At 36.7% G+C, this 53701-nt stretch overlaps 7 protein-coding genes and 2 non-coding genes across 9 annotated transcripts; 4 read left to right on the top strand and 5 right to left on the bottom strand.

Annotated features, from left to right (window-relative positions):
• Window positions 1-6883: 6883 nt before the first annotated feature.
• Window positions 6884-10752, top strand: LOC125472954 (F-box protein 7-like). Its single transcript, XM_048575123.1, has 11 exons — window positions 6884-7033; window positions 7465-7551; window positions 7651-7763; window positions 8157-8273; window positions 8359-8455; window positions 8684-8757; window positions 9104-9157; window positions 9255-9356; window positions 9525-9583; window positions 9874-10084; window positions 10341-10752. The coding sequence occupies exons 1-11, from the start codon at window positions 7024-7026 to the stop codon at window positions 10398-10400; spliced, it is 984 nt and encodes a 327-aa protein (XP_048431080.1). The 5' UTR covers window positions 6884-7023; the 3' UTR covers window positions 10401-10752.
• A 750-nt stretch (window positions 10753-11502) lies between these two features.
• Window positions 11503-13118, bottom strand: LOC125472955 (acetyltransferase At1g77540-like). Its single transcript, XM_048575124.1, has 2 exons — window positions 12779-13118; window positions 11503-11733 (listed from the first exon to the last, which is right to left on the bottom strand). The coding sequence occupies exons 1-2, from the start codon at window positions 13049-13051 to the stop codon at window positions 11653-11655; spliced, it is 354 nt and encodes a 117-aa protein (XP_048431081.1). The 5' UTR covers window positions 13052-13118; the 3' UTR covers window positions 11503-11652.
• Window positions 13119-14809: 1691 nt separating this feature from the next.
• On the bottom strand, window positions 14810-16935 carry LOC125472956 (V-type proton ATPase 16 kDa proteolipid subunit-like). The gene is made up of 3 exons (XM_048575125.1): window positions 16575-16935; window positions 16197-16482; window positions 14810-15180 (listed from the first exon to the last, which is right to left on the bottom strand). The coding sequence occupies exons 1-3, from the start codon at window positions 16654-16656 to the stop codon at window positions 15048-15050; spliced, it is 501 nt and encodes a 166-aa protein (XP_048431082.1). The 5' UTR covers window positions 16657-16935; the 3' UTR covers window positions 14810-15047.
• Window positions 16936-20517: 3582 nt separating this feature from the next.
• Window positions 20518-21295, top strand: LOC125472966. Its single transcript, XM_048575148.1, has one exon. The coding sequence runs from the start codon at window positions 20705-20707 to the stop codon at window positions 21038-21040; it is 336 nt and encodes a 111-aa protein (XP_048431105.1). The 5' UTR covers window positions 20518-20704; the 3' UTR covers window positions 21041-21295.
• Window positions 21296-27105: 5810 nt separating this feature from the next.
• Window positions 27106-30763, bottom strand: LOC103940306 (chlorophyllide a oxygenase, chloroplastic). Its single transcript, XM_009350394.2, has 9 exons — window positions 30580-30763; window positions 29865-30098; window positions 29556-29660; window positions 29171-29446; window positions 28773-28920; window positions 28470-28654; window positions 28248-28360; window positions 27818-28112; window positions 27106-27722 (listed from the first exon to the last, which is right to left on the bottom strand). The coding sequence occupies exons 1-9, from the start codon at window positions 30679-30681 to the stop codon at window positions 27552-27554; spliced, it is 1629 nt and encodes a 542-aa protein (XP_009348669.2). The 5' UTR covers window positions 30682-30763; the 3' UTR covers window positions 27106-27551.
• A 3145-nt stretch (window positions 30764-33908) lies between these two features.
• LOC125472948 (TLC domain-containing protein 2-like) lies at window positions 33909-36291 on the top strand. The gene is made up of 3 exons (XM_048575102.1): window positions 33909-34340; window positions 35159-35436; window positions 35818-36291. Exons 1-3 carry the CDS (start codon window positions 34088-34090, stop codon window positions 36127-36129), a joined length of 843 nt encoding a protein of 280 aa, XP_048431059.1. The 5' UTR covers window positions 33909-34087; the 3' UTR covers window positions 36130-36291.
• A 283-nt stretch (window positions 36292-36574) lies between these two features.
• TRNAQ-UUG lies at window positions 36575-36646 on the bottom strand. The gene has a single exon. It is a non-coding gene; the product is annotated as a tRNA-Gln (tRNA).
• Window positions 36647-37096: 450 nt separating this feature from the next.
• TRNAM-CAU lies at window positions 37097-37181 on the top strand. Its single transcript is given in 2 exon segments — window positions 37097-37134; window positions 37146-37181. It is a non-coding gene; the product is annotated as a tRNA-Met (tRNA).
• Window positions 37182-37523: 342 nt separating this feature from the next.
• LOC125472957 (filament-like plant protein) lies at window positions 37524-42690 on the bottom strand. Its single transcript, XM_048575127.1, is given in 6 exon segments — window positions 37524-37911; window positions 37913-38161; window positions 38289-39700; window positions 39991-40183; window positions 41327-41484; window positions 41737-42690. Coding segments are annotated over 5 exon segments (2118 nt in total). The 5' UTR covers window positions 41435-41484; window positions 41737-42690; the 3' UTR covers window positions 37524-37755.
• Between the last annotated feature and the right edge of the window lie 11011 nt (window positions 42691-53701).

A 53701-nucleotide genomic window follows, 5' to 3' on the forward strand; every position in this document is an offset into this window, starting at 1 on the left:
GTGGGTAACACGATACATGATAAGCAGAACATTAATTTAATAATTTTATAACCCTACAAAAATACTATAGTAATTATGTATATACCCCTAAAACGTAACATCCCACATCGCCCAGGAGAGTGATCCTTAAATGTATATTCTCATCCTTACCTAGCACGAGGCCTTTTGGGAGCTCATTGGCTTCGGGTTCCATGGGAACTTCGAAGTTAAGCGAGTAACGCACGAGAGCATTCCAAGGATGGGTGACCCATCGGGAAGTTCTTGTGTGAGTTCCCAGAAACAAAACCGTGAGGGCGTGGTCGGGGCCCAAAGCGGACAATATCGTGCTATGGTGGTGGAGCGAGCCCGGAGAGTGATCAGCCCCAGGCCGGGATGTGACAATTGGTATCAGAGCCTTACCCTGGCCGCGTGTGTGCCGACGAGGACGTCGGGCCCCTAAAGGGGTGGATTGTAACATCGCACATCGCCCAGGGGAGTAATCCTTAAATTTATATTCCCATCCCTACCTAGCATGAGGCCTTTTGGGAGCTCACTGGCTTTGGGTTCCATGGGAACTCTGAAGTTAAGCGAGTAGCGCACGAGAGCATTCCCAAGATGGGTGACCCATCGGGAAGTTCTAGTATGAGTTCCCAGAAACAAAACCGTGAGGGCGTGGTCAGGGCCCAAAACGGACAATATCGTGCTACGGTGGTGGAGCGGGCCTAGGAAGTGATCCGCCCCGGGCTGGGATGTGACATAAAAACTATAATATATATATATATATTAAATTTTAAATTAAATTTTATACCCGTAAAAACTATAATAATTAATATGCATCCTACCACCCTTTGAAGAAAAGGGGACGGAAAAATGAAAATTATAAGAAAAGCTAAAAAGGAAACAAAAAAGAGAGGGAAAGATGGGACCTAGTGGTATTTTCAATTTTGGTTGCTACTAGTAGGGTCTGTTTTTCCACTGTGGTCTCACAAGTGTGCACTTGTTATTGTTAGGATAAGATCTGACAGTTGTGTTCCTGACACATGTACGTCATTTACCTCTCTCTCCCCTTTTTTTTCTTGAGAAATTTTTCATTGTAACGGGAACACAAATAGTACACCATTTTTATAATGGAAGTGGTGAGAAATTTTATTTTTTTGAAGTTATTAACTTTTTATCACACATATCCCACTATTTTTATAACGACATGTGATGTACTACTTCGTGTACTGGTCAATTATACGTACAAAATAAATAGATTTAAATCTACTTAATATATACATATATATATATATACACACACACCATTGATTTGAACTTGATGAGATACGCATTCTACGAAACTAGTTTCAATGATCCAACTGTCAAACATGTTTGTATATACTTCGAGAGCGCATACCCAAAAATTGCAAAAAACAAACATTCCAAGATCAAGTAATGGGACAACTTTTGACATTTATAAAAAAAAAAAAATCACGATTTAACGGTTATTTTAACTCTGATTTGGATGATTTTTTACAGCTACACTCCTTGACCCTATATGAATACAATGACTGAATTCGATCTTCAATTTAAAATATTTACACTAGTGGATACCACAAAATCTTATGTTATACTTAATGAAAGTATGAATGAACTCTTAAGTGTTAGTGAATGTATTGTTTTGATGGGATACGCATTCTACAAACCTTGAAAACAAAAACTCTTTCATTTTGCATATCCTTGCACATTTAATATTTGTAATAGATTAGTAGTGTATGCCTTATTTTTTTTATTATACTCTTATTTTCGAGTGTAGATGTAGTACTTAAACGACAAATCTGTTTTAATGTTTTGAAGTAATATTCATGTGGCAATGTGTGGTATGTGCATATTTAAGAAAAAAAAAATTTCTTAACAGGTCATAATGGGTCGGGTCACTTTACCCGTTGGGGAAAGTGACCCGACCCATTAAGATAACAGGTGTGACACAACATGACCCGTTAAGATAACAAGTGTTACACAAAAACGACACGAACACGACAGACACGACCCGTTTGCCAGGCCTAATTACTACCATAGTAAAAACCTAATGGATTTATGGGGAAGCCTTGCTTAATGGTGAAGATAAATATCTATGTTCTTAGTATTTGATTCCTTTCATGAGATCTATTTTCAGAAGTTGCCGTTCTTCTTAATATTACTCATATGTGATTATATTTATTCCCCTTACATAACTTCATTACATATGCATGTTAAGAGTGAAAGCCAAGAGAAAATTGAGACATATCCAAGTGAGAATTAGAGTCAAGGCAAATTTGTACATACACCAAGTGTGGATTCATTAAGCTCAAGTCCTTAAGATGTCGGCTACATATTTTTTTCATGTGGTGCACTAGCTTTTAAAGGCATAAATTTAGTTTTGGAAGTGTGATTCGCAAATTTTGGTTTTCATTAATTTATGGAACTGATGTCTTTAACAACTTTGTTTTGTAGTAAAACGTTTGTGGGTAACGTAACTAGTAAACCCTCAGGGGACACAACTCCTCCAACTAGGGACACCTAGGGGTTTAAAGGCTTGTGGCATGAGTACCATCGTGATTTCCTACAAAAGTGGCTCAGATTAACTTCTTTTTATTTTTTTAAGTTTTTAGTTGTGTTATGCTTTAATTTTGCTCGAGGTCTAGCAAAAGATAGGTTTGGGGGTATTTGATAACACAATATTTATACATTTATATTGCCCTTATTTCCTAAGGTTTATGCTATGTTTTCTTGTGAAATTGGTTGTATGATGTGTCTAGTGCGTATTTTGTAGATAATGGACCGTAGAGAAGACTTTGGAATCTTTTGGTGATTTTAAGGCTAAAATGGATCAAAGATGGGAAGAATTGAAGTCAAGAAGTATTCCAATGATCATCATGCTAATTTGTTCAATCCGCAATTTAATGGCTGTTGTTTGGAAATTATAACTGAAGCAGGAAGGTGCTACGCAGAACTGTCATTTTCATTGGGTGGTCATAAATTCATCAGGACGAACTGGGTGTTTTGCCACATACGTACGGAAAGCTCAGGATGTCTAGTTTCAGCAGAATTTTACAGATCATGATTCTGATGCTTCTAGAGGAAATTATACATGTTTAGTGCGAGAAGCAACATTGTAGAAAAGGGAACTCACTTCATCAGATCGTTTTAAATGATTGACCTAAGGAGGAAGCCAAACGCCAAGGGGTTCTCTATGGGCTTTTCAATATCTTTTTCAGACTTTGTACTTATGATTTTCATAACTATGACTTTCTGTAATTTGATGGCTATGAGTAACTAAATTCTTTACTAGGGATCTGGTGTAGCCTAGTGAAGTCGGATACCTAGTGTTTCAACCATTGTTTTCAGAAATTATTTACACAAATTTTCTTTTTAATTTACTGCACTTTAGAATACTTGATCTTAAATCAACTTCTCTTTGGTTAATCATTTAAATTTCGTAGTTTTGTTGTTTTTGTTAATTTTATTTTTGTGGGTACTGTATAATTGGACTTAATTAGGTGACTTTACAAATCTCTATGGGTACGACACTCGTATTTGCTTGTTATATTATCATATTGATTCGTGCACTTGTGAGAAATATAATTTGTTCATTAGATTTCACAACTAAAATGGCTCCAATGAAGAAGAACCTGCTCAAGAATTTCAACACTCTACTCAAGTGAAACTCGCATGCGAAGACTGGGATGAGGATGTTGCTTTTGACTATAAATCTTTGTATGAAGACTAAGGATCAAAAACCTAATAAGGGAAAGGAATTCACTTTTGAAAAGTAGTAGCTCATCTTTATCATAGCTCAAAATTAGGAATGGGTTCAAGCAGTGTAGTATCAACGATATTGAGTAGAACCATGTTTTGATCTGAAATATGGAAAAGAAGAGTTAGTAGAAGGGGAAGAAAACATATGCTTACTTATAGAAGAATTTATGAGTAATCTCAGCGTTGACTTCGAAGCACCATACCTCGAGATTTGTGTGTTCGAAGGCCATAGCCACTCAGTATTAATAAAGAGTCATCTCTTGTTTATCATGCATACACAACATGACACCCTTCATCATTGTTGTTTTCACACCATAACTTTTGAGGTCACACGTCTGAATCTGGAATGTCTCAATTACCTTGCAAGGTTACAAGTTGAATTGCCACATGTTAGCAGAATTCAAAACGGTCTATATTCTGATTTACTCAGAAGTGCATGGTCTTTAGACAACTATCCATCATCAAGTGTATTTAATTAATCTATTATGGGACCATAATTTTCCAATACTAGAGTAAGATGGATAGTGATGCGAATACCTCAGAAGCCTGGTCATAGACTCAATAGCTCCTATTAGATTGAGTTACACAAATGGACCAACAATGCCACCATCATTATGTGTTCCAAGTAGGTAGGCGAAGTCTGCTTACTTCACTGAGATTGACCATTCTTGTTCTGTAAGATGCGGAAACCTAATCCGATAGAGGATCATATAAGTTTCCTATATTCTTGGAGATTCCTACAATCTAAGGATTAATGTGGGCCACAAGTAATCACACTCCAAAGGGAAGCAATATCTACTCCTAGATATTCTCTGGGATTCTCCTAGTTTAATATAGATTCTATATCCTAAAAGGATCTTTCTCAACCAGTATAAAGACACTCTTCTAAGGTTCATCTCGAGTAACATAATTATCGTGTACTTTATTCTCTTGCCCACTACTTAAGTCTCATAAATTGCTTACTAACTTCACATCAGAGAGCCTTTGGCCTATATGAAGGAAAATATTTGATAAACTAAGTTTATTAAGCAACATAATACATGCATTTAAGAATTAAATGGGGGAAGCATGCTTGTATGCACTCTATAACAAAATTAAACCATCAAATTCAAAGCCTAGTAGTGGTGGTGAACCAAGATTCAACTCTAAACACAAAGAGAGTTCAGAAACTTTATACCTTTGTATCACCTCTTTGCTTAGTAAAGGGTATTCGCCATGAAAGGGCCTTCATTCCTTTGCCTCCTTGCTCACTAGCTCCATGGATATGGATGGAGGAACTTTGCTTCTTGGCTCCATGTCATCTTAAATATGGATGGAAGAAAATGATTCTCCAAAAGCCCCTAAAGAGGGCCTCTAAGTTTTGACATCAAGGATGATTAAGGAAGGAGGTGAGTAACCATAGGAAGAGAAGATTGCTAGCTATTCCTCCCATGGTGGCCGGATGTCTAGAGAGAAAATGAGAGTGAGTTTTCTGCCATTTGCCTGTTGAAAACCCTAATTAGGGATGAAGTTGTAATGCCCTTTATATAGGCAAACGGCGTACTACTTCCCAACCTTCTGTGGACCTTGCTTCTCTTATGATTTTTTCCACTCCACTTATTAGGTGACCTAAGTGAAACAAAATGGACAAAACAACCCTCCCTCTTATGTGTTAAACTAAACTAGTTTAGTAGATGTTGGAACCAAACTTGACTATAACAAAGTAGATGTAGAAGCACTTTTGCTCATAAGTGCTTATGCTAAAAGGGTTTTACTATTTTTTTTAATTAAAAATTCATATGCTTAGTTAAAATAACTTGAAAGTGAAGGGTGCATATTATCAAAAGGTGCTTTTGTGACTCATATACACTTTTAAATTTCAGTGTCATACAGAATTTTGGTTCTTAGAAAACCTTTTAATCATTTCAAAATAAGTCCCAAACAAACCCAAATTGAAAGCTTTGTGCTTTCTTTTTGTTGCTGTTGTCTGGGAATGTTTGGATTGTCTTGGGAATGTTTGGGTGACAATGAATTTCTTGTTCACTATGAAGTAATTGCAGTGGTAACACTTTTAGTTATACATGTATTTGATAAGTTTTGTGTGTATTTTTTTTTATGGGTGAATACAATCTTTTTGGCATGCTTACATTATATGGGACTTTTTTGATACTCAGGTTCCACTGCATAAGCAGTTTAATCGGGTTTTCAACCAGGCTATGTCCAACCACACTATACCTTAATCTTTTTTTCTTTTTCTTTTTTTGAACAAATGATATAACATTAAGGGAAGTGGGAATGAGTTTAGTCTCGCAATGGATTAGCAATAATGTGGTTCGAATTCGCTTTTAGCAAGAATCGATCCTAAGATCTCACACTTACAAGTGAAGAGACTATACCTTAATCTTGAACAAGATATTTGATGTTTACAAAGGGTTTGAAGGGCTCGCTTATACATTTCATCAGCACCAAGCATCCATAAGCTTAAGCTTCGTACGCTATCATCGTTTTCTTTGTTTTTTTTTTTTTTTTTTTTTCGGTAAACTGGATATTCATAGCTAAGGTTAAGCCTAAACAAGGTAAACACCAAGCAGTACAGAAGATACAAGCCTTGCAGGGAGCTACAAGAAAGACAGACGTCGCACCGCTTGCCAAGACGTCGCCGGCGCCCCCAACAAAGCCCAGATTACCTAATGTGGACATGGCAAACCATCATTATATAATACATGAACCAAGGAGGATGGGGGTCTGTCAACCCACAAAACATCGCACATCTCCTTCGACTTCTGGGATGTTAACAGGTATGTTGCATTTTTTGCAAGGGCTTGCAGCTGAAGTGGTTTAAATCTTACACTCTTATCCTTGAGAATCTATTTCAAATTCACCTTCTCATATCATTCGTTAACATAAAAGTATTGGGCTGTGGTAACAACTACCTAAGTTTAAACCAAAATTTAATTAACTTAATGAACAGGGTAAAATGGTTCTTAAATTTGATTTTATTTGGAATATGATGAGCAAATATTATGAGTTTGCTATGGCAAGTCATCTCTTCAAGAATGAACACCCACAATTTGGGCAGAATTCACATCATTGGGCCGGATTCTGGGCCGGGTTAGTTGACGGGTAAATTTTCCAAAGTCGGTTTAAAAAAACGGTCGTCGTATATCGCCGATGTCTCTCGCTCCATCTTCCTCGTCTGTCCTTCATCTTCTTCCCCCAATTTCCCTATAAAATCGACTGCTAAAAGCTTCAATTTTTTCCTCCGACGATTGTCCAACCAGCATTCGCATGGCTTCAGGTATCGTATTAATCTCTCGAACCTTCAATTTTATCACTTTCTATCGGATTCTTCAACCGTCTAATTTTCGCGCCGTTTTCTGCAAATGATATGCTTTTGTGTAGTTGTGCGAGCAATCTGATTTAAATGTTGAACATTTTCGTTAAAGTTTAGAAATTTTGAGGTTTCGCATCGTGGGTAGTGATTAATTTTCGAATATGCATTGTGCTCTGTGTGTTTTCGGAATTTTCGAAGACGAGTTGGGGCTGGCATTCGTTTACAATTCATTAGCTGGTTGTGAAATTGGAAAATGAAAGGACTTTACGAGTTTCCGGAGTTAAATTTTGGTTAAAGTTTGCAGAATATTGAATTCGACATGTAAAGAAAAGTTTGATTTGACCCAGTTATTTGAGCTGGTTTAGCTGATATCAATGAATGGCTATCTGTTGCAGATTTTGCCCTGAAGGTTCCAGCTGAACTCGAATCGGCTTTGCGGTTGAACGCGGTTCAGTACTACATAACCAAGAGGCCGTGGCTTGGTAAATACTTGTGTCCGTTACTTTCATGCCGCTTTCAGCTTATGCTGCCCCGGTTTTAGTATAAATTTAGTTATGTTATTCTCTGGTTTTCTGATTCAGATCTTTATGGAATCAATGTGAGACCTGTTGCACCGATTGGAAGTACGAGTAGAAAAGTACAAGTTGATTCATCGCTTTTACACCGTTGCTTGCCGGATGAGCTGCTGTTTGAGGTATCATCTGTGGATAAATAGCTAGTCAAAATTTTGATCAAGTCCTTAATATAAAAACATTGGTAGAGTTAGCAATGATGAAAATAGAGTATTTGTTTGAAATTTAATGGTATTATAAAAGATGTAAGAATTTTTACATCCCTCGGAGATAACCGAAGAAACTGTGATTTGAACTTCACTATTCTAAGGATGATTGATAAATTTTTCAAATTATCTTTTTCCCCTAGATATAGGTTTTATTTTACTTTGTTTTACTTTAAAGGATGAATTCTTGGGACTGAAGTGTGACCATTCTGCATAGTTGTGGGTATAACTGAAATAGGAGATTGAGCATGGGTGGTAACATGTTGACTTTCCGTATTTTGGTTAAAAAGTGAGAATATTTGTGTGCAGGTTTTTGCACGAATGACCCCATATGACTTGGGAAGGGCAACTTGTGTTTGTCGAAAATGGAGATACACTATCCGTAACCCTGTGTTTTGGCGCAGTGCCTGCTTAAAGGCTTGGCAGGTATAATGGTGTTGGCTTTAAAGTTTGTAGTTTAAATTTTACTCCATGTATATGTTGGATTTTAAACTGGGTCTTCTTTCTTAAGCTTTCTGGGGTGGTTGAAAACTTTAAGATTTTACAAGCAAACTACGACACTTCATGGAGAAAAATGTGGCTTCTAAGACCAAGGGTTCGCACTGATGGTAAGATGCATTTGTTTCCTGCCTTCCTTTCTTCTTTCTTTAAAATTTCATCACAATGTGTGTTTAAATCTAGACCTTGTACGTATGCAATGATGCCTCCCTTTCTTCATTGTTTAAAATTTAATCACAATGTGTATTTAGATATAGACCTTGTACGTACACAATGATGCTATTTCTCCAATGTCAGATCCCCCTCTCCATAGGACTTACCTGTTTTTCACATCTCAGGTCTGTATGTGAGCAGGAATACCTATATCCGTGCTGGAATTGCAGAATGGAAGATCAATAACCCAGTTCACTTGGTATGCATATTATTCTTTTTAGGTTTATCAGATGCCTATTAGTCCTGTGTCTTACAATGCTACAATGTTAGAAAGGGAGTTTTCACTTTCCGATTCTAAATAACCCAGCCCCACTCCCTGTTAAAGGCATGACTTGATCATACATCCTTGAAAATGATTCCCATTGTGGATGCGTATATGTCATCCAAGTACTTAAAACCTAGTTGAGACTATGGAAGTGTAGCTGCCTTAATGCTTATTATCATGCGTTGATTGGGAAATCGTATATTCAAACAAAAGTAGTTGCAAAGTGGTCTTTTTGTGTAATTATTTCCAGCAGTTTGGAATCATTGCTTTTCTTTTGCAGGTGTGCTATTACCGTTACATGCGATTGTTTCCTTCTGGCCGATTTCTCTACAAGGTTGGAATTATCTGAAGATTTCATAATAAATTTTTTTATTAACAATAATTATACAGATCTGATTGGCCCTATTTTCTTTTCTTCTCTGCACTATCAGAATTCATCTCAAAAACTCAAGGATGTAGCGAAGTTCATGAACTTCCGTGGAGCCAGGGCAGACTGTGTTTTCAGTGGCCATTACACTTTGTCAGATGATAAGGTTAGGTTATGTTTCTTCAAATCAGTTAAAGTATTCTTTAAGTTTTGGATGTAATTTAATTTAAACAGTTATTGATTTTAGTGGAGTGTTTACTAAGCACACATACTCAACTACTCTTCTACCTTGTTTAGTTTGCATCTTAAATTTTTCTTCTCTCTTTCATTGCAGGTTGAAGCTGCTGTTCTGTATCCAGGAATGCGTCCTACTGTGTTGAGAATCCGACTAAGGTATTGCAACTGCTTGCATAGCCTGAATATCTTTCATTAAGATTCTAAGCTATTATTATGAACACGGTGGACTGCATTATGTCATCGGGAAATGCAAGCTGGTAATTTAAATGGATTTTTAACGAAGGCATGTTTATCATATTACATAACATCTTCTGTTTTTGCAGCCAAAAGGGATATGTATTTGTGGGCTTTTTTTTCCGTGAAGTATCTAGTTAAGGCTTTGAAATTGTGCGGAATGGGAGTCTTTATTTTTTGCATAGTTTCTAACTTGCCTGCTTCTTATCTAGGTTAAGAGGAACAACAACAGGAGCAAACAATAGGATGGATTTACTGTCACTTGTTACAAGTGGTGTAAACAATAATGAGGTTGGCGGCCCTGATGAGGATATCCTCGGGGTGGTTGAAGGTTGGCAGGACGATGAGACTCACAACCCAGATGTGCCGGCTGTCTCGCACAAGAGGGGTCTAACACCTTTTGTCTTTGTTCCTTTTGAGGAGGTACATGTGTTTCCTCCTTTTCACTTTACTTTCAGTAACCAAGTCCCTTCTCATGTAAAAGGCTTTTGTGATTAGTTGTTGAAGTTCTCGGTTTGGTGTTTTCTTACAATCATTGAGTCTATTTTCTTCTTGTCCGATCTAGAAAAGTTTATATGATTCCCCTACTGATAGCAAAGAAATGTTCACAAGATATATTGTTGTGATTTCTTACTTTTTTTCTGTGAAATTGTTGGTATTTGTTTCGTTTGTGATGTAGGTAGAGACATCATTTCTGAATCTGCCGGTGGAGAAGATGGATTATTTTGTACCAGGCTGATGCCTTAACAAAAGAGTATCTGCTATGTACATACATTGTATAGTCATAAGCTTATAAGGACACTTCCAATTTCTTTTACAATGTTGAATTGAAGCGCGACGGCATCAAACATGTTCCCAGTGTGTGCTCTTGCTTTTTTGCTTCTGGTACTGTCTTGTTGGAATTTTATGTACCGAAACATAAAAGTTATGCCGAATATGAGTTGTATTCTTGTTTTCGCTTCTGGCGTTAACTGCAGTCTGTATTACCGAAATTTGATGTACCAAAACATATAGTTATGTCGAATTGGGTTTGTTGAAATCTGTTGATATAAATGGAAACGATGAATAAGTGAAGTACTCTTCCAGTGTAATTCTGTTCGTATCTTTTCATTTTAGCGCAGGGGCGCTTGGGAATATACTAGGTTGGAAGCGCTTTTGCTCATTTATGTGTTTTTATTATAAGCATAACAAAATCTTATACAGCACTGCAAAGTGCTTTTAGAATCCGATCCAAAAGCACTTTGTTGTTTTAGACAAATAGTTTTGGTTATTTGAGCTTAGACGTTCAGGATTTTTGTCACTCATTGACGGTCAGGTGGTGGCATTGGATGTCATTACAACATGTATCTAACCGCCGTTAATGGGTGATTGTACTAAGTACATGAATTCATGATAAGGCCATCTCTAATGGAGAGGGCTAAGGTTCAAAAGCCAAAAAATGATCTAATTTGTCTAAAAACTCATCTACCTATAATTCTATTGAACCCAGGCTATTATTTGACTAAAGAGACATCAAACTGGCTAAATGTAGCATTCCTGTTAGCCCTTTTTTTGGGGTCCAGCTCCCTAGTTGCAATAATTAATCCAAAATCAACGGCTAGATTTGAAAACATCCAACAGTAGTTTAACTAAATTATCCAATAAATTTAAAGTATAAACTTAAAACCAATAAATCATTGAGACGGTACATGAGTATGGCCTAACATTGCATTTAAAAATAATTCTTCTAGGACTACAATTCTAAACGGGGCTATGCTTAACCCTTTCGGTTGAGATGGCCTAACCAGGAGTCCAGTAATGTTATCATAGTTAACCACAACACCACCACCACCACCACCACAGCAAAAGAAGTGAATGTTTTATTCATAAAATCTGTTATTGAAAGTACTAGAGCGCAGAAACTTGTTGCGGTTGAAGGAGAAGTGCCAGCCCTGTACGCTTACAAAACAAACATCTTCTTCATTAGCTACAGCTACAAGTAAACTAGTTATTTAAATGCTCGACTTCATCTCTCCGGGTGCTGCTGAGTACACATGAGAATTCCAGGATGGGTTCCGTGGGAGAAAAGTGTCCTGCCAAATCCATAAAAAACAGTAAGCATATATCAACCTTGTAAAATAACACAAGGAGAATACCCACAATTCTTTTATGATCTCAAAAGTAAATCCTACACTAACCCTCTTAGTACCTTTCTCATCCCTCGTTGTCACATGATGAGTGAGATACTTTTGATGTAAATAACGTAATTTTTTTATTTTTTTCTAGGGTCATATACACGCAGTTGTACCAAAAAACCCCTTTACTTGGGAGAAAAAAAAGGATGATGAGAAAAAAAAGAAAGCGTTGCCAAGGCACCGATTGCTAGTATACAAATCGCGTGCAGGGCAACCATCCGGGGCACCAAAAATATTAAGGTACTTTATGTAAGTTTATGTTATATTCATGTTATATTCGTATAAATAGTCAACATTTTGATTAATCATCAAAGTGTTTGCGGTGGTATTTGCTACATTTATGTAGCTGATCAATGAAGAGAAGATGGAAATACATTGCTCGTCTTGGATCCATTACTCAGCAAATAGGAATGAACAAGACGACCGTTGCAAACCCACTCACGCCTATAACATGACTCAACTCACGCGCACAGCACGTGTACAACTTAAGACACATAGCTGCTATAACATATTTCATTCATATAGCCTACGAGCTAGTTCTAATCTTAGCAGTTGATTACAAACAATAACATAAGAACAAATAAACGCATAAATTCAACATTTAGACAAAACATAATCGGCACAAATAATTACATGTTTTGTACAATTCTAGAGTTTTGAGTGCCTTCATCTCAATATATAGCTCTTCAATTTATTTTATTTTAAATTTTAATATTGACATCGTTTATGATCGTGCTCCCAATTCCCTAAAAGAAATCACACTTCTTCATTTGGCTTGGGAATATGCCAAATTCCCAGCTTTCCAATTCTTATGAATTAATCATTAACACCCAGAAATCAATCCGAAAAAAAATGAAAAAAACGGATACTTGATGCGATAAAAATTTAAAATTGAGACAACCCCAGTAAGAGGAATTGGGGAGAGAGAGAGGTGGAGACTTACAGAGACGTAGGAGCAGGTGGGGATGACGGAGAGGGAGTGGGACTTGGCGTGGTTGAAGGCGGCGACGCAGAGGAGAGAAGCCAGACCCAAGCCTCTCTTGGAAGAAGGGACGAAGGTGTGGACCAAGTCCATCACTTTCCCCTTCTCCCTCAGCACGTACTCGATGTACGCCTCATGGTCCTCCGTCTCGAACCTCCGCTTCCCTGAATTCCACACTATCTTCGGACCCTCTGCCTCCGATGAACCCGCCGCCGCTGCTGGTGGTGCTGCCATTTTCTCAATTTATCCTTCTGCCGTGTGTCCGTGTGTCCGTGTGTCCGTGTGTCGTCCTCTATGTCTGCTCTCTTTCATATAAATACCAAAATGCCTGAAAACTCTTGAACACGCTGCTGGCACGTGATTAATGCCTTCTTATTAATTTTCGCTTGGGTGAAAGAATTTTTTTTTTTTTCTTTTAACAAATGATATTATCTAGTTATCTACACTAAGAGTGGGAGAATGAACTAAGCCTAACAATGGGCTCGCAATAATGTGTTTCAAATTCTCCTTTGACGAAAATCAAATATAAAACATTTCACTTACAAATGAAAAAGAATATCATTGATCCTACATTTATCATTGGGGATTTGGACTAACCAACACAAAAATTATTATTTTTTTCCTAAGACGGTGGGTTTAATCTTTTTCATTAAAATGTCCATGTTGAAATGTATGACTTTCATGGTTAAATTTTAGTCGGTTGTATTTCTGTTGATTTAGTTGGATTGAATTTTAGCCGATCTCATTTAACGGAATAAAGTATTTTTGTTGTTGTTGTTGGGTTGAATTTGATAAGCTAATAGGTTGTACATCCACATTCCATTGTTTACTTGAATTTTGTTCGCCCTTGTGTTTGGTTAAGCACTCTTCATGAAAAGTAAATTCCTTGTTTACGATTTGTGTAGTTTTAGTAACGTAAGTACTTCGATTGCCAATCACAAGATGCTTTACAACATAACGAATTAGAGAAAGAGATAGTTAGCTGGTACTTGATATGTGTTGTTTAGAGGAATGTGAGTTTTTCGTCGGTCACAAGATGCCGACTACTTCCATGGTAATGAAATAAGCTGTTGTCTTTCTTGGTTTTGGAAGTTAAGCGGAAGAGCTCAAATGAAATAAGTTGGGATTTTTACCCTTTTAAGTTTCGCATCTCCTTCCGATAATTACTGGTTTCATCATTAAATATAACGGAACGTAATAGTAATATGATCTTAAATTCATCATTCACAAAAGTTAAACTTTGAATCTTTCACTTACAAGTAGAATATTTTCTTGCTTAACAATAATGAAGAAAAGACACTTAATACTACGATCTAGTGATACTTATCTACACTTAGGTTCAAATCTCGAATCTTAGTGTAAATATATCATAGTACTAGTGACAATGAACATTTGAATTACTTTACGTTGAACTTTTTTCATTATGGTGGGGTGAGTTGAGAAAAACAAAACACCTGTGATAACTCACGTAATCAGGGATTAAGATTGATCGCAACGAACAAGATCTCGTTAATTAATCCGTCCATTCTATGGGTTTAAGATCCCAGAATATCAGTGTAAGCCTCAGAGAGTGCAAACAGCAGAGCATGCGCAGACTACTAATTTCATTGTCGATACGTGCAAAAATAATCGACCACCTTCATCTCAAGAATGTTTCGTCCCTTCATCTCATCCTGTTTTTTATCCCTTTTTTTTTTTTTTTTTCATTTTATTTTTCATTTTATTTTTTAAACAAATGATATTATTTACACTAAGGGATAGAGGAGTGGACTAAACTTCAAAATGAGTTAGCAATAATATAATCCAAATTCACCTTTGGCGAGAATCGAACGTCAGATCTTTAGATTTTCTAGTATGCGCTGAGGGATCCTTAGGCCATCGGGTCATTGACTGACCACATCCATTGCTCCAGGAATATCATATACTGAAACTTTTGCCAAGGATCCTTGAGCAAACAACTATTCAATTAGCCACTTACAAAAGCAAAATATCGAAAAACACCAAACGTCTTCAGCAGGGTGAAGTTTTCATTAACTAATCTGTCCTTATATGAGGAAGGAGAAAATTAACATTCGGAACAATTGTTTCTTCATAACTACAAGCATGGTGCAGTTTAAATAATGTACTTCTAACTAAAAATTAACCAAGTTTTATAGTGATAGCACCATCTTAAAGGAATCGAAATAATACGATCTTCAAATAATATAGAGGAGCAACAAACTTGACTGCCTTAATCCGCGCGAGATTGCCCTGATCGGGATGAGAGGATGATCCCCACGATCAGACCGTACAAGGCAAGAGCTTCAGCAAAGATGAGGATAAGAATCATACCAACAAAGAGCTTTGGCTGCTGTGCATTAGCCCTGAAAAAAAAATCCAAAACAAAATATGAAGAAAAATATCATCCACTTGACATGTTATGATTCTTCTATACAAGAGCGGATGTTGTAACCTTGTACCTTTGAAAAATATCATGAGAAAAAGGGAGTAAAAATTCAATCGCGTGCAAAAACAACTGAACTAAAAAGGAACAGAGCTTTTGAAAGCAGAGAATCCAAACAATGACCAACTTTATTGACAATGAGACAATTGTCTAGACAACAAAAACTGGGATCTTCTCAACCAAGTGTTTTTCAATTCCCTGCTGGTGCTGCTGCGATTATTGTTTTGAGCCTTTTGACGCGTCAACATATAACTCAAAGTTTGCAATTCGAATAACAATCGCATCACGTAGCCCCTAGCTTTCACAGGAAGAATGGCCCTTTAACCAGACAGCCTCACACTTGAGTGCAAACACAAAATTAAAATGCAGAAATAACACTAAATGCAACCGAACTGCATTCACCTATTTCCTTGGAACTAAATGTGAATACGTTGAGTCTTATCAAAGTACCCAATACTCAATAAAAACATGTTTCTGCATGATTACCACATATCTACATTCCACATTACGCAAACAAATAACCACCGACTTTTTCTAACAATTGGCACACAAAAAATCTACCACCTCTGGGCCTCCCCTTGTAGTATCTCGATTAATGCCACTTTCATACGACACACAGAAGAGCTTTCATTTAAAGCCCGAGTGCTTCTCGGTATCCATCTAGCAGCCCTTATCGAACTATTTTCTGATTTCACCCAAAAGCTCCCAAACTTTTACATTCAAAAGCTTTGTTGGCACTCCAAAACACACCCTTAATCCTCAAGCATTAATGTCTTTCTTTCACCCAAATTTTCTCTTCAATTACATCTAAAAACTAATTACAACATAATCTTACAATTATGACTAACAAGAACAACCAAACAAAATGGGTGTAGTCAAATCCCGCTTAAAACTACGAAACAAACAAGAATTAAGAACCAAGAGTGAAAGGGTTACCGGACACCGGCGTCACCGACGATCCCAATCGCCATTCCGGCGGAGAGGCCGGCCAGACCGCAAGCAAGGCCAGATGACAAGTGAGCATACCCATCAAACAGATAATAAGATTTGGCCTTTGGGTTGATCCCGGTACTAATAATCACAGCTATGATAAGCCCATAGATCCCGAGCACACCAGCCATAACCACCGGAACGATCGATTTCATCACGAGCTCCGGCCGCATCACTCCCATGGAGGCCACGCCCACGCCGCTCTTCGCCGTCCCATAGGCGGCGCCCATGCCTGCGAAATCATGAGAAATTCGAATCGAAAGATCAAAACTTTGAGGAAAATAAACGAAATTGAAAAGCTTTGAAGAAATCAAATGAGATTACAGGAGAAGACGAGGGCTGCGGCGGCGCCGAGGAAGCCGAAGAAGGGAGCGGTTTCGTCGCCGCTGAAGGTAGAAGAAGCCATGTATCCCTGACTTTGTGTGAGTGGGGGTGCTTGGGTTGCGCGTGCGAATCTGAGGTTTGGATGAAGACGATGAAGCTCTGTTTTCAGTTGTTCGATAATGAATCGAATTCTGTCAGGGGATTTTAGAGAGGGAGAGAGAGAAAGTTGAATTGTAGGAGGACGGTTGATTTTTATTAGAGTGGTTCGCGGCTCGCGGTAACTTATCGTTGCAAATTTGCAACCAACTTTTTACTAATCACACCTTCCAAATAAAACAATTAAAAATAAGACAAAACTTGGCTGCTTCAGAGAGTACAATTCAAAAGGAAAATGGTGCAACCTCCACTTCAACTTTCCTTACTGCACAAAATTTGCCAGAAACAAAAAGAAATATCTTCAATTTTTTCTTCATGTTGGAAGACGCCAAAATAATAGGTGGATACTCCACACCTCCAATTTTCCATTTTACAAAAAATCTACAAATGAAAATCCTGCTCAATTTCTATTTTGTTTGGCACCTTCGTCTTGTGAAAAGGCATGAAAATTTGTTGTTGATTCCTACAAACAAAAAGTCAATCGGCTAAATATGTAATAGGATCAACATTTTCTACACATCCATATTTGTTTGTATGTATTATAGTTGTCTTATATGTAATACTTACATTAAGCAGTTGAGCGAAAGATATATTTTGTTGCCAACATGTAATCTCGTCCAAACTTCCAGAATATAAAAATGAAAACTTGGTTTCCTTTGGTATATCCTATGAGAGGCAAAAGAGAAAAAATGAGTGTTGAAATTAATATATTAGAAAATCAAAACGAGATAAAGAAGTTGACAAGCTAAAAATTCTTTCAAATTAAGGCAATACATTGGTGCACTAAATTCCATATGTAACTTGAAAATGTTGTTCTGAACTAGTACCAACATTGACATATCCCTACATTTATCTTTAAAGAGTAAGTTTGAATTCTCAAACTCAACTCTTATGTCTAGAAATTAAATTTTGATATAACTTTATTAGAATTAAAAGAGTTAAAAGTCCTTACTTGAGACAAGCTATCAAATAAATAAGCCTCATGTCCTACACCCTGGAGTGTTTGTCAACTTTCACCTGTGCAAGTAAATTCCTACAAAAAATTTTGACCAAAAAAAATTACATTTGCAAGATAACACATTAATCACTTCGTACATGCACAATACCTCCATAGCTATTTGTCGCCTTGCAGGAGTTTTTTTACTCTTGGATGTCGACTTAGACTTTTTTTGTTCAAGCGGATCCTTAAGTCGACCGCGTGGATGTCCGACTGTAGCTTTTCTCTTAACTACACAAACAATTGTTTCACAATTATTAGTCTCAACCATTATCTCAACATGTTCTGTACCAGTTGAATCAACCTTGTCTTTCAAATTTGAACACCACTTGTGCAACCTTTTTCACCAAGGCTTTTCTTTATTTCTTTCAAATCTTTAAGCATCTCAATTGAACGATGATGTGCATACTTAATTAACTTGTCATCTTCTGTAGCTAAGGAAGCAATTTCACCAAAATTGCGACACAAATGACTATAACGCTTTCCCATAGATCTTTAGGATTGTCATGAGCACCCACTCCATGGTAATCTTTCATACTTCTAGCCTTTACCGTTCTTGTCCATCGATTTAATATGTAATGGGATGGGATTTTTTTCACATTCTTCTTATCAAGCACTTTGATTGCATGACCACATAAAATCCCAACAAAAGAGAAATTCATACAGCTACAATCAACTATCTGTGTTGAAACTTCAAATTTAACCAAGTGTTCTTGATGTTTACTAGCACAAAATACCTCTGGGGTTACCTCCACCGCTTGCTGCAACATTTCTACATTTGCAAATAATGTAGGACTAGTCTCCATCATCTTAAAATCAGCAAGTAATTCTTGATATCTTCAATCTACCAACACTCTCTCATAATACTCAAGGAATCGTAAAAAATCATGTTTAGGCTTCAAATATTTTTTTAAGACATTGTTCATAGATTCACTACGTTGTGTGCTCTTCATGTCTGCAGTGAAAGTATGCCGCCCATACACCAAAGCCCATTTTTCTCGCAAGTTAAATATGTCACCCAACCAATTGTTGTCTTGAAGCTATATTCCATGCTAGTAACCACTCATTTTCATCTTCATAATCATATACACATGTGCTGAAATCATGAGCAAATTATGTTGATCTATGAAAAACATGGCTCCAATTCTTGGCTGCATTTTGATAAATGTGCCAAACACATAATCGATGACAAGTTTCAGGAAAGACTTCAAATATTGCCCTTGACATTGCAGCCGATTGATCTGTAAGAATTTTTCTTGGTTGTTTTCCAAACATTGCTGAAAGAAAAGTATTAAATAGCCACCGAAAAGCTGTAGTTTCATCATACAACAAAGTTGCACCAAATACTACAGTTTGCTTATGATGGTTAACTCCAACAAATGGTGCAAATAGTCGATCATATTGGTTGGTTCGATAAGTGGTATCAAAGCACACATCACCAAAGAGATTACAATTACTTACCGAACGTGCATCAATTACTTACCAAAGAGATTATAATTATTTGATGGACAGTCGTTGTTTGCGAAGGGGAAAAGAAAACTAGCCGCCATCAATTTCCTTTCCATAAAGCCCCTCCTCTTTCTACACCCTAACAAATAATCCTTAAAATTAACCCAATGGAATGACTTGTGGATTGATATTGTTGATTTACATTCGTAATGGATTGATTTGGTGCGTGGTACTCTTTTCCTTGTTCGGTGTTTTTTCTCCGTTAGTTGGGATTTTGTCCAGTCAGGTTCAGGTCAAATTTTAGTACCATTGTATGGACAATTGTTTCTCTGGTCAATAAAATTTCACCTTTTGTTTCACTTCTTTGATAAAAAAAAATCAAAAAAAAAAAGAGGGATAATGTTAGAGAAATCAAAATTTTAAACTAATTTTGTAAACCAAATGATGTGTAATCAATAGAAAATAAACATGTTAATCAACATTTAATTAATAATTCAATTATGAACAGCTATATCATTTGGTTTACAAATTTTAGCTTCAAAATTTAGTCTTCCTAACATTACAAAAAGAATAACACAATAATCAATACCTTAACAAATTGTTATCTCAAGCTCATAAGTGTTTTTATTAAAAGCACGCTAAAAATTTTAATAAAAATCCAAGCTTTTAGGGAAAAGCACCAAGCAAGTGAATGTTCCTCTAAGACTTACTCCAAAACTTGGAGTAAAACTTAAATTTTAAATTCTAAAATTACCTCAACTTGTTACAACCTTTGAGCCAAATATGATTTTTAATTCAAAACTCATTCTAGGACAAATTTAGGTCGGAATTTCTCTTAAGTTAGTGGGGTTGTCCCACCATATATACATATTTTTTTAGTTTTATATTCATAAATTCATTGAATTCAATGACTAAGGTCTAATATGATCAAATCTAACAGTAAGAAAAAAGATCTAATGGCTAAAGTAATTATTTTTTTTTATGTGTTTCATATTCTTTTACTGTTCCACAAGTTTCATGGTGTCGGTTTAGTGACTTTTTTTTAAAAAAAAAATTATCGGAATCTAAATATTTTTATGTTAAAATGTTCATATAATTAAATTATGATAATCTACATAATTTATTTATTTTTTAAAATATTACTTTAAGAAAAAAAATTATCTTAATTTTATTCTTTAATAATTTTAGACTAAAAATTTAACTTAGAAAGTGGGAAAAATTATTTCTGAATTAAAATCTAAACTTTGTGGATTAAAATTTTAAGTTTTAATCTGGAATTGAAGATGGTCTAAAAATACTTTAATATACTTTCCCTAACTTGGAAGCATTATTATTTTTTTTAATATTACCAGAATCACTTTTAATTAAAACAGATGCCCCTCCTGAAAATCTTCCTCCAGAACTCCAACGAACCCTCCAGAAAAAGCTTAATAGCCGCCGCCGACCAGTATAAAATCCACGAACGAAAAACTCCAAAACCGTATAAAGAAAACGAATTCAGAGAGATTTTGGGACATTTTGGAGAAAAATGTTCTTCTTCTTCGCCGGAGGAGTCCAGCAGCAGGTGCGGGAGGTGCTGAAATCCGGCGCGGGCAGGTGCATAGCGTGCAGGTCGCCGGCGGATCTGGTGGAGTACGAGAAGGTTCTGAAGCTCTTCTTCGTCCCCGTGTGGCGTTGGCCGGGGAAAGAGCCTGTCATGCACTGCAACAATTGCAACCTCTTCTTTCCTGAGTCCTACTCTCTCCCACCTCCGAAGGCCACTGTGGACTCTGCGGCGGTCTCGGAGGCTCTGCGGTGCCGATTTTGCGATCGGGTTGTGGAGCCCGAGTTCAGCTTCTGCCCCTTCTGTGGCGCTGCACAGTGAAATGAATCGGAAATTTGCGTTATAGGGTTTTGATGTGGTCACTGAAGACTGTATCTTTGTAAATTGAAATCAATGCAAATTTTATATTTTAGCAAGTTGCTTGGTTGCCAAGAAAATGTAGCAGAAAAAGCAGAAATTGGAATCAATTTTTGTGGGGTGGATTTCAATTTGGGGTTTAGGGTTTTTGAGTGCTCTGTACTCAGGTATTTCTGTAATTTGATGTTGCAGAAAATTGGGTTTGGTTCTGTTTTTGCATATTTGTTTCGAAGCCAATTTTATCATTTTTTGTTTTTTTTTTGAACAAACGATATTATATATATTTATAGGAAGGGTGGGCTTTGTCCAACAATGAACTAGCAATAATGTGTGGTTCAAATTCATCTTTTGAGAGATTCGAATATAAAACATTTCATTTACAAGTGAAAAAGAATACCGTAGTATTAAGTGGCAATTTTATCATTACTAGCCTCTCTGCACGCACTAACGTGCGTGCGAGAGGCATTTTTGCATCACGGGCGCTACGCGCCCCTAAAGGTGTATTGTGTTAGTTTTTAAATACATATTGACAACACTTAATGTCCTTAAATCAAAATGTTTTAGATTCATAAGTTTTCAATCAAAGTTATAGGCTAGCTAGGGATGAACTCCTAATATATGAAGCAAAGCAAAATATGGACAACATGTACATATGTAAACATAGCGTCTACGTGTGAAATCAAAGCCATGATTGCCACCCATTTGCTTGCACTTGATGCTTTAGATTTTCATGGTTAATCTGCAAGCAATAATGATAAAATAAGAAGTCTAACTGTAATGCACAATCCCAACTATAAAGATTGTAAGCAACATAACCTAAATACCTTTAAGTTTGACAATTTTCTCATGGCAATATTTTTACTCCAGTTACTTGTAGAATACTGAAAGATAAATATATTTGTCAAGTTTGAGGTAACAAACTGTAACCATATTTACCAAATTAAATAATAAGAAATATTACCTTAATCTTGTACTTCAACCTTTGCACTTTGAGACGGGTGTGATGCTTGTAAAACTAACAAAAAATGCAATTTTATTTATATTTGAAAATTGAATGCAATTTGAATTTATAGTATACTTTTGTATGAAAATAAGAGAAGACTTACCGTATTTAGAAAAGTTGTTTGGCCTCTGTTAATCTTTTTCCTGCACCCATAAATTGTTTTATTTTATTTTATAATTTGAGATAATTAATTTGTAGAATGATATAGAGAATGCCAATAAAAATAAACAGGTAAGAAATGGTGTTGTACCTAATTTGTTGGACTTTATTCCAAATACGTATGATTTGAGGAGTTGTTGAAGGTTTTAATTCTTCTACAGCCTTTTTTATGCGCCACCTATATATTGAAGGTATATATAAAATAATTAAGTTCCTTGTAACAAATTTAGTATATAATTTAGGATACATACTGCTCATGCTTCTTCTTTTTCCACTCTTTGAGAATCAGTTGGCTTAGATCAGTAGTTTTTACTCCGACAGATATCTCCCAACCAGGTGTAAAAATAGAGACACGTCTGTTTGGGATCTTATGAATAGGTAGTTCCTTCCTCATTTTTTGTGGGTATTCTTGTAAATATCCTGAGAATGAAAACAAATAATTTTTAAAATAATTTTTAAAATTACCATAGCACACATATAGCACATTAATATAATCAAAATTGAAACTCATAATCTAACCGATATTTTAAAAAACGCACAATGAAGATTCCAAAGGAAGAAGTTAAAAGAACCCATATGAAGCTAAACCTGGGAATTCATACAATTACATATTATGCTTGCATGAAAATGTGTAAAATGAGTACAACCATGCAGGAAAAAGAAGTGAAAAAAAGAAACTTACACCTAGATTAATTTCCTTTTTATGCCTGGGGAGAAGAAGTGGGAGAAGAATGGCAAAGCAAAAAAGCGAAAAAATTGAAATAAAGAAGAATGATGACTCGGGCGTTGCTTAATACCAGTTTTATCCCACGTTAGAGCGCAAGGGATCGTGAAATTGGAATGGTTGAATGTAGAGTGTGTAGAGTAACTCATGGACATTATTGCCAGATAAATATTGATCAATATGTTTGATCATTTGTTTTTATTATTATTTTCCAGTTTTTACGGTACTACAGTGTGTGATATTGTTTATGAAGATTGGATGGTATCTGATTGTCCAGTTACTCATCATTGTATAATAATTTGTTGTTGATTTTAGCTATCTGGCTACCATGTTTATTTATTTGTTTATATTGTTTCTACTTTTTTTTTCTCAATTTTTAAACGTTAGGTGAGGGTTGATGACTGATTTTAAACGTTATTTATCAAACTGCTTTTTGCTCAACGTGGGTGCAGTTTTCATTTTCCACGTTCCATTTTTTATTTGAGGGATTTCTCGTGTCTCTTTTGTATTTTTTTTATCAATTCTTTTTTTGCCGAATTTTTATCAATTTTTTTTCAATAAAATAATATATTGGTAGTTCAGTTTGATTAGAAACTCTGCTTTTTGCTGAATGTTGGGTGCAATTTTTCAGTTTCACGTTTTATTTTTTATTTGAAGTATCCGTCCTTTTTTATTTTTTATTTTTTTTCATTTTTTCCCAATAAAATAAACTTTTACAAATTTTTATACATTTATATGGGATAATAATCTCTCTCCTAAAATGGAGGAGGATTGGGGTTATTCCCTTTTCTAGTGAGATTTAATACACGTCTTCCCCATTTTTATTGTTTTATTTTTTGTTTGATCTAATATAATGAATTTTAGATTTATGTTTTTGACAAAATTGCCCTTGTGTGTTTTCATGTATCAAATTTGGTCAGTTCTAATTTTTTTTTGTTTAAGAGGCTTTTCAGTCCAATTTTTTTTGCCGAATTTTTATCAATTTTTTTTCAATAAAATAATATATTGGTAGTTCAGTTTGATTAGAAACTCTGCTTTTTGCTGAATGTTGGGTGCAATTTTTCAGTTTCACGTTTTATTTTTTATTTGAAGTATCCGTCCTTTTTTATTTTTTATTTTTTTTCATTTTTTCCCAATAAAATAAACTTTTACAAATTTTTATACATTTATATGGGATAATAATCTCTCTCCTAAAATGGAGGAGGATTGGGGTTATTCCCTTTTCTAGTGAGATTTAATACACGTCTTCCCCATTTTTATTGTTTTATTTTTTGTTTGATCTAATATAATGAATTTTAGATTTATGTTTTTTGACAAAATTGCCCTTGTGTGTTTTCATGTATCAAATTTGGTCAGTTCTAATTTTTTTTTGTTTAAGAGGCTTTTCAGTCCAATTTTTTTTGCCGAATTTTTATCAATTTTTTTTCAATAAAATAATATATTGGTAGTTCAGTTTGATTAGAAACTCTGCTTTTTGCTGAATGTTGGGTGCAATTTTTCAGTTTCACGTTTTATTTTTTATTTGAAGTATCCGTCCTTTTTTATTTTTTATTTTTTTTCATTTTTTCCCAATAAAATAAACTTTTACAAATTTTTATACATTTATATGGGATAATAATCTCTCTCCTAAAATGGAGGAGGATTGGGGTTATTCCCTTTTCTAGTGAGATTTAATACACGTCTTCCCCATTTTTATTGTTTTATTTTTTGTTTGATCTAATATAATGAATTTTAGATTTATGTTTTTTGACAAAATTGCCCTTGTGTGTTTTCATGTATCAAATTTGGTCAGTTCTAATTTTTTTTGTTTAAGAGGCTTTTCAGTCCAATTTTTTTTGGTGAAGCTTTGAGACACCAAATTGTGCTTCTGACTTTCTAATATTAGAGATTAGAGATATTTGAAGTATCCGTCCTTTTTTATTTGTTTTTTTTTTTCATTTTTTCCCAATAAAATAAACTTTTACAAATTTTTATACATTTATATGGGATAATAATCTCTCTCCTAAAATGTAGGAGGATTGGGGTTATTCCCTTTTCTAGTGAGATTTAATACACGTCTTCCCCATTTTTATTGTTTTATTTTTTGTTTGATCTAATATAATGATTTTTATTGTTTTATTTTTTGTTTGATCTAATATAATGAATATGAATAGTAAAAAGGAATTAGACTGAGAAAAGTCAGAATGACTATTCTCCAAATGAAACAGGCATCAAGTTCAACAATTGAAAAGCATATTACGAACTTAAATGAAAAGCCTAAATACTCTATAGCCATTCTACCAAAGGAAAAAAACTCTATACCCATGTTTTTACCTTTTTATCCATCTACGTGGTAGTTTTGTTTTGCTAGAAGACTACAAATTGAAATAATTTTTTTTTTTTTAAATCTGAATCATATAAGAGTATTTTTGGATTATGGTTATTTCAAAATTTTTGCCTTTTGTATTTATATATATAGAAGAAGAAAATATAATAATAGTAATAATATTATAAAAAATCCCGGCAAAGAAATATTGCATACCAAGAAATTGAAAGAAAGCAGGATAAGGAGGGAGATCGTGAGATTTGGCCTTAATTCATCAAAAGCTTGGAACTGCAAGAAAAATAATAATCAATAAAATGGTTGTTATAAGCACATGAATAAGAATGCAGGGATTATAAATAATAAGATAGAATCTCACACAGAAAGGATAAAACAACAAAGAATTAAAGCCAGAGAGATTTAGTGAAATCGTTACCATTTGTAATCCTATCATACGGTTACAAATATATAAAAATTGCTAATATACAAACCAATGAAGTGAAACACCTTGTCTATATATATAGAAGAAGAAAATATAATAATAGTAATAATATTATAGCTTGAAATACAAACAAAAGGTTTGGAAAAACCTGGTTTCTGTATTTTTTTTTGCATTTGGAATTGAAAAGAACTCGAGCAAACACTGAAAAGAGAGCCAACATAATGAAACCTAACCATTTGTTTTATACTGCTGCTTCAAAAAAAACTACAATTCTTGTCTTCGGTAAGCCTCACATATTCATCATCGGGGTGTTTTATTTAATTTTTTTTTTTTTTTGGGACATTTCAGCACCTAAATGCAATGACATTTGCTTTGACATTTATCCTATCTAAGATCCCACCTGCTATCAAATCAAAAAGAAACGAACTTCTGCATGAAAAAAAAAAGTCATGAGAAGTCTTGCATTCGGTCCAAGAGAAACAAACTGAATCAGTTTTAGATACTTGCAAGGCTTTAGCCAGAAACAATACGTTGTTTAATTTGGTGTACACGATTAAAGATACAATAGCAATAGCAAATACAACGGAGAGATTGAGAGGAGGAGTAACAATCAGCATCGGCAGCAGCCATTTTGACATCTTGCAGAGTTATCAGTCCCTTCATCATAGCCTCCCTTTGATGCTAAAATCAAAATTAAATTACATAAAAATAATAGGGAAATAAAATAAAAACCCAAAAATTATCAAATTATAGAAAACCAAACCGAATGTAAAGAAAATGTGCGGGAGAGAGACTTACCGATTTGTGTACATTCTTAGCATGCAAATGGGTGAGAACTGAAACCTGTAGAGAAATAGTAGTGAAAGAAGGAGAGAATATGGAGTGGTAGGCTGCAGTTAGAAAACAGAATGAATAGAGTTGTACGTGGAATTGTGTGAGGAAGAAGTTTGATCAGAAAATGGGGGAATAGAAGATAGACGTGGGTTGTATGGAAACTGCTATGCAGTTTGAAAATTAAACGTGCTAATCCTGAAGATTTTTCTCCCCACGTTGGTTGTTCTCTCTCCTAAAATGGAGGAGTTATCTGTTTCTTTTTCTTTTTCTGTTAATAAAACAAATTTTATATTTTTGTATTCTGACAAAAATGTCCATGAGTTTTTTAATGTATTTTATTGTGTCGGTTTTTGTTTTTTTTTTGTTTGAGGGTTATTTTAGTCTAGAATTTTTTGGTGAAGCCTTGAGACACCAAAGTTGATTGCTGGCTTTCTAATATTAAAGATAATTGTTGAGAAATAGCAAAAAATATTTTGAAAACTCGTATTTAAGAACTTATGCTCGTAAGCGTTTTTATGGATGGATGCATTGTTTTAAGTTTTCTGTCAAACTTCAGAGGCCGATATTGTAAGAATTGGGTAATTGACTTTGATTAAAGAGAGTGATGTTTTTCATACAAGTACAGCACACAACAACATATAATTGGGTGGTGGTCTAAAACACCAATTTCTAAGAGTGGGAAACAAAATCAAGGACATGTAAGGAGAAGAAAATAAAAGATACTAACACTGCACACAAAAAAGAAAGGAAAAAAAAGGTAGTGCACAGTTTCTTCTCTTCAATTGTACAAGGCTGTTTCTAGATACTATTTTCTTCTTTGCCTCAGACCAATAAACAGTTCCCGCCGCGTCGCTCTTGGATTTGGTTGTCTAAGCCAAGGAATACCAAACTGCAAGGGCTTATTGAACGATCATTTTATTTGCATGTTTGTGCAGGAGACCGTTCAAGCAAGCAGGTTGGTTCCTGAGTTTTTCATCTACAAAAGAAGGATTTATTGTTTTGGATTCGGGTTTAAGTTGATTTGGTGAAGGGTAGTTGCTTATCTCCTCGTTCCAAGGCGTCTCTCCATTGCCTATACCTCACTCCTAGCTTGTCGTAGGTCACTGGCCAATTCCAGACATTTGCCCCATTGTTCATTCGCTCTTGTTGGCCTAGGACAAGCCTTAGATCCTCGTTCAAAACCTGTGTGGATGGAGCACAACAAATTTTGTAACCGGGAATGCGAGAGAAAATAGTTCTGTGAGAAGTGAAGTATGTCACAAAAAAAAGTTGTTTACCTGTTCGGCAAAATGCCTCCACACAAAGTTCATGAAGGGAACGTGCTTCAGAACGGGCGCAAAATCTAGTGACATTCTGTATAACAACCTTGTTTTACCTCTAGAAGAAGGTAGGCATACATGGAGTTGATGAAGATGTGTGGAACACTGTTTAGCACTCTGCCCTTCTAGTTTTCCCGGCTTTGATATCCCTATGGTTGAGTTAACCATACAAGGTGGTCGAAATTCCATATCTATAGGATAAGGGTCCCAATATCCTTGGAGGCCAGACGTAGGCGTCAAGAATTTCACGAAGCTGAAGATTCAGATCATTCACAACAGTTAAGTTCTGAACTTCTGATAAAACTGATTTGTTGTGAAACAACGCACTACAACAGAAGCAATTCCATACTGATGGATGGATTCAACAGAAAGGAAGAGAGAAACAAACCTTGGAACACTCCATCCCTTGGCGAAGGTTGACGTGTGAGTGAAAGGAGCATGGGCGAGATCTAAAAGGTTATCAAGAAGCAGCCCATGTTCCACTGGGAGTTCTATGACGAGCTGCCACGAAAACAGTAAGAAAATGTTACAACACTCGTCCACATATATAAATAATCTCTAACCTTCTTTAAGAAGAGCTAAAGGGATCAGAATTCCGTTTATAGCATACCTCGGCGTGGATTTGAAATCCTGCAGGAGGTTGTAAAGAAGGAAGAGTGGCTGACGGAGGATCATCACCAGGCCAAATCCACAACATTCCATCTTTCTCGAAACATGGCAATGACTTAATCTTCACTTTGTGTAATCGCGTAGATGGCATTTTCTCACATGTTCCATCGGTTGAGTATTCCCACCCTGAAATTTATCCATCAGAATGTTGTCGAACTGTTGAATCCTATAATCATAAAAATATCCATTGTTGTATGACCTAGATATAGTGCAAAAGGCAATGCCTTTTTAAGATGTCACTAACCATGGTAGGGACACGTGATACGGCCCTCATTTACTGAACCGAGGTCAAGAGGGCAAGCTCTATGTGCGCAGGTATTTTGGACACATCCAGGTTTCCCATCTTTTCCACGAAAGAGAACCCATGGTTCCTCAAAGCAATCAAGTGGAACCTGAAAAAGGAAAATCGATAAGACTCTTGTTCCACAATGAAACTAACTAGTACTAAAGAACAAGTTCTTCAAAAGATTAACTCCGCAGAAGAAGCGTAATCCGATAGATAATATCCAATCTCCATAATGTTCAAACTATAATATAGAGACGAAAACCCATGCCACTGAAATAACTATGTTTTTTGTTGTTGTTACTGCTATTGTAGCTAATGCACAAGTAATGAATGACAAATTCGAAGAACTAGCCTACCATGGTATCATCTTTCAGGTCAGTGGTGAAGGCAACAGGGTACCAAAAATTCTTCAATCGGGGATGGTAGGATTGAACTGGACCTGAAACATTCAAGCTTTTTCGAGGCGACTTCTGTTTTACAGAATCTAGAGATTGCGTAGAAGTGCTGGGAGAAGGGGATGCTTCCTCGGAAGATGTAGTTGCTCTATCTTGTAACAGCTTATCATTCACTAATTCTTCCATGTAAGCCAGTTTATCTAACGCTGTGGAAACCCTTGCTTCCGATATATGAACCTGTTGTAATTCAATTTCAATAGTATCTGATCAACTGGATAGTCTAGAACTCATTGATCTTTGTTAGTGCTCAGGATTTTATATCGTCAGGCGTTAAAAATTTATGCACCTGTCTATGAGCCTCTCGTAGTTCTTCTTGCAACTCCGCGAGCTCCTTCTTGACGGTACCTATAGACTTATAATCTCGGGCTAGAGGATTTAGAACGTCCACAACCTGAGCAGCCATACCCGAGTGTAAGAATCCCAACGGAACATTTCAAAAACTAAAAAGATAAAAAATTATCAACTAAAGTATAGTTTCCTTCCATGTATACGTCAATGCTCAACGCACAGCAGTAGAAATTTTCAAGATTTTGAGATTAGAACTTGATATATCGTCTAGAATCTAGATAGAAGTTACTCATATTAGCACTCTGACCTTTTCATGGAGGAGCATGATTGCAAGCACATCTTGTCGAGCTCGCCAATCGCAGTACTGTATATCATACCTAGCAACTTCCCATGCTTGATTTGCATCCAAGAACTTGCCTTTAGATTGTGAAAATTTCAATCTCGGATCCTCCACATCAAAGAGTGTGCTCCAAACATTCTTCTTCTCTATCTCTGATTCCTCTCCGAATACAGCAAACACCCGAAATCCTCCTTTCACACCCTGAAATACAACAATCCCACCAACCTAAGCCACCATATAATAACTTACTATGCTTATCATTAGCTTAAAGATCATAGCTTGAATCTTGTTTAATTTGGGACTAAGCACTAGTTTCAATCTATAATCTCAATTAATCAACAAACCAACTAAGTTTCCCTTCAAATTTAGCATGTGCCGACTTAAATCAAAGGTGAAACCTATCCAAAGTTGTCAATTTTTTTACCCAGTAGTCATCAAACAAACTAGATTCTGAGCTCGTTTGAAAATGATTTCATAAGCTGTTTGAATTTGAAGCACGATAAACTTCTAATAAAAACCCTAAAAGTCACTTTTACAATACATAAACACTTTGAACATGTCCTGCCAAATATTATCATAAACGCTTTTGATTATCTAAAGCCGTTTCCAAAAGTCTCCTAGCATGTACTAATCCACATTTCAACTGGCAAGTCTCTTAAATTTGATATGTATGAACCCGTACCTTCCTGGTGCTAAGCTTGGTCGGTCTACAAAAAGATATTGGCAGAGATAGAGCTGCAGCTGTGGCTACAATGGTCATGGCGTTTGAAGCTGACGGACTCATGGCTCAGAGAGAGACACAGAGAGAGAGAGAGAGAGAGACGTAAGATATTGGTGTCACAAATTTAGTGTTGGAAATTTCTGAAGATATTGGCGTCACAAATTTAGTGTTGGAAATTTCTGTTGATAAGTGGCTGCTCTAGCCCGCGATCTCAGTTGTCCTCCCAGGATATGCCATGTGGACAAAGTTGTCTCCCACGTGGCAAGCTCTAGTTCCACATGCTCTTTGCTTGTGTAGGAGTATCTGGCAAAAGTGATGCTGAGGCAAAGTCGTAAAGAGATCAGGATAGTTTTCGGGGCCATTCTGACATTTTATTATACGCATAGAAGTCTTTATGCATATGATTTTTAATATTTTTTCGTAAGCTCAAGACCCCAATTCGACATTGTTACTTTAATTTTGTTTAGGTGGTTTCTGTAGAGTTGAGGCAATCCATTACTTGTGAGTTTTGAGGAAGACTCTAGTTTGGGGATCAATGGAATGGGAGAGGAAAAAAGTTAGAGAGGCTTATGATTTAAGTTTAACAAAGAGGATGATGAGGACGAGACCATACCATATCCAAATGATGGTGACGGTTGCTCATCACACAACAGTAATTTTTGTAAGATCATAAAACTTTTAAATTGATGCTTTTGGGCTTCTTCTAAGCTAAAATATTAGCTCTGCCACTGAAGTGGGACCCCTATATCGCGCCAGCTCGGATGAACAAGATATCTTGATCCATCTTCTATCCTCCCCGTCAAGTGTTTTTTGTCCGCAGTTTGCGCGTTGGGTTTTGAAATGGGTGGGTGCTAAGCCTCTATTTCTTGTATGTGGGACATTTTGTAATGTTATCCGTTGATCCAATTAATTTATGATAAATTGATTGGCAAAGGGTGATTATTTGTGATCAAAGATGTTGATGGTTGTGAATTGTGATTGATTGCTTAGTGTAGCATCTCATTGTTGAGTAGATGAAAATATTGAAGAGAACAAGAGTATATGCTTTGACATGCTTAATGGGTTAGGCTCAGCTTTGCGGCCGGGCCGGTTCAAACTGAACTTTTGGGCCGAGCATTTGCTCGGTGAAACGGGTTTGATCATTGTTATGTCTTGTGATGAAAATGAGAAAAGTGTTACAATTCGTTTAGTAGTATTTTTAGATAATTAAAAGCTCTTATGAGAAAATTTGGTAGAAAAATAGTTTGTAGATATGCGCTTCTTTTAGGAATTACTTCTAGAAAGTCTTTGGATTTGGTTTGGTTTTAGCTCAGTCCAATTGGTTTTGTTTGGTTTGGAGAAGAGAGAAGATAGGAAGAGTGGAAGAGAAGAGGCAGACAGCAAGACTAGAGGAAGAGGTGAAGAGAGGAGAATGAGATAGAGAAAGAAGGCAACTCAAAATGAAGGGTAATGCTAATGAGACCAAATTTGTAGACAAAATTTTGTAAACCGAATAATATGTAAGCTTATGATTTGATTATTATTTAAACGTTGATAAACGTGCTTATTTATATTGGTAACACATCATTTAGTTTACAAATTTTATCTACAAATTTAGTTTTCCTAGCATTACCCTAAAATGAAGGACAAACTTGCATCCACGTTACTTTATGGGTGTACTTCTATTTCACTCATGTGCAAATAACATATTTAAACAGTATAAATGTTAAAATTCGGATTCATCAACTTAAATTATCAATTAAAGATCGTTCATGTAGAAATTCAATCAAATATGTGTTTACAGCAAATTGACAACTATCGTAACAATTTCATTCTTATGATGGAGCATTCATTAGTATGACATATATGAATGATGATCATCAAACAAGGTTCTAAAAAACGTTAGGCACTAGTCGGGCGTCGGGCTGAGATCTAGCACCTAGGTGGCGAGGCGGGGCCTAGACTAGCGCCTAGGCAAACTAGGTGGATTTAAGTAAATCTATTATATTTCGTGTAAATAAGTGTGTTTATACTTCAAATATATATAGATATATATATATATATTTTTTTTTCAATCATAAATTACAAAATAGAATGACATATATATTATGAAGAATTGGAGCATAATGAAAAACATGGGGAACAAGCATATAATGTGTGTTCATTTAAGTATTCAACAAGTCTCTTACAATTTATTGAAAAAATAAAATAAAAAATCAAAGTTATCTATTTTCTCTACCTAACTGAGTCGCAACCTAAGCGGGTCTGAGCAGGCCAGGCGGGCGCCTAGGCGATCTAGACGGCATTTCTTAATTTTCGAACGCCTAGACATTAATCAGGGCGGTGGCCGCCTAGGCAGCGCTAGACAAGAATTTTTAGAACAGTGTCATCAAAGTGATTGATATTATACAGAGACATCACTTAAATAATGATTAAGAAACAAAGAAGCTCCAATATTAACTTTTAAACATCATCACAAATGGCTGGACAAGAAAGAGCAAACCGAGCAACTATAGTTGAATGTGTATCGTCAAAAAGTAAAAAATAATGTTAGAGTTTGATTTGTTGAGTTTTAGAATTGTCACAAGATAAGAAATTGACGTTTTTAAAATTTTTAGCTCAATTGAGTCTCATACGCATGTTCAGTGATGCAAATGTCCACTCAAAAATGACTGAGTTCAACTCAAATAAATAAAATATTCAACTCTAATCATAGTAGACATTGTATTACTTAACAACGAAAAACTATATTTTTACATTAAAAAGTTAATCATTGTACTATTCACTTTACCTTTTATTTTATCCTTATATTTAAAATTAAAAATTTTAAACTATTTTCATTATTTTCCCTTATAAATTTGTCTATCCATACAATTGTGCCTTATTAGAGCTCGAGGTAGTCTCACTTGCGCATCACTTTAAAGAAAAGAACAATGCTAAAGACACTATTTTTCTTAATTATGATGTATAAACCAAGTAATTTGACAATAAATACGTAGAATTTTTCTTAAAATCACTAAAAAAAAGTCTAATAATAAACTGTCGTCACATGATCTACAAAACATGATTTTAAAAAAAACTCTCTTTAAAATTTTCCCAAAGAAAAAATGAACCAGTTAAATCTCAATTGCTAAAACGTGTTGGAGAGTGAGCGGTTATGGGCCTTGGTGTTGCATATCTGACTTCTTCGGACGTTCAATACGTGCCACCTAAAAACTAATAAAAAAAACAGAAAAACATTGAAAATATCTGAGGCGACAGTGGCCAAGATTAGATTGCGGGCAAAAGAAGCAATCAGACAGACAATCAGTCAAACATTACTAAAGCTGTCTACCAACAAACTAAGCCTTCCAATTAACGAAATTAATCCAGTCCAATCCGCCATGAGCGGCAAGCCACCACATTTAACTACGACGAACAACCCTCCAAAATATCTCCTCCTCTACCCCTTTGTCATGGACTCACTGTAGAGAGAGAGTAGAAACAGAGTATGATGAGCAGGACAACGAGATGTCCGAAAGAGGACAAGGCGGGGCCCTTCTTCCTAGCCACTCTGGTGCTCTGGTTCGTCTCCGTTCTGTTCGAAATACTCTTCCACCGGCGCTCGGAGCTGCTCGCCGTTGTTGCCGGCTGCTTCTTTTACCAATTGGCCAACTGGGTTGTCCGCAGTTTCGTCTCCCGTGACCCTCTCTTCGTCAACACCTCCGTTTCGCTCCTCCACTCCTCCATAACCTCCGCTTCAGGTTTCTCTCTCTATAACTTTCGCTTTTTGAACTTTTTTTCTGGATTGTGTTAGCTTCTTTGTCTGAAACACTCTGCGGAAGTGATAGGTTAGACAAAGTAATGGAATCTTTGTACTGAAATTAACGTTTGAATTCTGAACTTTGTTAAGCTAAAAAGTCAGTTAATTAGTAGAAGGTGGGAAAGTGATGATATGAAGATATCTTTTAGTTATTTGCAGAGCCACGGAGGAGAATTGGTTAGTTTAGGATGTCGGATTTAAGGTTTCCTATGTGCCTAGGTTTCTCTTATCTTATGATTGAGGCTGGTTTGGAAGCCATTGTTTCTTTGATTAGATTGGATATGTTGGGGGTCTCTGAGCACAGAGAGACTTTGCTACAACCCCGAGATGCCACTATGGCGTCCTGGTCCCTCTGACCAATGGCACTGTATCATTGGCCCGAACGCCATGGTGACATTCCCGAGTGTAGAGAAGTTCTTCTCCTGAGCACGACATGTTATGCATAAAGGGTTAATACTTGTCAAAGTAGAATTGTATATTATGGATTCTTAACTGCGATGTTATAGATTTTTGGGCAATGGACGAAGCAGGTGCCTGCATATAGGATATAGATAATAGCTAATTTGAAAAACGATTGAGTTCAAGTTCCGAAATCAAGGTACTTAGCCTTCGACATTCATAACCAACTAAATTTTCAAGTCCCCTACAAAACATTTCCAACTAACCGGTTTTTTAACTTCTTTCTGTAACTAGCTTGAGCAGATCTTTCTTCAATCCTATTATATTTGATGTTAAGTTAAATTTGTCTGTTTTTTGCAGTGGTATTCATTTTGGTTAATCGGTGGTTAGAAAATGGCTCGGTTGGAATGTTTGAGCATGCGGAGTTGGTTGGACGTACTTGGCCATGGGCATACCCAGCTTTGTGCTTCTCATGCGGTTACTTTGCATATGATCAGTGGGATATGCTGCAGTATGGGTTATATAGCGGTTGGATTCCTTCCATCTTGATGCATCATCTGGTTCTCCTCATTTGTTTTACTCTTGCTTTGTATCGGAATGTCACCATCAATTACCTTATTCTCACTCTCATTTGTGAGGTATGTTGAACTATCTTCTTCAAAGCTTTCTTTTCCTTAGGCTTTCCTTCGCTTCGTTAGATAATATTTCTCAAGTGTAAAGAAAATTCATCCTTAAGTGTAAACTGGTGGGTTGAACTGTGAGCCAATTGGACCCAGACATGACGACTTGAACCCATCGGTGCAGTAGAGATTGTACAGATTTTCATCCAAGCTTTCAAACCCTGTCGTTAAACATAAAGTCCATTATTACTAAGCCTCGCATCGCTGTGATCATTTCATAAACATATTGCATAGTAGTAGAAGATGTCAACGTTAAGAATCTGAAATCTTATAGGGATTTAGACTCATAAAGTGAAACCTACATGAAACTGCTTCTGATATTTATATTTCTTTCGACAGCTGCACTCTATCTTTCTGCATGTGAGGAAAGTGCGGCGGATGGCAGGCATTCGTGACGCTACAAGCAAAATTGTAAAAGTAGAGTGGGTTCTTAATTGGGTCACCTTCACTCTAGCAAGGACGGCACCTCACATTCTCATCACAGCCAAGCTCTTCTGCGATGCTCCCAAATTCGGAAAGGGTATAGAGCTGCCAGTTGCGCTGTTTGGAATGTTCGGAATGAACTTTCTGAATGCTTCTCTTGGCATTGATCTCTTCCATGCTTTCAAGAGAGAGAGGAATCCTCAGCATGCTAATGCTCATCATGAATGACAAGGCCAAAGATAAGAGTTGCAAATAATTTTGGTCTCTGTTGTTTTATTTAATTGATTTTGCACATGAAATCGTCGTCATTGATAGAAATGAGTTGTTCTTTGAGAAATTAACAATGTAAATTATGTGAGCATATGAAAAGTATGGTTTGTTTCCATTGAAGTTTTTTTTTTTTAATTTTTCAAATTCAATAAACGTGTTCATTCCTATTGGTGATACATCATTTAGTTTGCAAATTTAGTCTTCTTGGCATTTTCCTTTCAAATTATTTAGTTTATTTGGTTGTTCTTAGATTAAAAAAATGAAAAAAAAAAAATAATTGTTTCCATTTAAGTTTATTTTATTTTTCAAATTATTTAGTTTATTTGGTTGTACGTTTCCATTTTGGTTGTTCTTAGATGAAAAATGAAAAAAAAAAAGAAGGCTTCAGGAACAAACAAAAAAGAGGTCCTACCGGGAGTCGAACCCAGGTCGCTGGATTCAAAGTCCAGAGTGCTAACCACTACACCATAGAACCCTTTTTGATTAATCAGAACACCAGATATAATATGGCTATAAACCAGAATAATAAAATAATAACATTTTAGAGACTGTTTAATCGACAAATGAATAATTTGTCGTTCGGGCCTGCTAGCAGTGTAGTTCGGAAGCAGATACTCTCCGGATCTAGACATCCAGAGCCTAATGTCCAAATAATTATGTTTTTTAAATTTAATTAGTCAAAACTAGAGAATTTATTGAAATTTTTTTAAAGATACAATAGTTTTTTTACTATAAGATCAAACTTTAAAAGCCAGGATTATTTGATTGTGGGGCTGCGGACGTCTAGATCCGGAGAGGATCTGCTTCTGTGTAGTTCAATTTAAAACTAATTTAGTTTTTTACGTGCTTTAACATTAAGATGAATAAATAATTTAAAACTAATTTAGCATATATGTTGGTTATGTATCGACAAGTGTTTCAACAAGGGGCGGTGGCGCAGTTGGCTAGCGCGTAGGTCTCATAGCTTCTGAGTGATCCTGAGGTCGAGAGTTCGAGCCTCTCTCGCCCCATTAACCTTTTATATTTTCACAATTTTTTTTGGGGTAAAATTTCTTTCCTTTTACCCTTGTTTACCACCCCTGTAGGACTTTTCATTGCCTAGCTGTGTTAAGAGGAAAGTGGCTGTGGTAATCTTCAACTTTTCGTCATCGACGGCGACGACTTGGAGGGATTTTTCGGTGTACCCGGCACACCAAAAAAATTTGGTGTACCCTCACTCATAATGGTGAGGGTGCACCAAAAAAATTTGGTGCACCCTCACTTTTTGTACACCAAAAAAATTTTAATGAGTGAGGGTACACCAAAAAAATTTGGTGTACCCGGCACAACTAAAAATTTTCCGACGACTTGGGTGTCCAGAATTAATTCATTTATTTTTGCATAATCTCACAACTTAATATGCCCAAAAAAAGGATAGAAAAACCATAAAATTCCAAATTACACAAACAGGAAGAAAAAGCATTTAAATTTTAAACTCTAAGGAGATTCAGAGTTTGATCGATCAAGTGAATCACTAAGTTCCTTGTAATACAAACCCCGGAAACCAATGACGTTTCTCGTTCTCTACTAAAGAATTAATCTCACCTAAATTTCTAGTCGTATCCCACTCTTGGTTCGGGAGAAGAACTTTGCGAACCCATTTCGGTTCTTCTCAGAGCTGACATGAGTCGACAACACAGTGGATGAGGTTGACGAAGATGAAGATGGTGGGGAGTTGTCCTCATTTCGACTCCTGTTTACCTGATGGACCAGAACTCTCATCAGCTGGTTTTGACACAGAATCTCTTTTAGGTGAATATGTTACATTGGAATGCAACTTCCAATTTTCATCAGCTTTAGGAACCTGTGGTGCAACGGCAGTGAACCCTGGGAGGCTTCCGGAGTCTATCAGAAAATCTTCTAGCGTCGCTAGAGATTTGAGCTGATTTCCTAGAGACGCTATTGTCTTCTGGCAATCGGCAAGCTTTCCAGCTGCTACAGCTAGGTCTTCCTGGTAACAAGTCGCCACAACATTAAATTTTAGGACTGGCACATTAACTAGCTTTTACTTGATAAATGGTTTGAATAATGAATAACTTCGCATCTTATGTAGATAATTTAAGTACTTGATCACCAACCTGCTTTCTCTTCAATTCACCATTCGAGCAAGCAGTTTTTTGAAACTTGACTTCTTCGTTTTTTCTTGATAGCTCCTCCTCTAAATCTTGACATTTGACCACAATTTCTGCAGACAAAGCCCTCTCCCTTTGAACCTCTGCTTCCAAAGAATCAACCTTAGCAGACATGGTCCACGCCTCTGCTTCCATGCTAATGAGCTGAGACTCAATAGTCTGCTTTGATTCTTTTGCAATGCTTAGCTCCTTTTGTAACTCCTCTAACTTCATTTCTGCTTCTTTAAGCTGAAACTCTGCTGCCACATAACATTCTTGACTTTTGGCTAAAGCAGTTTTTAGTTCAGCGTTCTCTACTTCCAAATTTTCTCTCTCGACTTCCATCTTTTCTAACATGTCCTCTAATTCGGCTGCCTGATGACTCATAGCTTCAAGTTCAGCATTCTCTACCTCTAATCTTTCTTTCTCTACTTGCAACTTTTCTAACTTGTCCTCAAGTTCGGCTGTCCGATGGCTCATGGCTTCAAGTTCAGCTCTCAAGGCACGTTCTTCATTATTGGTTTGATTAACTATGGCTTCTGATTCCAGACAACTAGTTCCATTCCCAGTCTGTGGCAACGAAGCAAGTCGTTCCATCTCAAGAAAATCTTCCATGAGATCAATATCAATGGAAGGAGCAGGCAAATTTCTGCTTACAGCCTTTTCGTTATTGAGTTGATCAAGCTCAGCAACCAGAGCCGAAGCCCAAGAGTCAGAGAAAGTCAGGTCACGCTTGTTTGCCTCAGAGCCAATCATTTTTTGAGAATCTATCTCCATCATGTTTAGCCGCTCTCCACTGTCTGATTGACTATCCATGCAAGACTCCACATAAATTGAAGAAGCAGCACTGGACTTGTGATCATTGACAACAGGTGTTTTGCTACCCAAAGCTTTTAGCCTACGGCACTCAGCTTCAAGCTTTGCAACCTTCTTTATACTCTCTAAATGTTGCTTACTGGCTGTTTCAGCTGCTTGAGCACTCAAGTCCCTCTCAATCGTCATGATTTCCAACTCCTCTGCTTGAGACAGTAGCTGATGCTTCAGGGCCGAGTTTTCTTTTTTTAAAGATTGCAACTTATGAGAAAGATGAGGATCGACAAAAGCAGAAGCTTCAGCTTTATTCGCTTCTGCATTTCTCTGGAGCTCAACAATCAGACTTTCAAGCTTCAATTTGGTGGACTCCCAATCACGGGTTTTCTTCAGCACAGCTTCCTGTACGGTTTGTTCCTGCTCCTCTCTCGCTTGTCTAAGCTGTCTAACGCATTCCTTGAGGGCCCCATCAAGATGGCTTACCCGATCTTCCAGAGCCAAGTTTTGCTGAATTGTAGCTTCAAGTTCTGACTTAAAAACAGCGGCCTCATTTTCAGCCTTTTCCCAGCCTATAATGACATGAAACACAGAATGGTTTAAGATAGAAAAAGATGACAATTTTATTAAATCATTTAGAAAATAAAAAATATAGACCATGGTTGAGATTTGGCTAAACTTATCGTACAGACTTCTCCAATTCACATGTTCTTTTTAATTTGGAAAGAATATTAGTACAAATCCATTGCCGGTAGGAATTTCAGAAATGTTTAAATCTCATCCTAATCATTACGTAGATAAAACTATACGTGTAAAAAGTAAAAAAGAAATTGGCAGTACTAATATGTTATATGACTATTACCTGCAACAGCTTCTTCAGCAACTTTGGCATGCTGCTTCACCAAGTCTTCTTTGGCACTAACATTCACAAGAGCAGCTGATAATCTCGCTGTTAGACTCTTCAGACTATCACTAACATCGTCAGCACTGGATGCAGCTTTTGATGTGACTTCAGGTGATTGAGCATCATGATTCGGAGATGCCTTTAGTGCCTCCTGTTAGAATGATGCCATAAGATATTTAACCATAGTTAAACATGCATAAAATCATAGTTCGGATTGCATGAACAACAAAACTCACCTAATTGGGAGCCTTGTAAATGCACCAAAAGGTTTATCTTAACAACAGGAAAGAAAATAATACAGACCACTAAGAAAACTTCAAATCTTATAATTGGTTAAATCAAAGTCACTGCTATTAGTTTGTATACATGCACAGCCACACTAAAAGCTACGATTCATCTTCCTTTGGAGCCTGCAAGGTGTCCTCCAATGGTAGGAATTATTCAGCGTTTAACCACCATAGGAGGGGTCAGTATGGGTAATAAATCCAAAAGTAGGACCCATAAATTATAAACTACACTCTATATTCTCCAATATGATGCCTCAAATCTAGTCAACCAGATAACTACCACACACCCTGTGTACTCAACCCAGCCTGTTTGGGTATCACAGTTCATTATTCAGCCAAACTTCGCTTTCTATGCCGTTGTTAAAAAAAGGGAATTTCAAGAGTACCAAAATTTTACACATGTTATAAAACTCATTTGGCGTCAAGTATCTGCCACTTAAGCTAAGGCATGGCATCCATACCATATCAAGGCAAGGAAGACAACAAAAAAGCAGGAGGGAGGAAGCATATAGGTCATAAGCCTTTCTATGAGACCAACTCGCTAGATATATAGGTGCATATTACTATGTTCTGGAAATATGTTTCAAAAACGAGAAAAAAAGATGTAGGAAGGGAAAGCAATCAGCATGGGGATGAGAAACAGTAGTTACACGACATTATTTCTCTCCTCACATCATTGAGTCAATCCATATAACAAAGAAATGGACAGAAAACTTCCACTGTAAATGCAACCTTCAACTTTTGAAGGAAGGCAAGGCTTTATGTGGAATATGGGTGCCTTAATGGCTACATTTTTGGGAGTAGCAAAAAAATTTCATGAACACATGCACATAAGGAAAATTTACCGGAAAGAAAAGAATCCAAATAAAGTGGGCAAGCAGTTTATGTAAAATTGAGGACAATTTAGGTTAATTACTGAGTTAAATTCCATGAGAGCAAATGTATGCAAGCTTTCCAGAATTAAAATTGAACTCAAATTTTGTGTGACTCAGGGTTCAGCTACCTACCTGTTCATCGGAGTACCTCTCGGAGTGTGAAGATACTGAACCTGAACTGTCAGTTTCTCCAGAGCTCTTCTCAGAAGACTTCTTCTTCCACAACCACTTGCGCTCCATCTACGGTTCGATTCTCCAACTCCCCAACTAGCACATCACAATGTGTTCATCTACAACACGCAATTACAATTTTACAGACAGTCATCAGAAACCCACCTCGAATCCTCTTCAAAGTTGCACGAAACAGAAGATGAAAGCCTTAAATATTTAGCCAACAACGAAATCCTTAGAGATTGTTGCTGCACAACTATAACTCCAACTAATACAGCAAAGCCTTTCAAATTCAGGAAGCAGTATTCTTTCCACCAAATCTAAAGCATTTAAGCAAAAAAAGAAAGACTTGGCTTGTCGCATTCTCTCACCTTTGCTTCAAATCCACTCCAAAAAACATCTAACCCAAAATATTATCACACTATATAAGAATCAAAACAAAATGGATCTGCAGACTCGCTCGCTCTGAAGACTCAACGATTTGCAGCTCCAACAGCATCACATCCAACTCGATCAATTGCTTCTGAAATAGTGATAAAACCATGACAATGTGCAATCACTAAAGACCCAATTCCTGAAATCACAAAACAAGAACAACCCAATTCTCGAAATCAAAAAAGAAGAACAACCCAATTGATAAATTGATGAAATTTTGCAGAATACCCAGTTTCAGAAGCCAAAATTGCATGAATGGAACAGTGCTTGCATCAGAAAACAAAGGGGAAAAAAAACCAAAATATCCAACACAAAAGCTCCAATTTAAGAGCAACCCAGACACTCAAATTCAAAAAATTATCAAAAATTTTGAAGTACTAAAATTCAACTTAGAAAGAATAAAAGGAGGAAGACCCAGATTAAATTACCCTTGACTGGAGAACACAACAACCTCAACAGTTAGATGGAAGCCAGCCAGCCAAACAGCCAGTGGTAGTAAGTAAATGTAAAGATTCAAACTTCAAACTGAAGATTTTACAGGCCAGCAATAACAATCATGAACAGTAATAAATAAACAAAAAAGCATGCAAAAATCTCTGCAGAATGTGTGGGATGGGTTGGGTTTCTATTTCTTGTTTTCTACTTTTACCAATTTTGGTACTCTCAGAATTATATATATTAAACTTTGGTACTCTCAGAATTATATATATTAAACAAGTGAAGAGCATGTGTTTCTTTGTGGATATCAAGCTCCGAGAAGATCGAGAGAGAAGATAGTGATTGAGCTGCAGAAACAGAAACCTCAAACTTCCACTTTTTTATTTCTTCAGCTTTTTCTTTCTTTCCATTCAAATTTTGAAAGGGTAATTTTGTTCACGATTTATTTATTATTTATGGTTGGACTTTGAAATCGAGCTGTCCCTTATTCCCGCTCATAATGGCGATTGATTTGTTTGCTTACCAGCAAGTTTTTATTTTCTTCCAAGATTGGTTTAGCTAAAAAAGAGGTCTAGTAAGTGGATTCGTCACAGAAGTCCACCATTTCAAGAATCAGGAAGATTCATAGAAATATTTCAGTTTCTTCTGATCATTGTCGTGTGATTTACTAATAAAAAGAATCGAACTAAGGATGTGTCATGTGGAATACGAGTCTGAAATTCGTTTTCAATTACTAATTCATTATGTGATGGTTAGTTTAGCTGAATTAGTTAGAGCAGTGTGTTTCATGTTCGGCTCAAAATTTGAATTCTTCACATATAGGCTATAGCTAAGATTAATTTAGTTTAATAATTCTATTATTTGACAATTTTTATTTTTTTATTTTTCGAAATTATTTTTGAATGGCAATTAACAGTTTGTTTTTTGTTTTTGGTTTCAAAATTCTTATGTTGCAGAGATGATGGGTCCTAATTTTCTTGTCCCCTCTTGGTTTTTCAAAGATCTTCTTTATTGCCTTGTATTGGTCGGTGGGCCATAGGCATAGTGAAGGAATCTTTCTAGCATGAAGCCGCGCCCTTGACTTCGACATCTTCTTCTCAGCTGATTTCATGATCCAATAGTGGACAAAGCTTCTGGGGAATTTTATATTTTTGAGAAATGAATTTTTTTTTTTCCGGGAAAAAATGATTTAGGCACGCTATAATTGAATAAAATGTGCAAAATAAAAAAAATAGGTGTCATTTACATTTTCTTTTCTTTGTATTCAATGCAATAGCTGCACTATGAAAATTCTTGGGTGTTGTTCACCAAAAAAAATTATTTTAGCTTCTTTTTTTTTTTTTTTTTACAGATTCTGTTAAACTAGCCTTTGTTTTTAAATTCAGTTTTTTATGATTTGAAAAAAAAAAAAAAGAATTTGGAAATTAATTTTTTTATTTATTTATACTAGCATATGGGCACACACAAAGTGTGTGAGAATTTTTTTATTTTTGTCTTTGAAATAGAAGGAGAGAGGAAGAGAGTGATAGATAGACAATGTGGGAGTGAGAAGTTTTTTTTTAATTAGAGATATGTTAAAATTACATGTAGGTGAGGCTTTGAAAAAGAAAAAGCAAAATTTGGTTGTGTGAAACTACATTTCTGCCCCATATTTCTTATTCATGTTTTGTTTTAATTAGAGGGTTGAACTGGTAATTTCATAGAATTTTGGTTGACAATGAGTGTTATTAATTAGTAGAGATTTATTTTTCAAATAAATAATTTAAAAAGAAAATGCAAGTTAATCATAAACCATCCACTATTGTGGTGGTTGGGGGGGGGGGGGGGAGGGGGGGGTGTTGTGTTTTATTTTTCCGAAGCTTTTACATTTTAAAATTCATTAAAATTTTAAAATGTGTTGTTAATTAAACTCTTTTAGTCAATGTAATGTAATTTTAGATTTGTTGTAAGATAATTTATGGTATTTTGAATGTAACATCCCACATCGCCCAGGGGAGTGATCCTTACATGTATATTCTCATCCCTACCTAGCACGAGGCCTTTTGGGAGCTCATTGGCTTCGGGTTCCATCGGAATTCCGAAGTTAAGCGAGTAGCACGCGAGAGCATTCCCAAGATAGGTGACCCACTAGGAAGTTCTCGTGTGAGTTCCCAGAAACAAAATTGTGAGGGTGTGCTAGGGGCCCAAAACGGACAATATCGTGCTACGGTGGAGTCAGGCCCGAGAAGTGGTCCCGCCCCGGGCCAGGATGTGACAATTGGCCCAGGGTGGACCACTTCCCAGGCTCGCTCCACACGGTTTTGTTTCTGGGAACTCACGAGCAACTTCTCAGTGGGTCACCCATCATGGGATTGCTCTCGCGTGCTACTCGCTTAACTTCGGAGTTCCGATGGAACCCGAAGCCAGTGAGCTCCCAAAAGACCTCGTGCTAGGTAAGGATAAGAATATACATATAAGGATCACTCTCCTGGGCGATGTGGGATGTTACATTGAATGTTTCATTATTTTATGAAGCTCCCTTTATATGTAAAGATAAAAGCTAAAGTTCACATTTCATGGTTTCAATTTTCTCAATTTTAGTCCTTGTTGTTTTAAAAATGATTCAATTCAAGGACACGTCACATTTTTCATTCATTTAGTTAACTGAAGTGCCACTCACATGAATGGCCATTTCAATAATTTTAGGACAAGTCAAGACACTTCGGAGATTTTGTCATATTTTGCTACTTTAAATACTGAATAATTCACTTAAAGTGTGTAAAAATTGTTGTAATAGTTTTTTTTTTTTTATGTCCAAAGAGTAGTTTAATTGGTGTAGTAAATTTAGGATTTAGAGAAATCTACACCATCGAATTTGAGATACGTAAAATGTTTGCAGTTGTACAAATTGATCGACCTCTTTTAGAGAGGATATTACAAGTTCTTACTTCTTGTTGCTTCCCTAATACTCAATAAGGAAAGAATGCTAATTAGAACGTCGTCAGGTAGCTTACTAATCCATGTTAGAATATGAGTATGACTGTGAGTGCTAGAAACTGGCTATAGGTGTTTCAATTGGTATGGAAAGGTCTTGAATTGTAGAGTTTTAAGTTGTCCTAATCAGTTTAGGATTGAAGCTTTAATTAAATCGTGATACTTAGTACTCATAGTTGGATTGGAATTGTGTGTTTGTTTCCTACGCTGATTTTAATAAGGAAATCACAAGGATTGTTTCAATATAAATACTGGTCTCTGCTCTCACAAAACATACGCTTAATTTGAACTAAGACCTACTGTTAGTTTGAGTACTTTTGGTTTTGCAAGAGAGGAGAATGTGCATTGTTTAGAAGTCTGCTTGGTCTTCTTCGTCTACTGCTTCTATGGGTTAGTTTGTTATTGTGTTTATCAGATTGTGATTTTAATACTTGTATAAATTGTGGTTCATGCGCTTAATCTCTTAACTTGTGTTTTTTATAATAGTCTTACATGTGGTTTCAGAGCCTAAGATTTTTGCCATTGAATTCAGATTGAAAGTATTAAATTGAAGTAGTAATCGACGTGATGGTTTAGTGGGAATCGACTATGGTTTGCAAAAGAATTTTTTAAGGTTTTGAAGAAATAATAGAGAGGACGTCTTTATGTAAAAGATTAGGTAGTGTTGTTTTCAAAATTATTTGACCATTGCAATTTTGAAAAGGGGGAAAATCATGTTCTATCTAAACCATCTTTCTGCAAAAGATCAAGGGGTTGTTGAAATTTGTGAGTATATGAACGCATACATGCACATGTAAAATTGATTTTGAGCTAGAATTGTTGTTGTACATATGTCAATATTGGAGGCCATGGTTTTGTGTCTTGATGCATCTATTGGTTAGCCTAATAATTAATCTTTTTATTTGTTGTTGTTGTTAAATTAATGGTTTGATATTAGACTAATGAAGCATTGATGCGTATGTTGTCTAACATGTGGATGCAACCATCTTCTCCTTTGACGAAAATGCACCTGCAAAATAATAACACCTAAGATTAAGGGCCTCACGCGTCCACGATGATTTTTGTTTTTTTTTTGTTGGGGGGGGGCTTTGACTGAACAATTTTCAATGCCAAAGTTAGAATTTGAGAGAGAAAGTGTTTAGGAATTTTTGGGTAGATAATGGCTTAACATTTTAGTGAGAAAACATGGCTATTTATAGGGAAGTGACTGGCCCTATTTGGAGAAAAGGGGCCAGCCACATATGGTCAAATTGTGAGTGTAATTGCAAGATATTATTTGAAATAATTTCTTACAATTAACTTGGCAATTAATTCCAAATTGAATCGGAAAATTGGAAGTTACCTTTTGAGTGAGGATTTGATGAGGAGTGATTAGATGGTTTTGAATAAATACCATTTTGATCACCTTTAACTCTTCCTTGATTGAGCTATTATTATCCGTTGTATGCGCGTGGGAATCCCGGTGTGCCTCAAGGGTAATTTTGTCCTCCTCACCCTAAAGTCCACATGTCACCTTCATAATTTTCTTGATTATTTTTTGCTCCACAAATGCCCCCACACCTGCTGGGCTGCTCGAAGGAAATGGCAGCAGGTGTAGAGATCTCAAACTTTGATGTAGATTCCTACTTAGACTTGGAATTATATTCTTCTAGGAAAAGGAAATAAATTACCTCCAAAGCCTATTTAACCCTACCTTACATAGGGGATTAAATCAACTTTGGAAGGCAATTATTTATCCCTACAAGAAAGAGAGAAAACTAAAGGAGATTTGTTCCCCATCCCCTAGCACTCTTCTTTGTTTGCCCGTGCAAAGAACTCTCTTTTGTTGATTTCCTTGTCTTCTCCGCGCCGCACCAATGTAAGAAAACTTAATTTTCTTTGTCTTCTTCTTGGGTGGTGCTGCCATGGTGCAGCCGTCAGGGTGGTGCAACATGTCGGTTGGCAAGGGCTAGGAGTCAGCTTGGCATGGGCCGAGAAAATGGTGTGGCAGGGGCCATAACTTGTGCTGCTCGACTTAACTGAAGCCAAGGGCTGGCTCGGCATGGGGCGAGGAAGTGGCGTGGTATGAGCCACGATTTGGGCTGTCACGTCTAGGCTGCTTGCCAATAATGAGGAAACTACTTGAGTTTGATTTCTCAACGGTTATAGATGGAGCAATCAAGGACAGAGTTGCCAAGATCAGAGTTGAAGATAAAGTGTCAGATAAGCGAACTGTTGAGTACGAAGTGGCTGATGCCCCTGACCATTTGTTCCTTAGCTGGTCTTTAAGTATTCGATCTTTTGAGCTGTGTAGCATTCTCACACTAAAGAGTAATTATCCTTTCACATTGGAAAGCAAACCCAGATGGGTGTCGGGGAATTAGTTTACCCTCTCACACTGGAAAGCAATTAGTTTATCCTTTCACACTGAAGAGTAGACCCAGATGGGTGTCGAGGAATTAGTTTACCCTGCATACCCAAATGGGTGTCGGAGAATTAGTTTACCCTTTCGCACTGGAGAGCAATTAGTTTATCTTCTCGCACTGGAGAGTAGACCAGGATAGGGGTTTGAGCAGTTGTTGTAAACAACAGTTGAGCTAGGCTTATGAATAACTTCTTGAATCTTCATTGAGAGTAAAGAAATGGATCAATTGTGCTGGAAGGTAGAAAATACATAACAAACTCGATAATCCTTGGCTTGTGAGGTCTTGTTCGTCGAGCTACTTGAGACTTCAAACTTATTTGGAAAAGCTCTAATGGGGTTCAGGGGGTGATGGAAACTTCCCCTGCTTGTATAGGCCGTGTCGTTGACCTGTCAAGATATCCGTCGCATCAGCCCTCATTTGTCAGCTTCTTAAGGTACTGCTTGCATTTCAGGCAGTCGTTGGTAATATGGCTTGGTCCTTGATGGAATGCACAATACTTTGTTTGATCTAGCCTGGTAAGATCACCATTCATGGGTGGCGACATTTCGAACCAAGGTTCATTCTTGAGCTTATGGAGAATTTGGCCGATTGGAACTGTGAACTTGGTGAATGTTTCGGGCGCTAAGTCTTCTCTGGTCGAGGAATGTTCTATGCGTTTCTTTTCCGACTCGTTTTTGTTAGATTGTTTGGCCTCGTCCCATAGTGCGAGCTTCTCCGCCAAAAAATATAAAGCTGCCATGGTCAATTCTTCTTACATGATCAATTTTTTGAATAAAGGGTGTTCGGCGGGAAGCCCATTTCGGAATGCTGCCGTTGCTATGTCTTTGTTGCAGTCAACAATCTTGGCCTTCTCCGCTTTGAACCTCTAGACATAGTTGCAAATTGTCTCCATCCCAAGGGTCTTTTACGATGTTGAAGAGTGATAGGAGCATATTTATGCTACTTAGCTATGTTGTTTCCTTACATTTAGTTAGCTAATTACTACTTATTTTAGTCTTTTAAGCTATTTTCATATGTTTGTTGGTCTTAATGGCAAAAGGAGCAAGAAAGTGCATTTTGAAGCTATTTGGAGCAGTTTTGGGCATGGATTAGATCGCTTAACTATAGAGCAAAGTGGATGGATGAAATTGAAGTCAAGAGAGGCTAGGAAAGGCTACAAATCTGGAGGAAGAAGTTCAAATGCAAAGAAGATAAGGAAATAGTAAGAAATAAGGAACCTTATCCAACCTTATCTTACCTTATCTTAACCAACCTTATCCTATTCTATCTTATCTTATCCAAATTAGGTTGTGCCTTAATTCCAGCTATTTAGAAGGGATTAGTTATACATTTAAACACCTAATTCATATTCTAGAAGCCTAATCCCTTTGTATGTTGTCGCATGTAGACCATTCATTGGGGATTTAGGAGTTGTAATCCCTCTTCTATACCTATGCTGTGAATCCTTGTCCATTTAGGTCTAGAAATCTATCTCAAATATCCTTTCTAAAAGCCCTATCTTCCTCTTACAAAGGTGCCGCACCTATCATTCTAGAAACCCCAAGTCTATGCCGTGTATTCCCTATCTCATTCCCCTTTGGTTTCTGCCAAGTCTTAGTCTTTTTCCCCTAGGATTGTGCAAACCTTTTCCCACCTAAATTCTACCACACCCTAATCTGATTTCCCTAGGGTTTGAGCCCTATAAATAGAAGCCTTTGCCGCACCATTTATCCATCTATTCACTCATTCATTCATTCATACTTTCAGCCATCAAACACCACAATTCACACCACATCACCCTAGTGCCGCAAGCAAGGAAGGAAGGAGAGGAGGACTTGTGCAATCTGCCATCCAAGGAAGTGTCGTGCATGCCATTGGAGTGTGGAGCATTTCTTGGTTCTTTCTATCCTTAGTTTTAGTTCAATGTTTATGTTATTTTGGTTTTCAATTATAATGAACATGTGGAACTAATTTCTTTTTAGTAGGAGGTGAATTCGAAGCCATGATTATATGTTTTATATGAATTGATTACGTCTAGTTATTGTTTCTTAAGCCTTGAATGTGATTTGCTTATCTAAGTTATCAAAACTTGTTTATGTGTGTTGGTTGAGGGTCGCCACTTAATTTGCATGCATGAATTTGATGCTAGAGTATAAGGGAGTTTCACGTAATAGTTATTCACTTATATTCACAAATAGTGGAGATTGCTAGTCATAATCGTGTTAAGTAAATCCTTGTTATGAGTCTCATGCGTTTCATAGTGATAAATGTCTTGTCAATGCTTATGGTTTTCACAAAAATTAAAGACTTTTGATATGTATCTTTGTTATGCGTTTCATTAAAGAACTTGAGAGAGATAATTTGGTTGTAATGTGTATTCATTCAATTCAATGAAATAAGGAAAATCTGATGGTTAGTTGTGCGATGCAACTAACTTGGGGCATTGTCATTCATAATCTAAAGCAATAATAACTGGAAATTGGTTTATATGCATATATCATGTGTGGAGAAGGACCCTCTAACTAACCTATCACCTGTTTAATTCACTCAAATTCGTTTTTACAAAGTGTTTTATACAAAGTTTCTGTTTTAAGTTTTAAATTTGTCAAAAACAATCCCCCTTTCATTTAGTCTTGTTATTTGAGTCAAAATCTATTTTTTTTTAGTCTTTTCAGTCAAGTTAAGTTTTGTTTTTGTCCAAATCACTTGTTAGGTCTAGAATTGAGTCTTTTTTATTGTTGGTTGTTGTTTTAAGTGTCTTAAGTTAGTTTTGAGTCTATAGAGTCTAGTTTAGGGTTTTTTAGTCTTATTTGTATTGATTAGCATCCCTAGTTAATCCCCGGTCTAGAACGATCCCTACTTACATATCTACTACAATTGTCACAATAGGGTTTAATTTGTGTGTCAAGTAAATTTTTACATCAAAAGATGGTTGAATGTCTTTTTGATTGAGTGGTTAGATGATTACTCCTTAGTGAAAACTAAAGAAACCAGTCTTCTGCCTCGCCTTGTAGAGTTGTGGCAAAAATTTTGTACATAAGCGCGTCGTTGTTCTTGTAGAGGATCATGGTACTAGCGGTAATGCTTGAGATGTCAATCCAGATCTTCGTCTCCCTTGTACGGAGTAAAGTGAGGCATAATGAACCCGTGAGGTGGATCTATCCGCTTGATTTCATTCGTGAATGGTGACCTCCTTATGTTGGTCATGTCTTATTGAAGCACATTATCAGTAGCCTCATTACGTTGGAAATTGCGCAATCGTTCAGTCAGAAGCTCTCAACTTCTTCTTGAATTTGTCTCTGTTGGGGCAGTGGAACTTTTGGCTGCCCCCGATCATTACCTGTTGTTCTAGGTCATTTTTCTCTATGTTCGTCTCGTCTATGCCACAGTTGTGGAGCAAGTGGCACGTTTCTGGCAAACGAGTAGGCTGATCATAGGCTACCGGTTGAACTTGAATGGAATTGAGTGACTGCTTCTCTCTGTTCACTATGCTGCCTACTCCAATGTGAGGTGGAGAATGCTTTTTGTGACCCTAGTTGTGAAATAACACTTCGCCTAGAAGGTTGTCTTTGTTGATACTCGAAGTGTGGCCTCAACAATGAACGTATGCTCGTCCGTGGGCTTGATCAGGAGTGCACGCTCTTTTGCTTTCTAAGACGAGAGTATACACTATCCCGAGGACTCAGGCGGGAGCGTAAACTGCTACAACATCGTGACTGGTTGAGGGGCTGCTTGCCAAGACGCTGCTAGAGAGGTTCGTCGCCTACCCTTGTCATGCTTCGGGACACTTCGTCTAGGGCACGCTGCATCTCTGTACGTTGCAAAAGCTGATTCACCAAGGTTGTCTACTGCGTAAAGGCGTTTGCCAACTCTATGACTTATCGGGGCAAATGTTGTTTGCCATGCAGGATGGAAGGGCTTGGATGGTAGGTTTCTCTATAGGTGGTAGAAGTGTAGTGGACTCCGAGTGCAAATTTTGAGCCAAGATAGGTCAAATTCGTAGGAACAAGGGGTGAAAATGCCCCCAGTTCAATCGTTAGTCCAGAAATTTGAAGCTAGAACGGTTGAACAGATCTTGGACCGTTCAGGATCGCCAAGTGAACCACGAAAGCGGGTTGGGTCGCAGAAGTGGGTGGTGCCACGTGCGGGGGTTGTGGGCGCAGTACGACATTAGGAGTGTGTTGGATCTGGACTAAGGGGATGGTCGGTGCAACTCGAGCCTGCAATGTGTCTTGGGCAGTGATTTAGGCCTGCTCGCGTTGGGCTTGGCTCAGCTACCCTGCGGCGTGGGCTGCAGATTGGGTTGCCTTCTGGGCTACTTGCGCAGCTAGCCAGCGCCTGGGCCTAGGCTTGGTTGTGGGTTTGGGCTGCTGTAGTGCCATCGCATAAGGCTATGGTCTGCTGCCATAGAGCTGGCCCACTGCCACAGTGGTCCTCGTGGCTGCCATCGTGGTGGTGCTCCGTGGTGGCAAAGTTGCTCGTCTTGCCGTCGCGTTAGGCCTTGTGGATCGTCGTGGTGGTGCTAAATCACAATCTCCATCATTTGATTCGAATCTTTGAATGTAAGAAGTTTCATTCGTTATGGTTTCCAAATTTCTTGCCATTGTATTTGTATCCTATGTCTATTCAAAGAATTAAAAAATTCTAAAAATAAGAACGTATGAAAAATTTCCGAACAAATGAGAAATGAGAAACTTTGAATGCAAGAGTTTTCTTCAAGCATGTAAATCAAACTCTCAATGAAAGCACCAATTTGCAGATGCAAATTTCCTACGGCTTCTCCTTTGACTAAAAAGCACCTGCAAAATAATAACACCTAAGATTAAGGCCCAAAGCCTCACACGCCGATGAATTCAAGGGGGGAGAGGGCTTTGGTTGAAGAATCTCTAATGCCAAAGTTAGAATTTGAGAGAGAAAGTGTTTAGGAATTTTTGGGGAGAGAATGGCTTAGCATTTTAGTGAGAAAACATGGCTATTTATAGGGGAGTGATCGGCCCTATTTGGAGAATAGGGGTCAGCCACATATGGTCAAACTATGAGTGTAATTGCAAGATATTATGTGAAATAATATCTTACAATTAACTTCGGATATGAGTTGATGACTTTATAGACAGTTCTAATTCCATCAGTCTGTGACAATGGTGATGATGGCGATCTACATTGATGATTTGGGGTCGAGGATTCTGGGTTGGGTCGACAAATATGGCTTCGGTGATGCATTCGAGTAATACGGTTCACTATTTCATGCATGATTAATTGTTGTGTTATATGTATGATAGTGTGATGAGTTAGAGCATGATGAAATAGGGCATTTTTGCTATTTTGTTTATACTTGATTATTTAAATTCATGTGTTTTAGTCTATGTGCATATACATATATACATATATATATATAGATGCATTTTGTTGTGTGTTGGTGCATGAGTGCAAAACTTCTTTGTAAGTTGTTAATTCAATCAATATGCATTATTGAAAGTGTGATGAGAATATCTATATTAGGTTATGCCACACATGCATATTATTAAGAAAAGGTCCTCCTGCAAATTGAAATAATAGAAAACCTTGCGTATGTGCTTGTATTGGTTCCAAAGTAGGGTGAAGCACCTTATATTTGACTTGGTCCTATAAGATCGGCTAAATACTTATGTAGGTCGCTTTATTTTTTAGACAACTTTGAATTAAAGATGGTCAATTTCATTCTAATTGAATATGCAACGGAAAAAATACATTGTCTTTTCATATGGCTTAATAGAATGCCAATGGTTGTATATGAAAGAGTCTTGTATGTGCACATGAATGCGATATATTGCCACCCAATACTTATTGTATAAGTACGTAAAACTCATTTTAGTTTGAATGTTTTGTATTTAATTCAAACTATATGAATGAAATTTGTATGTGGGTGGAGAAAGGGTACTTGTGCATTAATTGTTTGTAAAAATTATTGAGTTTCAAGAATTCGGCACATGGATTGGGTCTTTATGACTTTAGTCAATTTTTTTTATTGTATTGTTCTGCACGAATATGACCATTTGAATTTTAATGAATTTAAATTCCATTTAGGTCAATATTTTTCTTTAGATTCGTGTTCTTGTTCCTCCTTTGT

Source organism: the organism of the source record quoted next, unplaced genomic scaffold (genome assembly GCF_019419815.1).
Source record: "Pyrus x bretschneideri cultivar Hongxiangsu unplaced genomic scaffold, Pyrus_bretschneideri_v1 Contig78, whole genome shotgun sequence".
NCBI classification, from domain to species: Eukaryota; Viridiplantae; Streptophyta; class Magnoliopsida; order Rosales; family Rosaceae; genus Pyrus; species Pyrus x bretschneideri.

Coding starts and splice junctions, on each gene's coding strand:
- LOC125472948 (XM_048575102.1), top strand. CDS start 34,088: ATGATGAGCAGGACAACGAGATGTCCGAAAGAGGACAAGGCGGGGCCC. Junction 34,341..35,158: donor CTCCATAACCTCCGCTTCAG/GTTTCTCTCTCT, acceptor TGTTTTTTGCAG/TGGTATTCATTTTGGTTAAT. Junction 35,437..35,817: donor TTCTCACTCTCATTTGTGAG/GTATGTTGAACT, acceptor TTCTTTCGACAG/CTGCACTCTATCTTTCTGCA.
- LOC125472966 (XM_048575148.1), top strand. CDS start 20,705: ATGTTCTTCTTCTTCGCCGGAGGAGTCCAGCAGCAGGTGCGGGAGGTG.
- LOC125472956 (XM_048575125.1), bottom strand. CDS start 16,656: ATGGCTTCTTCTACCTTCAGCGGCGACGAAACCGCTCCCTTCTTCGGC. Junction 16,483..16,574: donor CGCAGCCCTCGTCTTCTCCT/GTAATCTCATTT, acceptor ATGATTTCGCAG/GCATGGGCGCCGCCTATGGG. Junction 15,181..16,196: donor GTCGGTGACGCCGGTGTCCG/GTAACCCTTTCA, acceptor TTTTTTTTTCAG/GGCTAATGCACAGCAGCCAA.
- LOC125472955 (XM_048575124.1), bottom strand. CDS start 13,051: ATGGCAGCACCACCAGCAGCGGCGGCGGGTTCATCGGAGGCAGAGGGT. Junction 11,734..12,778: donor CCACCTGCTCCTACGTCTCT/GTAAGTCTCCAC, acceptor TGGATTTGGCAG/GACACTTTTCTCCCACGGAA.
- LOC125472954 (XM_048575123.1), top strand. Junction 7,552..7,650: donor AACCAAGAGGCCGTGGCTTG/GTAAATACTTGT, acceptor TTTCTGATTCAG/ATCTTTATGGAATCAATGTG. Junction 8,758..9,103: donor TCAATAACCCAGTTCACTTG/GTATGCATATTA, acceptor TTTCTTTTGCAG/GTGTGCTATTACCGTTACAT.
- LOC103940306 (XM_009350394.2), bottom strand. CDS start 30,681: ATGAGTCCGTCAGCTTCAAACGCCATGACCATTGTAGCCACAGCTGCA. Junction 28,655..28,772: donor TATCACGTGTCCCTACCATG/GTTAGTGACATC, acceptor GATAAATTTCAG/GGTGGGAATACTCAACCGAT. Junction 27,723..27,817: donor GGAGGCATTTTGCCGAACAG/GTAAACAACTTT, acceptor CCATCCACACAG/GTTTTGAACGAGGATCTAAG.